Source organism: Ambystoma mexicanum, chromosome 13, assembly GCF_040938575.1.
Source record: "Ambystoma mexicanum isolate Mex_15411 chromosome 13, UKY_AmexF1_1, whole genome shotgun sequence".
Classification (NCBI taxonomy): domain Eukaryota; kingdom Metazoa; phylum Chordata; class Amphibia; order Caudata; family Ambystomatidae; genus Ambystoma; species Ambystoma mexicanum.
This window is the reverse complement of record NC_090938.1, coordinates 409,859,497-409,931,585: the sequence shown is the minus strand read 5'-3', so window position 1 is coordinate 409,931,585 and position 72,089 is coordinate 409,859,497.

Below are 72,089 nucleotides of genomic sequence, written 5' to 3'. Positions count from 1 at the left end.
TCTCCCAAGGTCTCTGCAACTGCAGCTTCGCTACCTGGAAGGCCAGAAGCCTTCGGAGGATTTCTGATTTCCCAGAGGGAGGCCATCCCCTCACATTCGAGGACTGTAAAGCAAAGTTCAAGATCCCTCAGGAGGAAAGGTTCCATTATTCACAGATCCGCCACTGGATCTCCCAAAGAGCTGTGCTTCTGGGAGACACGGGGGACGGGGACTTGCCTCTGTCGGGCAACATGGCCTGCCTATGCACTCATCTACTAACAGAGGCCAAGATAGCCCTCGCAAGATTTTGGAAGCATCCCAAGGGACCCTCCATACCATTATGGTGGTCTGAGTGCTGGGACATTGCTACAGCGGAAAAGGTTACAGCACTTCGTCTGGGTAACAAAAACCTTTTCCGGAACACATGGGCCCCCTTCATGGACGATGCCGAATGCTTCCCGGGCTCACACAAAGGCCCCCGCTTACCTGTTGGTTGGACTGACCTGCACGGCTAGGGACTGCTGCCACGCAGGGACCGCATCTCCCTGGGAGGGAGAGACCCACTCCCCCAGCTTCCGAACAACCCGAGCGCCATGCAGATAATGAATTGTGCCGCATTATGAGTTGTAAATGCTGATGTCTGTTGTTTACCATGTTTAAAATCCCAATAAAATATCTATGTTAAAAGAAAATTGTCGAGTGGCCATGTGGCGTGCTCTGAGGGTGCAGTACCCAGATACCTAGGACATTAGTGCGCTCATGACATGCAAAATAAGGGAGGATGAGGATCCACTTCAATATATTCAAGCTATTCAAGAGAAATGGAAGCTGGAGATGCGTGAGCCGTGGGGCAAAACAGTGGGATTATTTTATCATATTCTGTGTCAGGGATTACCTGAACAAGTGAAAAGCAGCTTAAAGAGATTTACTTAACTAACGGAACAAGTAAAATTGCAGATTTCATCAACTGCAATACACAACTAGTAGTATATGGAATAAAATGCATTTGCAACAGATGGTATGTGGGGAGCACAATAAGAAAACTCAAAATAAGAATCTTAGAACACCGGAGAACAATTAAAAACAGGGACCCGAAATACCCGCTGGCAACCCACTTCAATTTGGAACACGATCAAGACAGCATTAATCGTCTCAAAGTGGCATGTTTCGCAACTATAAAAGAGACCTTGAGAGGAGGAAACTACATCAAAAAACGTAGACAGCTAGAATCTAAATGGATAACCCTTACGGACAGCTGTCAGAATGGCTTAAATCAGGACAATGAGTTTTGGTACTTTATATAATGTGTGCAGGACTCATAATGTTGTCTTACAGAATAATGTTAAAAGTTTTATGTTGTATAACTCATTAGGCATGGACCAGAAAAGAGTGCACCAGAACAAACAATATGGTATCTACATCCGAACACTAGCCTGATTGGAAATCCTTTCCATAAGATTGAATCATGTTAATGAGATTTGGTACTTTTGACAATGTGTGCATGACTCAGAGTGTTGTCTTTCAGAATAATGTTCATTGTAAATGTTTATATCACAATAGACATGGAAGAGAAAACAGTGGGTTCAAAACAAATAAAATAGCGTCCATATCCAAACAAAAATCTTTTGGGGAATATAGATCTTCTAGATTGAACCCATATCATTTTTCTCTGATTGCTCTCTTCAAATATTGGTTAGATTTAAAGCTGCAACCGCCGGATTGTTAACCCCACTAGGCCAAGATAATAAGCCCAGAATATTCAGCAATAGAATCATATTTGATTTAAATAAAAAAAAATTACAAAATGGCCACAATCAAAACAAACTTTTTCATAAGGAAACAAAAACTGCATTTTTACGGCGTGTTGCGCTGTGTCCTCGCGTTTTGGAGCGTAATGATGTCATTGGCTCAATTCCCAGCATAATGACATCATATGCAATCAGAAATCGGCATAAAAAGTGTTGGAAGCCTCATTTCAACGTGCACAGGCCAGGAGTGGAGGGAGCATTCGCTTCCACATCATACTTTTGCTTAAACAAGTAAGTACTCAAGACTGGGCATCCATTTGTTTGCAGTGATTTAAGTTTTATTTTTTTAACTTAAACAGAAATGGGTTAGTTTGCCTTAAAATCTAGACCATTTAAATAGGACCAATGAGTTGAAATATTTATTTTTTCTATTCTTTTCTTTTTTAAATTTGCAACTAGACCAGTCATCATAATGCTAATCACTGCTGTAAATGATTTTGAATTAGATGCAGTGACACATTATTTTCATGCTCACACTAAAGCATTCATGGTTCCTCACAACACATCTTCAAGAGCAAGCACAATGTGAATATAAAAGACTGTATCAACACATAGCACACCAACACAATTTTCATTTTTCTTTCCCACCTGAACCATTATCCATAGCTTTCAAGAAAGTGTCATATACAAAAACCTTTATATTTTTTTATTTTACTTAAAATATCTTTTACTAAAAAATTACTTACCTCCTGAAGATCAGATCCACATGTTAAGTGGATGTTAAGTGAAAGATGTGTTGAGGTTTTATTTTTTCGCAACAGAGAATTGTATCACAATAAAGAAACGTATGAAAATGGAAATCTGAATATTTTTGTCATCCTTGACACATGAACAATGGCTATGACACAGGCACCACAATTGCAAGGACCCCTACAGCCATACCCATATGCACCACCTGCACTTCAGATGCAGCGACACACGCAGCCACAGCAAGCAGCACAGCAGGATTCTGGGACACCGGCACTCGCAGTCTCCATGTGATCTACTGCCATTCGGAAGTTGGGGGGACTGTTGTGGGGGGCAACCCATTCATAGGGACAGGGATGTCACTATACCCACAATAGGACAGCCCATAGACTGACCTGCTGTGTTCAAGCCTATCGGTTACACCCAACCTGCCGAAAGAACCACGTATAGGCATGACGATAGGTGACAAGACTTTTTCCTTTCTAGTGGACAAGGGGGCAACTAGATCCTGTATCAGGGAAGGGAGATACCCAATGTCTGGCAACACCATTAATGTGCAGGGATTCTCTGGGGCGATGGACTTGGTTCGTTTTACAGACAAACTTTCACTCTCTATAAGGGAACATGACTCAGTTTTGCCACTATTGTATTCCCGACAGACACCAGTGAACATAATGGGAAGGGACATAATGAGAAAGCTCAATATGACCATCTTATTTACTGACGAGGGGATAGTTTGTTCAACACCAGGAATCAATTACATGAATGTGAGTGAGATTATCCAGGCATATTGTGGCCTCATGGCACAGAGGGGGTGCCAGCAGACATTGAACTGTTCCAATACGGGGTGGCGATATTGACAGCATGGCTTCCAGGTATCCAGGGAAAGCTATGGCGATTACTCAATGAGTACATATTCAGGCCAGAAGTTCCATTAGATGAGCCTGAGGGGAAAGTGGTCCCAATAGAACTTGAGGCAGTGATAGTGGGGGAAGATAGGATAACACTGCATGGGACAGATGACACAGGATGATCCTGGAGGACAGTGATTGCAGTGGGGTAAGGGTACAGGTTGACTGATGAAGAACTGTTTCAGGACAATTGTATTTTATTGTATTGTATTTTCACGGGCATCAGGGTGTGGGGCAAATCCATATTAATTCATTGTATGGCGAGTTTTAAACTATCCTAATATGCGGTTTCACATGAAAAGGTGAGTTTTCAGGAATTTCCTAAAATGTAAGCAATTCTCTTCCTGCCGTAGGATTGGTGGTAATTTATTCCAGTGGATTGCGGCCATGACTGGAAAGGATTTTCCCCCTCCATGTGCGCCCTTTGCTCTGGGAACTTTCAGAAAAGCCTTGTTCTCTGATCTGAGGCTCCTTTGGGGCCTGTACAGTGAGAACTGTTTTTTGAAGTACTTCGGGGCTTCTCCATATACACATCTGTGTACTATGGCCATAGATTTGAAGAGTATTCTTTCTTCCACCCTTAACCAATGTAGGGATCTTCTCCCTGTTGTAACATGCTCCCTTTTTTTTATGTTCTTAATGCTGCAAACTGTGTCGTTTTCCATAACCTGACTTTTTGAAGTTCTCTTTTTGAGGCTCTGATCAGTAGGGCGTTACCATAGTCCAGACGTGACAGTATGACTGCTCTTGCTATGGTAGCCTCATTCGCCTAATTTATAAATGGTCTTATGGCTCTCATGAGTCGCATATGATAAGCGTTTTTTTTCTGTAGGTAATTTACCCGTGCCTCTGATCCTAGTGAGGCTTCCACAATCATCCCCAGGGTTTTGACCTGCGGCATCACTAAGATCTTGGCCTGCTTAATGATGAACGCCTGATATTCTGTCCCTAATCTAGATCTGGCTTGTTGAGTCCCAAAAATCATCAGCTCAGTCTTGGTGTTATTAAGACACATCCAATGGCATTGCATCCAATTGTCAATGATATTGTATATTTCTGATATTTTGGCACTGTCTATGCTATATTCTCCTTTGAGTTCAAACACAAGCTGCGTGTCGTCGGCGTAGTTCGTGAAGAACACGCCGATTTGTTCTAGAAGCTCACATAAACCTCTCATGTACAGGTTGAATAATAAGGGAGACAGGCTAGCACCCTGAGGAACGCCGTAAAGGATTGGGGCTGACTCCGAGAAGATGTCACCCCAGTGAATCCTGGCTCTTCTATCCTTCAAAAAGGATACTAGCCACTCCATTGCCTTGGATGAGCACCCGGCTATTCTTGCCAGTGCCTCCTGCAGGAGTTGATAGTCTACCAGGTCAAAAGCTGCGCTAAGGTCTAACAGCATAAGGATCCCGGTATTGCCATTATCTATCAGATTTAACATATGAGTTTGAAGATCAAGCATCGCCGATTCGGTGGTGTGTGCAGCTCGAAAACCTGATTGCTGTTCATGTAATAAATTCTGGTCTTCTACATGTTTTTGTAGTTGGTTGGTGGAGATTTTATCTAAGACCTTCAATATAAAGTTAGAGTTTGTTATGGGTCTTAGATTACTGGGGTCCTTTGGATCCAACCCTTGTTTTTTCACTAAGGGGGTTATTGTTACCTTCTTGATTTTCTTTGGGACTATCCATTCCCTGAAGGAGGCATTTATTATCCTTGTTAATACTGGAGCAAAAACTTCTTTATTGTCTAGTATAATTTTAGACGGTAAGATATTCTCTGCACAGGAAGTGGGATTCATTTTGGCTAAGATTTCACAGAGTTCTTCCTCAGATATGGGAAGGAATCTAAAGCTCTCTCTTCCTTCAGGAATGCTAGTCTTGCCTTGGAGGGTTATGGTCTCCCCTTCTTTTCTGGCTAGGATGATTTTTTTACGTGCCTTCGAGATCTTAGCTGCGAAAGCTTCTTGGACTTTATCACACTGTTCTTTTGTGGGAGTGTGTGGCGGGGAAAGTGATATTGGTTTTTCGAAGCCTTTAAGGATTTCAAAAATGTTGCTGGTGTTATTATTGGCTCTATCTATTTCCTTATTATAATAGTTTCTTTTAGCTTCCCGTATGCCTTTCCTGTAACTGTGGTTGGCGTTTTCCCACTGTTCTTTGTTAGCTGGTGTAGGCTGTTGATGCTGTGACCTTTCTTTCGCTCTTTTTTCCTGCTTAAGCTCACTTAGCTCTTCACTGAACCACTTTTGATGGTTGCTATTTTTCCTAACCAGTTTTTGTTTAAGAGGAGCGTTTTCTTCAACCATTTCCTGCATGTGTTATATTTTCTCAGCATGCACTCGCAGTTGTCCTTTTCTGCGAATGAGCCATTAATTTTCTGTAAACATGATTTCAGGATCTCAGGTCCAAGATTTTTAAAGTTTCTACTCCATGTTTTAATGTGTGGATTATCAGGGTGCAGTGCCTGTTTATTCATTTGTGCTTCAAAAGTGACTAAGTAGTGGTCGGACCATATACATGGTTCTGTGAGCACGTTAAATATTTTCAGGTTATTAGGAAGGACCCAGTCTAATTGGTTTCCTTGGGGGGTAGTGGGTTCATTGTTGGCTACGATAAATTGCATGTTGTTCATTGCTTTTTCCAACGTTATGGCCTCTTTATCCTCTTTATTTCCTCTCCACCTGTTCAGGTCACCCAATAGCAAGGTGGATGAATTAGTGGATATAAGTTTTGAGGCTTGAGATGTGACTTCATTTTCAAAGTCTGAGACTAGCGAGGGGGGTCTGTATATAACTATAATATTTAGGCTATAATTTGGTGTATAAATTAATTTTAGGCGGATGGTTTCACAGCCCATGCACGGAAAGTCCACTTTAAAAAGTTTCAAAGTCTCTGGGGCTATAACGGCCACTCCTACTCCCATTCCCGTCTCTCTATTGGTGTTGTACATAATGTACCCCTCTGGAACCGTGGCTTCGCATACGGGGCCGATAGGTTCTTTTAGCCAGTTTCTGTTATACAACAGATATCTAGGTCTTTCTCCTTTATGAGGTCATTGATGTTGTACGCATGTTTATTTAGTGATCGCCTGTTAAGAAGCTCCACTTTGAGGCTATGCAGACTATTGTTGTGGTCCATTTTCCCTCCTTTTCCTTCCCTCCCTTTTTGACTAGTATTAAAGGTGTATGCTTGGTCCATGACTTCCTCTTTCCTTTACTAGGGAGTCTATGGACTTCAGCCTAGTTCAATTCTACTTCCTACTGCCGCTAGCTAGTGGTAGGGAGCGGATAACCCTAGTGGTATGAGGGTTATCAGTAATGAAAATGTACTCACGCTCGTTCGTGTACGTCAACCCCTTGCACTTCCTTGCACAGACTGAAACAGACTGTGCCTGCCCGTGCGCACCGGCGAGTTCGCGCCGGTTTTCTGGGTAAATAGTGCCAAAGAACTACAATTCTTCTGGGGATTGTAGTTCTTTGGTGCTAGGAGCATGTGCAATAGCTCACGATCTTCAAAAGCACAAATCTATTGTTTTTGAAACGCCGTAATTCTCTAGTATGCTACCATCAGAATCCTGCTTCAAAGGTTCCTTAGTCTAGAGCACCAAAACGATTTAAACAGTAGGTAAAATGCAATTCACTCTAAAATCGAACTTTAACTGGCTAAAATCACAATTCTAAAATACCATGAAGTAAAACTGCACAAATGAATTCTTGGACTGACCAACTTCCTACGGGCTCACAGTCTATTTGTACTGAAACAGACTGTGCCTGGCCGTGCGCGATCAGATCATGAGGTAGTGTTTGACATCAGCATTACATATTTGGTGAGAATACACTACACAGAAGTACCACAGAGAATGGCTATGTTGCAGAAAGCACCATCACCATTTCTCGAAAAAGACTTAGGGAGGGTAACGAATGTCTTATGGACCACAAGTAGCTATGACGTGGGGCTACTGAACGGGATAGGGGGAGTGAAGATAAAGTTTAAACCAGGAGCAATTTTATCAAGGGCAAAACAGTATCACTTATCAAGAGAGGCAGGTGAAGGCATCTATGAGACAATTGCAGCATTAGTGAAACAGGGTATTCTGGTACCATCAGAATCACAGAGCAATACTGCAGTGTACCCTGTGAAAAAGGAAACAGGAGGGGGTCATTGTGTTTTATACAGGATGTGCACCCTTTGAACCAGATTGTGGAGGCAGAATTTCCTTTAGTTCCAAATCCAGCAACAATTTTGTGTAACATTCCTACGGAAGCTACCCAGTTCACGGTGATAGATATGAAGAATGCCTTCTTCTCTATACCACTTCACATAGAGTCACAAGACCCGACTTCCTTTCTATATAGAAACCGGAAGTGGAAACATACTAGGCTCCCACAAGAGTACTGTGATTCACCTTCCATATCCAAAGGGACCTCCAGATGGATCTAGGCAACATACAATTGGAAAGCACCAACATACAGTACATTGACATCATTTTGACCTGTAGCAAGTCAGTAATACAGTGCAGAAATGATTCAGTACACATGTTGACAGAATTAGCAGGTAGATAAGATGAAACTACAGTATTGCCAGAAGGAGGTGCTGTACATTGGAGAGCTTATCTCACAGAAAGGGGAGAGAGTGACAGCAGAAAGGGCAGAAGCAATCCATAGGAGGCCGACACCTACGAAAGTGAGACAGATGCAAAATGTTTTAGGACTCTGTAACTATTGCAGAGCTTGGATATTTGACTACAGCACATACACGAGACCTTTGCTAAGTGCACTCAAAGAAGCACAAAGAGGGGAGGGCACACTACAATGGACAGCAGAAATGACAAATGCATTTGAGGAGCTGAAGAAAGCGATATGCACATCTCCTGTGTTAGGGATCACAGATTATCAGGACAAATTCTATTTGTTCTCACACTCCAATGGTGTAGGGATGACCGCTGTACTGGCACAGAAGACTACTTTCGGACGCAAACCATTGGCATACTATAGTGGGAAATGAGTCCCAGTAATGAGAGGACATTACCCTTGTGAGCAAGCACTGGCTACTGCTGCGCTCGATTAGAGAAGTCAGCGAGTATTACAATGGGGTGCAGTAACACCCTTTTCGTGGAGCATGCTCTCTTTGCAATACTCAAGTACTTTGACAACATGGAGGGTTCAGGGTACAAGGTCATACTATTGAATCCAGCCATAAAGGTAGTAAAATGCCAGATTGTAAACCCAGCGACATTTTTAGCAGAACCAATAGAGAAGGGGGACTACATGCACGACTGCACCACATACATGGATCAGTATGAGGATCTTCCAAAAGTAAGAGAAAAGCCACTTGAGAGGGGAGGAAGTGCTTTACATTGATGGTTCTTCGAAGATAGACGAGACCACGGGAGAAAGACACACTGGGACGGCAGTAGTAAAAATAAAGACAGACGGGACAGCTGAAGTAGTAGCAAGCACATGGTTACCGTCACATTTTTTAGCGCAGACAGCAGAATGAGTTGCTCTTATATTGGCATTAGAGCAGAGCAAGAACCAGGAAGTAGCAGTCTATTCAGACTCTGCTTACGGGACGTCTACAGTACACTCTGGATTGTTACGATGGCAGAGAGGGGATTCCACGCCAGTGCAGCACGCGCCCCTATTGGGCAGACTCATAGAGGTGCTTCAACTCCCAATAGACATAGCGGTCGTGAAGTACCAAGCACGCACGAGGGGGAGGACCCTGTCTCCAGGGGCAACGAAGTTACAGACGCAGAAGCAAAGCACAGAGCATATTTTGTTGACATTTCAGATTTCGATACTCCATCCCACACATGTATTTGTGTGCATGCGATGGTGTTACAGGAAGGGTACAGCGCATTACCAGCGACACAGATAATGAAGTTACAGGGAAGTGCACGAAGGGAAGAAAAAGAATTATGTGCAAGGAAGGGATACTCTATATCTCCATTAGACGCTCTATGGTGACAGGAAAGTACAGGCAAGCTGGTGTGCCACTTTTGTTATTACAGACTGCACTCACACAACTATACCATCCTACCCACATGAGGAAGGATGTACTAGCTGCACACATTGGGGAAGAGTGGTTTTGCTCAAATTAAGCAGAACATGTGATCGCCTTTGTAAAAAAATGTGTTACATGTAAAGATTTTAATGCAGGGCTCACTTTAAGGGTAGTGAAAGGAGTCATACCTCGTCCATTAGGTCCTTTTCAACATCGCCATGTAGACTTCATCGACATGCTCCAAGTATGTCAGGGTTACCGCTATACGATAGTGGTTGTGTGCCCATTTTCCTGATGGAGCAAGGCCGGTCCCTGTTCACACCCCGATGCCCTTAAAGAGGCAAGGTTACTGGTTAGAGATGTTTTCCCACGGTGGGGCGTGTTTGAGGTCCTGCGGTCTGACAATGGTCCTCATTTTGCTAATGAAGTATTTCAGCACATAACAAATTTACTGGGGATACAGCATAAGTTATCCTGTGCTTATCACCCACAAGTGAATGGGGTATGCAAACACCTGAATGGCCTATTAAAGGAGAAGATAGCTAAAATAAAAGTTACTTTAAATAAGGGTTGGTTGCATTGTCTGCCCTTAGCCCTTTTCGCATTGCACAACCAGCCTGGATCCCACCACCACTTAACGCCACATGAGGTGGTAACCGGACGGTGCATGCGACTCCCCTTGGCTCCTCCCACTAGGGCATTAACAGATGCCAATTCTGTGTCAAGTGTGTTCGGTACTGAGATGCATGGGTATGTGCCTTCTTTGATGGCTAGTGCATCTTTTATTTCTTGCCAACTTCAGGCACGGCGGGAGAGGTCAAAGAAGAACAAAGAGCACAACATTCCAGAGACCAAAGGAAATCGCTTAACACCACCACAGCTTTACCCTTGGGATTCAGTGCTCTTAAGGAACTTCATACGTACCGGGTACAAGTCCTGGTACGTATGATGGGAAAACGGACCTGGAACTACACTGGAGACGTGAAACCCTGTCGGCATAGATCTCTCCCAGCCACGAAGAAGAAGGGGGCGATGTGAGGCAAGCGGAAGAGCCAAATACCAAACCAAGAGAAAGATGAGCAGAAGATTTGCAGCAAAGACTTACATGCTCTAGTGCAAGAGAACTAGGGCAAGGACTTTTCATTCATCCAGATTAGGCGCACAGGGCCTCATTCTAAGTTTGCCGGTCCGGAAACAAGGGTGCCGGTAAGCTCACTGGCACCCTTGATTCCGGACCGGAAAGCTACGTGTTTGCCTGCCGTGGCCACTGTGCCCGGCAGGTCTGACCCAGCTGGGCTCAACGGTCATGGTAGGCAAACCCTTCACAGAAGTACTGGCACCGTTACCAACGGTGCCAGTGTTTCCATGTCCCCACTCCCATAGAGTTCAATAGGACATGGGAATGGGGACTTACAATTTACTGGCGCCTGACTTCCCGGGCCGCTGGACTCGTAATGAGCCAGTGGCACCGGGAAGTCAGGTGCCGGTAAATTATTATGGGTCCGGCGGCAACCCGCCGGTAGCACCAGCAGCGTTACCACCAGACCTGTAATCAGACCCACTGTATTTTTCTTACACATTCTATTCATCGTGAAAGTAGCAACTGTTTTTTCTGAGTTCCATGATTTCCCAGAGGCGCCTAACTTTCCAGGATTACTTTGTGCAATATGTTATACAGTCAGAATCAGAGAGAAGGGAGCCTGCTAGTCTATTTTATCATGCCGTTTTGCTCTATTTGGCCCAGACGTATCCACAACTTAATAGCAGAAATCCATCTGTCATTGAAGTGCTTAGTGACACCAGAATCTGTATTTTATGGGAGCAACTGTTCTTCATCGCACTCGCACAATATTACACCCATAGAGCTTGATTTAACATACATTAACACCATAATCATGCATTTTTGAGGAATTTCAGGTGGTTTTTCTTCATCACACTTGCAGAAACGCAAGATTCCAAAGAGGAGTAAGTTATGGATGCCATTATTAAAAGTGTGATTGTGATATTTTGTGCCTTCTGTTGACTCTACCTCTTTGCCCTCATCCTCATGAAAAGATTGTTTTTTGTAGATGCACAAGCTGTGACCCATACTAACCTAACCCAAACCCCGGCAGGCATGGCCACCATATTCAGTAAGGCGATAAACACTGCCAAACCAGTAAAGAGAAGTAGGCGCAGCGCAGACTTAGATTTAAGTCAGGTTGATTCATATCTAACTGATTCAGCCTGGTTATCTAATAACATGTGGTATAAGCACATGACAACGTAGGTAAAAAAAAAGCACTGGAGAGAGCTTTTATGTCTGCTCTCTCATCCCCTATGCCATGAGTGGCTCCAGAATGTTTGTGCAAATGTAATCTCAGCAGCAAGAGCACAATGCCTCATGCATTTATCATTGTGCACCGAAGATTTCAACTTGCGATGTATGTCCAAAAAGACTTTTCCATACAAAGATATCTATACTCTATGGTTTTACTCTATACATAATTTATGTTAACCATATTGGTGAGGAGGTAGGATGACAAGTGAGGTCGTTGTGGGGGATGGTACATTGGGTTCAGGTATGTGTTTTGTGTTGTGGGCTGTGGAGGTAGGAAGCTAGGTATGGGTCTTTTGCCATGCCAGCTCACGTTTGACTCTGAGAGCAAGCCCAGAACACCTGGTTCAGCATTGGCTCTGCTCTAACAATGAATTCTCTAGTTTCACCACCTCTTTTCATTGTTCTAAGACTAAAGATGAGATGGTAGTAAACGTAGCTTGCTGTCGAATTACAAACTGTAACACAATGACAACTGGGCTCAAATCCCAACTTTCCCATTTCACCAATGATGTTATCGAGGTGAAATAATGTTACTATGTTTGGTAATGAATTTCCAGAGGTCCGGGTTTCTAAGAAACCACAAACATAACTGAAAAATATGTTGCATGAAAAGAAAGTAATGTCAACAATGTATACTTGAGAATGTGTGAGAGGGGGAGAGGTTGGTATTGAGATTGCTTGTTCTGGAAGTTGGGGCTGCTGCACTGTGGGCTTGGGACATTGCAATATGGGACAGTAAAGTAAACATGCCCCTTCAGGCCAACTGTTGCCAGTCCTCCCCTGCAAGTACCTGGGGACAAACATAAACGCCAGATGCTGATCTTTGCCAAACTGTGAATAGAAGCAGGTTGGTTTATTATAAAGCTCTTATGGGTTGTGTCTATGCCTTAAACTTATTAAGACTCACATGACAGTTTCTGGAGATCTCAAGTTGTCCAATGTCAGATGTGAAATAATCAAACATTCCTGGCATTAAGGCTCTTACGTTGCATTCTGGGACTTGTGGTCAGGCATTTATAATATTTAGAAAGGGCCTCCAGCCTGTGGCTCTCCAGATGTTTTGACTAAGTCTGACTAGGGCTGATGAGAGCTGTAGAACAAAACATCTGGAGAGCCAAATGTTGCAGACTCTGGGACAGTAATGCTAAAAGACAAATGCTAAAGATGGCAGTATTTACAGGAAATGGATTTTCAGCTATTTCTCTGCATGTGTTTAATAAACAAGAATATGTGGGCAGTGGTTTCCTTGACTTCTACTGTACAGGTAAACTTGATTTTCCTTTAACAGTTCAGTACCCCTGCGCAAATGCCATGCTGGGGCGCAGGCGTATTCCTTTTCTAGTCATGCATGGCTCATTGGGGATACTGCTGGGCCCAATATGCTAGGTTACGCTCCCACGCCTCTGGCTCCATCACACATGTACATGAACCAGGAAGTTCTCATTGCTTCTTAGTTCCTGTTTGTGTGTTGCACTGGAGGCAGAGGACCAATCGTTGGAGGCAGCGTGATGCTGAAGGGCCTGGAGTCGGACCGGGGATGTAGGTAAGGATTCTCATAAAGCAGCGCAAATGAAAGGAGCGCAAAGAATGCGCTTGTTTCATTTGCGATGCTTTCAGAAATGCTCAGGTCACCTTATTCTCAAAGGTGACCTGAACATTACTGGAGGGGCTGGACAATGGTGCAAAGGTGTGCTTTCCAGAACCTTTGCATACATTAGTGTTGGGAGCTCGCTCCTGACACTAATGTATGACAGGCTCCCAGCAACCACGTGTTTGCTGGGAGCACATTTAGCAGCGACTAGCCCTTAAAGGGCCAGCCTCGGTGGAATGGCGGAAAAAAAGCATTTCTTTCCCAGTTTGGGGGGCGGAAATACTAGTGTGGCAGCCGCGGTTTAAAGGGCGGCTGTCATAGTTAAACAATAAATCATGACAGGATGAGAAATTACTCTGCTACGATTTGCGCCTACCCCTGTGCCTGTTCTGAATAGACGCAGGGAGAAGACAGTCAGTCATATCTGGGCATTTTAAAGCGCATCCCGTTTGTGAATTCGTGATGTGCTTTACAATTCCCAGAAATGCCCCCTTATTTGCGCAAATAGGGTAAAAAGTGCATCTGATACGAATGCCCTTTGTGAATTGGGTTGCCACTTTTTTGGCGCAACTTGTGTCCAAAATTGTTTTGAGAGTCTGGCCCTATATATATGTATGTGTGTATGTGAGAATGCGTGTATACATGCATGCTCAGATTGGAATCTGTTAGTGCACGCTGAAATGAGATAGGGTATGTAATATTTGGGTGCAGATATATACTTTATGGGTACATGAGTGAATGAGAGGGTGTATCTGTTTGCGTGTGTACCTCGCAGGAAGCAGGCTTTTGAATTTAGGCAAGAGGGGTGGCCTACATTGCTGCACCAGCATTTTTTACTGGCATGTAAAGCCGACGATGACAATTCGTACCTGTCTATACTGGCCTACACTGGTACACACAGTCTGGACTTGTTTTATTTTTAGTGGCATACCAGTTTTTACTGTCACAGCCAACAGGAGCTTGTGTGGATCAGTGGTGCTGGAACAATTTTCTGAGTGGGGTGCTCGCCAGTGGTGTCCCTGCGCCTGAAGTCAAGAGGGATTCTGAAAAATCCTAGTGCTAGCAAGTGGAGCAAACTCTGTAAATCGAACCAAGTGTGTAAGGGTAGTTTAACCACGAGACATTGCAAGAAAATTGGCTTTCATGGTGTATTGTAACATTTTCAGTTAAAACCCATTGGCACCCTATTGTCATGGATGAAATAAATGATGGTATAAACATCTCCAGGAGTTGGGGGTGGCACATATCTTACTGCTCTTGACTCCCATATAAGGCGAAATATTTATCTACATAGGAGGAAAAAAAACACTTTATTAGGAATTATATAAACACACAAATGAGGTGGCACTCAAGGGTGTACAGCACATTTTGACACATGTGATTAAAATGGGGAATGGTAGGTCATTGCTGTTTATATTGGAGAGCACATTCTTCATTCAAATTGACTCTTACTGCTAAAAAAATGGTCAAAGGAACACTGACATCAGATTTAGAGCCTTAGCGGATGAAATACTAGGTTCTTGTCTCATGAGTGACCTCATGATGTATTGTTTCATCACATTTAGGACCGAATTAAGCATCCAAATGATGCGATAATATGTCATGAATTCACATATGTTTCAATTATTTTTCTATTGAATACTTTGTTACAGGGGTATGCCTACATCCGGATACAGGAGGGAAGGGGTGACACACTGTGCAGTAATCTGTTTTAAAGCCAGACCTAATCGGGAACTTGTAAATTAATGGAATCCCGTCCAATTTAGCACATGCACCATTTGCATTAGTCCCATGCTGCTCCTGAAATCTTTGTATCACCAACAGCAATAATTTTGCACAGCTGGAACCCTGGATACATGTATACTATCAGACATGTGGTCCAAATTAAACTGTAGTGCAGCAGAGGCAAACTCAATCATAAAACCAGAATATCAAATTATTTCAAATAAAACCATAATGAATGCTGTGTCAGGAAAACAATGAAATTATTTTTTTGCGCTCAGAGTTGAAATATTACACCTTAGTAGAACTGTATATCAGAGCAATGCATGTTGGCAAAATACGCCTCAGCATACCAATGGCCACAGGATATTGTGCCAGTGAATATTGCATTGGAATATAGAGTAGAACAAAGTATTGATCAATTATCTTATTTGCTGAAGCAACATTTGCTTGACTATTTAAGAAAGGCTCTTTTTTATGAGCCATTTCATTTTTCTACGTAGGTCAAGAGCATGCAGCTTCTTAGGAGTTGAACCCGTGCCCTTGTCTTAAACAGTGCACATCAGTGGTAGACTGTGTGTTACAGGAGAAGAGCACCTGCAAGAGGTCAAGACATGGGTTGAGAGCCATAGATTATCACTTCATTCTTTTTATTTGGGAGTACAGGCATGCGATACTAAAATGAGAATCAGTCTTGGATGTTTATCCAGCATAGTGGGGGGTCCATGCATTTCTTCTTCTAACAGCCACATGATGCCAAAAAAACAAGAGAACCAGTGCTGCAACATGTAGAGTATTTCTGGAGGAATGTCTGTCAAATTCAGGCATGAGCGATATGACCTGTACACAAAAAAGTGTGCATCCACACTACTTGGGCTGCTACGAGGAGATTTCACACTCTGATCACTCAATCATTGGCCTTTCCGCTGAGACTGAAAATGAGCATCTATACTGTTCCATTAAAAGTATAGGCCTGAGCAGAGGTTCTGGTGCAAGAAGAGGAAGCATGGTGCGCACAATGAAAGGTGTCACAGCCCTGCTGAGATATGCTAGTATTAGAACATTAAAGGTGTAGTAGTAGAAACCCCAAAGCAGAGGGCCAGTGCTCTCTAACAAAGTAGAAGCCATTCCGAGTAGGCGATGTACCGTCATTTAAACCGACAGCAATCGTGGTTAGAACTGTCTGGAGTAGACTAAACAGGCTGAGACAGGTGGGGCAAGTCCTGCCCTCTTTCCACAAGGGCCCGACTTGGCACATTACATGAAGGGGAGAGGATAAGTGTGCAGGGGGCGGCTTCTGTTCATTATTTATAGCAATACTGCTCCCAGCATGATATGCATGAACACATGTAAAGGAAACAAACACAATATCACGGGGAACAGCAGACAGTAGAGGAGGTCAATAAACAAAGCCCCAGACCCTCATCAGTCCCAGCCAGCAGCCAGGTTTTTTCCACTAGATAGCATAACATGACCCCGCATATTTTAATGATTTCCTTACCTGGCAATGCATCCTGGGCACAGAATTAAACACACACCGTGTTGGGCAGTAGTTCTCCTCACTGACTGTAGGGCTTGACATAATGATCCTACAAGGTAAACGTGAATAGAGGTGCTGTGCCGCTATATTATCAGCACTTTCTTACATGAATTTCTGTATTTACAAATGTTATGCACATTGTGTATAGAACAGAGATAACTGCAGGTGTAAAACAATGACAACAAGCAGCTAACCTTTGCACACGCTCTTTTGGATTGTTTGAACATGTGAAAGTAACAAAGCCATGGGGTAGTTTGCAGAGATCTGTAATTGTACCATGTCGGCCAAAAACTAACAAACTAGTCCTGGCTTTATGCTCACATAGTATTGCATACTGGTGCATGTGGCACCAACAGTTATACAATGTACATAAATACAAAATGGCATGCACTACTGAACTCTTACTCCCAAGAGCCCTTAAAGACGACGTAGCAATACTCAGAGGTGGATCGGGACGCAGAAATTACTCAAGCATCAATAATCAAAACGACTCGGGGAGTTTGACAAAGTGCTGTTTTAATATCAATCATCTAAAACAGGGAGTACAACAGGCATCATCCAACGCCGCGCAGCTCGATCTCAGAACATTTCATGAAAACCACTCTTTTATACTGAAAACGTGTAATTGCTGATGTCATGTTACGTGACAAACTACAAAAACGTATTAGTACCCGTGATTGTCGCTCAGTGAACATCTAGGTATACATTCTATATAGCCACTGGTTATGTTTGGGTATCTAAGTCAGGTGGGCATCTGAGGCCCTCCACAATAACTGATCATCATCCTCATCACTAAATATAGGACGATTGACTGGATCCTCAACCTATAGGGTTCTTCATTACATGACCCTCTATGATTAGTTTGGCACCCTTGTACCCTTCTAGAATGTTCCTCACGCTAGCAGCACGCAGGCTACCATCCCAGGTGCATGAAAGCTCGGCGTGATCATGTCTCCACTCCAATTAACCCACCATCTATCATCACTCAGACGATTTGTCAGTCAATTAAGCCTTCTGAACTTGGCCTTGGAGCTGTTGACTTTGTCGTTGAAATAAAGGAAGTGTAGCTTCACTCTGTCTTCTAGTTTCGGCACAGACTGACCCAGGCTATTTAGATCTCACTCATTTGACTTACCACTCTTTTCGAGCCTTTTGCAGCATTTAATCCTATTAAATGATTAACTTTAGAAGCCTTCAGTGTTTTTTCATACTGCTTCAAACAGAAGCGTGTTCTCTTCTCACATTCGTTGTAGCCTTTTTGACAGGCATTCATTCCATCTGCTTGGTCCTAGGCCAGCCCAACCTTCTCTGAAACTTGCCTTGCCATCAGTAATTTACAACTGCCCCACACATTCTGAAAGTCGTTTTCTCGTTCATAAAGTTCAAGAGCTTGCTAAAGTGCATTGTGGAATCATCCAGGTTTTATACCTTCCTATGTATATACATTGGCGCATCGCGGCAATCTAGTTCACTACGTAGCCAGCCTTATGATTACTTTTCCCAACTTGCATTTTCGGCATCTGTACACGTGTAAACTGATTTACATATTATTCAGTATTTCTGTAGCATGAGCATCTTCATCTCGAGCCGGAAATGTCGCTCATCTTTACCATCTGTTCTCCAACTTTTAGGAATATATATACATTTCTTTTCTTCATTTGTCCTCTGGATACGTCAACTCTCATTTCGTATGACGGACGTTATCAGGCTCCTCTATTTGTTCAAATGTACACTTCTTCTAGCATTTCATCCAAAAGTGTAGTTTGTCTGTGTGCAAGTAGGTAGGGTTTCCTCAATGGGTATCTTGTCTCAAATGTTTTCTACGGTATTTGCACTCTTACTGGAACTGCACATGTCGTCATCTCTGGTTCCCAACATATAGGCAACATAAGGGTGGAGCTTTGGGTGAAGATGTCTGACTGCACCTCTACACACTCCGCTCTGGGCGATTTATCGACCACTTAATAATCACCAATGTTTACATCAAGACATCCTCGCCTGTAAAACTGTTTCTTTGGGACCCAAATCTTCACAACTCCTTTCAGGCATCTTGCTGATTTCACATGCTCATCAATACTCCAGGTCATAAGTGTGCAGTGTCCACTGGGGCTGCAGTAGACCCATCTTCCCACATACTTCTTTCAATGTCTTGAATACAGAAACTTTGTACCTTCAGGTGCGTGTATGCTGGTTTTCATGTAGTCTCTGATTTCCTCATCTGTCAATTCCTTAAGTTTTCCTCCAGATTCAACATCAATTATAACCTTCTTTCCCAGGGCGTTCTTTGCAGTCTTCTTTCACTGAGTGATTAGAACTCTGACCCACAGAATCCAAGCATGATCATCACTAACAGGGCTCCAAGAAACTTGAACATATCTGCCTTACACTGTGGAATCCATGAGAATACGGATCCAAACCAACTGTCGCCAGCAATGTCTTCCACTTCGTCAATCATCTGGACGTGTAGGTCTGTCAACATCGATATGGCCTCTATCAAGGTACCATTCTCATCTCCATAAGACGGTATAAATGTGCAACATGATTCTCCGATTTTGGCATTAACACCTCCATCCATAGCTGTAATCATATGCAGGACATACCTATTCTGGAGAGTCATTAGTCATATAGCCCTCAGCTCTCCTTTGATAGCGTTAAATCCCTTTACGGTAGTATTAATCACCTGCAACAGTTCTGATCTGGTTATTTGTAACCAATTAGTGTTTGCATCCATCTGGATCCTAGGCATGAAAATTATCGTGAATATTGATGAAGTCTTGCTGAACAGTCTGTGCTCATATGGAATAGAGTCAAAAGCTTCTATCGACTTTGCTGAGAAATAGTTCTCTCTCTTCAATCGACTCAAGAGTTCTACAGACCTCTTCTTCCTCAAGTGTGCATCTGCTTTTGGGAATTCACCAATGTTCAGATCACTTTTTGGAATCACCAATGCTGGAACATGAACAATCACTAATGAACATACTCCTCCCCAGTCTTTGGGTAGCTTCATGTAAGCTCTGGATCCACAGGCCCAGTAGTGATCCATTTTCACTGCTGTTCCAACTCTCATTCCTGGTACGTCAAAGATTTGGCCACAATTCTGATTTTCTCCCATTTTTCTTGCGCCATTATTTCTGAAACACAGCTTTGCACTATCCACTATTTTCAAGGGGCCCCCTTTGTCTTTGATCCATGTCAGCAGTTTTGCATGCTTTGGCCATAATGGTTTACATCCATTTTACACAATGCTAATATTTGGTTCAGGGCGACCAATTATCATCCACACTCTGCAAACAACTATACTTTCTTTTTTTTATTTTTTTTATTTCATTTAGTTTTTACAAACTTTTTGAAAACTTTTTAAAAAAACGAAAGAAGACAGAAAAAGACTTCACAAAACTCATCACTTTTCATCTGCACCTCACAGCAAATAGTCCAGTTCCTTTTTGTTTTGACACTATTTGAACTTCGAGCTTTTCTATTCTGTATGGACACTTGATATATGCACTTGATGCTTGATATGTGTCTTTGAGGTCTTTCTGGCATCATCAGCTCTCAATTCCATCTTACAGGGGGACCTCATCCTCTAAGTGTGCTGATGTCGCCCCCAGACGAATTTGTAACTGCTCAAGGAATCTCATAATTGCAATCATCAGTGACTTGCTTTCACCAATGTGAAGATGCCTCCACCATTCCTCTGAATTATACTATACTTTCTTCCTCACCATCCGGAGAGAGGACTGAACCCCAAATCCGCATTTGGCCTCTTTCCTTCCATTTTCGAATCTCCTCTGCAGTTTTTCCTGGGCTCTCCAATATTCTGTTTACATCCCATTTTATTCCTCCTCCCTTCTTTCCTGGCTGTTCATATCTTATCACGTGATTTGTGGTGTATACTCTGGCTCTTGTCTTCAGGTCTTGAACATAATCATCTTCATCAGAATCTGTCCATTCTGTTGCTCGTACCAAAGAGGCTGTTCGACCCATGAACTGACCTCTGGCCCGACAGAGTGCTATGTGAGATAGACAATGTGCTGTTTGGACATCTATTTCAATAGCTATGAAAACCTTAGACTTTCCCATACTATAAGGCAGAAGTGCACATACATAGCAGTCCTCCTTGGAAGTTCGTTGGCCCACCTCTTTCATATGTTGATACCATAAATTGTTTCCCAAGCGTGCTGGACTGTCTAGATAATTATTCAACTCATAATCATCCCCTAATGCATGCCTTTTATGTCTCTTTCTCCCCTCATGAGCTTTAATAATCATTTCATGACGTATATCAGCATAATTCCTTCTTACTGGAGGAATCATAGGGACATGGTGCCTTTGCATGTGCTAATGGTGTATGGTCAGTCACAAAATGTGATCCAGATGATAGTGTACTCCCAGTAGCGCCAAACCAGCAAAATGATAAATATTCTTTGGTGAGAGCCAAATTATCTTGATTCCACTCTTGTAGGCTGCATATACATTTTTTTTTATTTTATCCAAAAGATATTTCTGAACTCTCTACACATGTTTCACCTTTTTTCTGTCAAAGGGATCCTCAGGAGAGTAGCTAAAAAGCCAAATACAATGACAGTTTTCACCATACTTAACCTCTGTGTATGGGAAATAAAATAATATTCCATGAAAGTGCAAGCAAACAAACAGGATCCTCAGGAGATTATCTGAAAAGACAAATACAATGACAATTTTCACCATACGTAACCTCTGTGTATGGGAAATAAAATAATATTCCATGAAAGTGCAAGCAAACAAACAGGTTTAGTTATTTTAACAGAACAAAAAACAAACAAGAAAAAACAGGAAGTTAGGAGAGTCGTGCTTGCAATTCTTAAACAAAGTTACCTTCTACTGTCAACCTACTTTTAGGTGAATTGTTGCCACTATTTTTGTGTATAGAATGTTATGGGAGTCAATCTTAATGGTTTTCTGCTTAGAAGCTGAAAAAATAGCTTATTTTATTGGTTAATTCGAAGGGGCTACCCACATATTGCCTCACACTTTTCAATCTTAGTGTGTGCTATTGTGAATTTTTTCTTAGAATTTTTACAAGGTTGCAGATATATTCAAAGTCCAGTTATTTTCAATCGCTGACCTAAGTACAAAGAAAAATGATAGCATCCACTCATTTACCTTTGTAAGTGGTAAACTGAACTATAGTTCAACTGTTCAGTATTAGGTAATCGTCAGATTGGATGCAGAGCGCTTACCTTTTGTTTAGAAGTGTTAGCCAAATCGGAGGGATCCAATTGTCCTCCCGATGCAGCAGATCTGATGCATAAAGCCTCAACAAATTTGCAGGCTTTTAAGGTGCTGGAAAATGCTGTGATGACGTCATCATGCTCATTTGGTGTGTGCGCGATGACATCATCACGTTTTGTCGTCGCTGCCATTTTGAGCGCGATTCTGTGAAAAAAAATATTTTTTCCTTTTTTTGTTGTGAAATCTTTAAGGCCAATGTCAGCATATGTGCCAAACTCTTAGTTGACATTGATGTTTGTTTCAAAATTGGATTGTAATGAAGTATTAGATGGTTTGAAGATTCTAACCATACCTAATTTAAAATTTTGGCGCTTTAGGTCTCAGAAATATAATGAAATTAGTTGACAATTTACACATTGTTAGTGCTTACATTTGAAAGTACCCATTCGCGCCCCAAAAGATTTTTATAATGAAAAATACAGTCAATAGAAAGGTCATCATTTCTACAGTGTTACCCATAATTGTGTATGGAGATTCCAATTACTCTCAGGAAAGGTACAATATCAAAAAATTGTTATAGTAGCAGTGTAAAGTCAGATACGGTCATAGCCAGTTAAAAAACTCGTTGTCGCAGTTCAAACCCGTATTGCAGGTGTCCATGAGACACATCCATTTAGCTTCTCTTTGTCTTAATATTAACTCTTTATTTCCGCCTCTTGATAGATCATTAACTTATTCAAGGCGATAGACTTTTAGTTGTTCGACATTTAATTTAAGTCTGGATGTTCAGTATATCAACATGCTGGCCTACAAGAGCGGGGTAAGCTCGGAGTATGAAGATGAAGACAGCACGAAATAGTCTGTGTATGTCCATATCGGTGAGTACCATAGAACCCTCCAAAAAGAAACTCTGTTTAGAAAGAGTCCGGAAACTGCTCTTTTTTCCAATCGTCAACTATGAAATCCAAGTCTGGAATTTCTCTGCTCTCTCTTTTACAATCCAAAGTCAAATGTCAACTCACCTCTGAAGAAAAGTGATTTTTCCACTCTTTGCTGTAGCAATACAAAGAGTGTTTTCCAGGAGAGCCACAGTCCAAAGTACTCTTTATCTATCTACTGTATAGTCTGTGCGTCCTTCATCCTCGTTATCGATCTTGTCTGCACATGCTCAACTACTTCCCCTTGACTTGCTTCCAAATGGGGTGGAGGTTTGGGGGTCTCTCCAGCGTACACTTTCATGTTACCTTAATGAATCCACGCTCTTCTTCCTGCAACCTTTACAGCTGACAGTGTAGTGTTCGCCACAATAAAAGGGCAGCCAAATTTAGGCTGGTGCCACATCCTGGTGAAATTGTAGATTATACCTGGTCTCCTGGAAAGACCTTTGGTACAGATAGTTCTTGCACTCGGATTGTTGAATGGCCAACACCCCGTCCGTTTGACTTGGTCCGAAATGACAGAGATTCTTGTGGTCATACACGTTAAATAATCATGCAACTCTGCTCCTAATAATTCTGCAGTTGTCTTGGCATCACCCCTAATCCTCGATGGAGAAGTTAGAGGTGTTCTCATTCGCCTCCCAGTGACTAGTTTGTGGGGTGTGAGGTGGTGATCTGAGCCAGGTTGGTTCCTAAGTGAATATAATTCAAGGGGTAGGCAATGCAGCCACCCCTTCGTCAGGGTCAATTTGAGCCTGGCTATTCTTTCTTTAAGCAGACCGTTGAGCCTCTCACATATCTCATTTCCTTGCAGGTGATAAGCTGAAGAGAATGTAGGCTTTATCCCAAGCAGCAAACTCATTTTCTCAAATACTTCATTTACAAAATAGGGGCCATTGTCTGATCTCAGCACCTCACACACTCCCCATCTAGGAAATACTTCTGAAACTACAAATCTCGCAGCGCAAGTGGCATCAGGATGTGTGCATGTGGCAGCCTTGACCCACCTTGAAAAAGGGCACAACACCACTATCATATACCTATAACCATTACATATACCGATAACCATTACAGACATGCAGCATATCAACATAGTAAATATTTAAATGCTGAAATGGACCATTCGGTTGAGGGATGACTCCTGTGCCCAGCAGTAGCAGTAAACTTTTGACATATGATGCAATTTACTACATAGAATGCAACGTGTTCTAAAAGGTTCGGTATAAACCAGTCCTCTGCAACGGTTGTTGCAAGGCTTTCCCTACTGACATGTGCAGGGTGTTGTAGCTGCTCCAACGCCACCCTTAATAAAGCTACAGGCATCACTGGTTTACCAGTGCTGTTCTGTCGCCATATTGCTTCAGTGGGGGATAAAGAACACCCCCTCCGTATCCATAAATCTTTTTCTTCTTGAGAAACACCACTCTGAATTTCCATAAGCTGTTTTTTTTGCACATTATTAAAACTTTCACTCACATTCATCATCACCACAATCTTCTCTTTCACATCAGGCATATCAAAAGTCATTGGGGCCAATTCATAGAATTCGGCGCACAAGTGGCGCACGCGGCTGGCGCACAGTGTGCGCGTGCGGTAGTCTGCGCCAGCCGCGTGCGCCGAAACACATTCAGGCGCACAGCGTATTCATGGATTCCAACATCCACAACCAGCCGTGGCGCAGAGTGGCGCAGCGACCCTGCAGCAGCGTCAGTTACGCCCCCAAGAACGCCCCTTGCGCAGGGAAAAGCCATCAAAATCCCCAATCCAGCGCAAAGGGCAGCAGCAAACGCAGAGCGGGGAGCGTGTATTTCAGGGGTGTGCGAGAAAATCTACACGCGATTGGGCTGGGTACGTGGATTTCAGGGGTGCGCGAGAAATTCTACACGCGATTGGCCTGGGTACGTGGATTTCAGGGGTGCGCGAGAAATTCTACACGCGATTGGGCTGGGTACGTGGATTTCAGGGGTGCGCGAGAAATTCTACACGCGATTGGGCTGGGTACGTGGATTTCAGGGGTGCGCGAGAAATTCTACACGCGATTGGCCTGGGTACGTGGATTTCAGGGGTGCGCGAGAAAATCTACACGCGATTGGGCTGGGTACGTGGATTTCAGGGGTGCGCGAGAAATTCTACACGCGATTGGCCTGGGTACGTGTATTACAGGGGTGCGCGAGAAATTCTACATGCGATTGGGCTGGGTACGTGGATTTCAGGGGTGCGCGAGAAATTCTACACGCGATTGGGCTGGGTACGTGGATTTCAGGGGTGCGCGAGAAAATCTACACGCGATTGGCCTGGGTACGTGGATTTCAGGGGTGCGCGAGAAATACTACACGCGATTGGCCTGTGTACGTGGATTTCAGGGGTGCGCGAGAAATTCTACACGCGATTGGCCTGGGTACGTGGATTTCAGGGGTGCGTGAGAAATTCTACACGCGATTGGCCTGGGTACGTGTATTACAGGGGTGCGCGAGAAATTCTACACGCGATTGGGCTGGGTACGTGGATTTCAGGGGTGCGCGAGAAATTCTACACGCGATTGGGCTGGGTACGTGGATTTCAGGGGTGCGCGAGAAATTCTACACGCGATTGGCCTGTGTACGTGGATTTCAGGGGTGCGCGAGAAATTCTACACGCGATTGGGCTGGGTACGTGGATTTCAGGGGTGCGCGAGAAATTCTACACGCGATTGGGCCTGTGCGAGTGGGGCAGTGTATTACGGAGGTGTGCGGGAAGTTGAAGAGGTGAATTGCCAGTGTGGGTCCTCCCAGGTCTCCCCTCTACCCCCTCCACGACCTCTGCAGGCAGCCCACACCACAGGGGACTACCCTGCACCCCTGGTCATGTCCCGCAGGCAGCCCATCCACCATGGGCATGCCCCCCAGCCAAGCCACATGTCCCCTTGCACCCCCACCCCCCAGCAGGCCCCCACCCATGTCTCCCAGCACCCCCACCCCTCCAGTCACCAGGGGCAGCCTCCACAAGGCCCCCACCCATGTCTCCCACCACCCCCACCCCTCCAGTCACCAGGGGCAGCCTCCACCAGGCCCCCACCCATGTCTCCGAGCACCCCCACCCCCCCAGTCACCAGGGGCAGCCTCCACCAGGCCCCCACCCATGTCTCCCACCACCCCCACCCCTCCAGTCACCAGGGGCAGCCTCCACCAGGCCCCCACCCATGTCTCACACCACCCCCACCCCTCCAGTCACCAGGGGCAGCCTCCACAAGGCCCCCACCCATGTCTCCCACCACCCCCACCCCTCCAGTCACCAGGGGCAGCGTCCACCAGGCCCCCAACCATGTCCCACTCATGTCCCCTTGCACCCCCACCCCCCAGCAGGCCCCCACTCATGTCCCCTTGCACCCCCACCCCCCAGCACTGTGGGGCACCTGCCACCAGGCCCCCAACCATGTCCCCTTGCACCCCCACCCCCCAGCAGGCCCCCACTCATGTCCCCTTGCACCCCCACCCCCCAGCACTGTGGGGCACCTGCCACCAGGCCCCCAACCATGTCCCACTCATGTCCCCTTGCACCCCCACCCCCCAGCACTGTGGGGCACCTGCCACCAGGCCCCCAAACATGTCCCCTTGCACCCCCACCCCCCAGCAGGCCCCCACTCATGTCCCCTTGCACCCCCATCCCCCAGCACTGTGGGGCACCTGCCACCAGGCCCCCAACCATGTCCCCTTGCACCCCCACCCCCCAGCAGGCCCCCACTCATGTCCCCTTGCACCCCCACCCCCCAGCAGGCCCCCACTCATGTCCCCCTGCACCCCCACCCCCCAGCACTGTGGGGCACCTGCCACCAGGCCCCCAACCATGTCCCCTTGCACCCCCACCCCCCAGCAGGCCCCCACTCATGTCCCCCTGCACCCCCACCCCCCAGCACTGTGGGGCACCTGCCAGCAGGCCCCCAACCATGTCCCCTTGCACCCCCACCCCCCAGCAGGCCCCCACTCATGTCCCCCTGCACCCCCACCCCCCAGCACTGTGGGGCACCTGCCAGCAGGCCCCCAACCATGTCCCACTCATGTCCCCTTGCACCCCCACCCCCCAGCAGTGCAGGGGCAGCCTCCACCAGGCCCCCACCCATGTCCAACTCATGTTCCCCACCCAACATGTCATCACAATCCAGAACCCTGGTCTCTATGGTCAGCCCCCAAATGCAAAACACCCACCCGAGTATTGCATCCACCCACTCATAATTTGCAATCACATCACAGAACACCAATTGGAAGTTCCGAAACAAACACATGTCCCTCACATACACCCAATGGGTGTCAGTGAATCTCAAAACACATAACATGAAATGCATGAAAACAATGAGATACCACACATTGAAGTTCAACAAAAAAATAATGTATTAAAGGAAACATGAATAGAATCAAAAATGAAGAAACAGAAATGTGAATGTAAAAAAATGAAAAGAAGCATGTCCGTTCAAAATAAAAAAAATAAAAATATATAGAAATCCAAAGTAATGTTGTACAAAGTCAATGTCCACAAAACAAAATCCAATGGGAAATAAAAATAAAAGCCATTGATCCATGGAGAATGTTAAAAAAGAAAGTATGTACAAGTCTACAACTATGTACAATGCAAGAAGCCAGGGTCCATTATCCCAACAAAATAAAGGAAACCTATCTAACTACACTAACTAATAAAAAAAATATATACAAAAATGTGGCCAATATCCAAAAGGTCCAAATGAAACAAAAACAAAAATGAAACCTAACACTACCTACATAACTATGTACAAGGGCAGCGGGCTAGTTCCACGGCTCACTTCTGGATGTGCCGGGCCAGGGCATCATCGAACTCCTCCTCAATGTCCCGGAGGCGGTCCTCCTCCATGGCCCCGAGGGTCCGCAGGGCCGTCGACGTGTCCACCTCCAAACCCCTGCGGATTGCCTCGAGGCACTCGGCCCGCCTCAGGGCCCTCTGCATGGAGTTCTCCGCCCTGACCATTGAGAGCCGTGCCTCTTCCGCCCGCTGCCGCTCCGCATCTACGGCGTGGCCCAACCGCTGCCACACGGAAGACACTTTTTGTCCTGGGTCCTCCTGCCCTCCGGCCGATGCCTGCCCCTCCGATGTCGAAGGCCCCGAGCCTTCATGGCTCCCACCATGGTGCTGCTGCTGCTGTGCCTCTGCCCCTGCACTGCCTCCTGCTGCCTGCACATCCTCCGCCGGCTGGGGTGCAGTCGTTGACGTGGCCACCCCTGCTGGATGTCCGACTCCCGACTGTGGCAGGGATGCCTCCTCCACCAGCCTGGCCGCACCATCAGAGGCAGCTCCACAGGGCACCCAGGTGACTGATGGGTGGGAAGATGGCACAGAGGACGACTGGCGCGTAGGGGGTCCAGCTGAGGAGGGGGTCGTGGCAAGCCCCATCAGACGGAGGAATCCGGCCTGGGTGACCTGTCCCAGCAGGCTGACGTGGTCAACGAGCCATTCGAGATGACGTGCAGTCTCTCCATGAAAAGACTGCAGGTCACCTCGCATGGCCCGTTGACGCAACGCCACACCAGCCAGGACAGGCTCAACCCGGGCCTGGATAGCCACGTCCGCAGGCAGAGGAAGGCCAGTTGACGTCAGCTCATCCCCTGCCTGAAAACTGGTCTGGACATAGGCATCCCTGCTGGTGCAAGATGATGCAGGGACAGGATCAGGGACAGGATTGCACACAGGCACCTCCGCGGCGGCCTGTGCTGCCTCCTGTCCCTGGTCCTGCACTGCACCACTAGCACCAGTGGGATCCCCACCCCCAGACCCCGTCTCTGGTGCTTGCACGGCCTCCTTCTCCACCAAACCCCCCACCAACCTGGATGACTCTGTGCCATCTTCCCCCGTTGGGCCCTGTGGGGTCCCAGCTGCCCCTTCTGCTGCCGAGGAGTCCAACTGCAACCTCCGCCTCTTGGACCTCCGCCCAGCAGCTGCGGCCTGGGACGCGGCACCGGACTCCTCACTCCCCGACGAAATGACAACATGGGAGGGGAGCCGGGCCTTGCGTCTCCGGCTGGCGGTGGGATCCCCGCTGCTGTGCTCCACAGCACCTTCTCCGCCCTCTTCATCAGTTGACGCTGCAGACAGGGAGAAACAAAACACACGCATCAGGGCAATGTACAATGGACACATACACACATGACAGTTGTACATGAGTGGCATTGGCAAACCTCAGACATGTCATCACGATCCCCAACACACATGTCATTACAACTCGCACACACGAGCCATACCACAGCCATATCGCAACTGCCAACACCATCCATACACATACAACAGCATGAGCAGCCAAAGGTGAGCCAGACATCACATGCAACACAGGAAGTGCACCACACATGTACACACACCACCACACTTGCATGCATGTGTACACCTCTGCCAAGTGTCGCAGTGTTCAGACGGGCATCCATGTCACATCTGCCCATCAGGCTTCCACATACCGCTGTCACATGCATCCATGTTGCATCACTGTTGCACCCTTGTCAAATACACACACATGCACATGTACACAGCGCTGATACATGCAGCTGAAAACAACATACATGCGTGACATCACGGACATGTCTACTCACATACACATTCATACAAACTTGTGTGCCCACACAACTGCATTTGGCATGCAAGCCCACACACACAGGCACCATCCATGTCTCACACATTACAGCCCTCGCATGTGTCAGCCCCACGGACCTGTACACCCGCACCCATACTCGACCCCATACAAACAGATGTGCAACCTGCACACTACTGAACAATCACCACACGCACTGCTCACAATCAGGATGCATGTACACTCACCGCTCGACTCCAGACGGGTCTGCCTCTCAAGGACCTGGACGTGGAGCGCTGGGGATATGTGTTCCAGGACCCCCATCTGTTCTTCCGACAAGTGGCCCCGGCGCCCCTTGGCATCCGCTGCCTTCAAGAGGCGCCGGGCCTTGTTCAGGGTCCTGGACCTGAAGTCCTCCCAGCGCTTCTTGACATGTTGGAAGTCGCGGACTGCCACCCCCTCCGCGTTGATGGCAGTCACAATGTCAGTCCAGATCCGAGTCCGTCCTTCCTTGTCGGCGCGGGAACTTCCGAAGAGGGCATCATACTGCCCCAGGACTTGCTCCACCAGGACACCAACTTCGGTGGCACTGAAGCTGGTGCCCCTCTGCCTCTCTGGCCGGGGGTTGTCAGTGGTCACAGATGGAGTTTGCCCCGACATGACAACCCCAGAGGCAGGAGTGGGTGGGCAACTGGGTCCTGGGGCTGGGCTGTGGAGCGATGGAATCCCAGTCGGGAGTCTTTGGTTCCAGCAGGGGTGGTCACACCAACAGCACCCCTGGCTGATGTGCAGGCAGCAAATGGCAGGGCACGTGGGCAGCAGGCAGTCAGGCAGCAGCAGATGGCAGGTGGGAGCGTGCTCAGGGCTCTGGGGGGCAGTAGTTCGGCCTTCTGGGCAGGAGCGTGGTCTTCCGTGTGCTTACGCGTGGCCAGCTTGATACGGAGTGATTTGGCACGTGAAAATTCTGCACGTCAGCGTGTAATTCGAGGAAAGGCCCTTAGCGCGTAAGCGCGTCTGCACGCATACGCATTTTCATTGGACCAAAGGCCCTCAGCGCGTGAGCGCGTCTGTGACGTGACGTGCGAGGGAGTATCCCTCATTGCACGTGATGACAGAACACACGTGGATTTCAGCCAATCGCGTGTGAAAGTTCACGGCACCCCGGAACACACGTACCCAGGCCAATGGCGTCACGTACCCAGGCCAGTGGAACTACCCGCGCACCCCGAAACACACGTACCCAGGCCAATGGCGTGTGGAACTACCCGCGCACCCCGAAACACACGTACCCAGGCCAATGGCGTGTGGAACTACCCGCGCACCCTGAAACACACGTACCCAGGCCAATGGCGTGTGGAACTACCCGCGCACCCCGAAACACACGTACCCAGGCCAATCACGTGTACGCTCGCTCCCCTCCGATCACACGCGATGACACCCGAATACGGGAAACCAACGAGTCCGCCCACACGGAGGCGTCCCGCGCCCGCGCACAGCATAAAAGTGTGCGCAAACAACAAACGCGTATATACAGCGACGATGAATGCCCCATTTGTTGCTGCACTGATTGTGGGACACCGCAGGAGGAGGAGAATAGCCAGGACACGCATTTTTGCACCACGGACAAGCCTTTTTGGGATGCCTGACGACCAGGTCTACGGCAGGTATAGGTTTCCACCCCATATCATCCTAGACCTGGTCAGGGAGTGGGAAGATGACCTCACATCCCCCACCCTTTGCTCGCAAGCATTGAGCCCCTTGGAGAAGCTGCTCAATGTCTTGCATTTTTTGCCCACTGGGTCGTTTCAGCGGACCACTGCCATAGTGGGGGGGGTCTCACAGGCCACGCAGTCACGCTGCCTACACCAGGTACTGGCAATCATGACAGCGCGCCCCTCAGTCCGCAGGCACATATACATGCCCAGAACACCCGCAGAAAGGCAGGCCGTTGTCCTGGATTTTTTCAGGGTGGCACACTTCCCCAAAGTGCTCGGTGCCATAGATTGCACCCATGTGGCCCTACGTCCACCTAGGGCCACTGAGCACATCTACCGAAACCGCAAGCACTGGCATTCCATCAATGTACAGGTGGTATGCGATGCAAAGGGAATCATCACCTCTGTCTATGCAAACTACCCTGGCTCCACCCATGACAGTTTCATATACAGAATGTCCGCCCTGAGCCGGGCCCTGGAAGCTGGGCAGCATGGCGACACATGGCTCCTAGGTCAGTACAAATGCCCTTGCACATGCATGCAAGTCACACACAGACAAATATCCCAACCCTAATAATCTCAATTATTATCACCTCCCCAGGGGACAGTGCCTACCCTCTGAGCAACCACATGATGACGCCAATCCGGAACCCCACCACACCACCCCAGGTAAGATACAACGCCGCCCATATTGCAACCAGGGGCATAGTGGAGCGCACATTCGGAGTGCTCAAGTCACGTTTCCGCTCCCTTGACCGCTCTGGTGGGCAACTACTCTATGCACCACCAGTAGTGTGCAGGATCATTGTGGCAGCATGTGTCCTGCACAATGTTGCAACACGGCAGGGCGTCCCGGTGGACATGGTGGTGCCCCCACATCCCCAACCACAGGCACAGGCGCTGCCCATGGGAGGGGACAGGGCACGTGGCGAGGAAGCCCGGACCCAGCTTGTGGCCACATTTTTCACCTAAACTCCCACCCCTGCGGAGTGCACACAGGCCTGGCACATACCAGGTGACAATCGATGATGACAAAGTGACAGTCAACTGTCACAACCCTACCACCCTGAGATAGTTGCCATGGAAGTGCCACATCGTCTGCATCCCTAGCTACTTAAACACAAGCTATCCTGTGTGACCAAAAGGCACACATATGACATATGACATGACATGGGCCATACACAAGTATTCCAAGGCCCAATGAGGCAGGGGGGGGGAACAAGGGAACACAGAGAACGGTACTACTAGGCCAGGTGTCATTGAGATTGTGCAAGTGCAGGGGTAGGGGGAAGGGAAAAGTGCAAGGGGAAGGGTGGGGGGGAGTCCAGTACAGGGGAAGTAGGCCAAAAGAATAATACATAGGTCGCCTGGTGGCAACTGCAAAGATAAGTGCAGACAAGTGCTGGGAAGGGAGGGCTGTAGGGATAGAGAGACAGTACTGCAGTGCAGGGGTTGCCAGGGTGGCAGTGCAAGTGGACAGTGGCTGGGCCAGGGACCGAGGTTGGTGAGAGTGTCCCAGTAGCAGCTCCTGTGCAGTTCCAGTGAAGAATTCTGCAAGGGAGAGGCAGAGAGTAAGCAGAAGCAAAGAGGAAGGTCTTGAGGTGCTTCCAGAACTGGAGATGGTTCCCCTCAAGTTCAAGTCAGCCAGGAAGTCTGTTCCAGGGGGAGGGCCCTGCTGCGGAGAGAAACATACCCCCAGCTAGTTGCTCTGAGAAGCGGATGACCTGGACATGCAAGGTGTGCATCACACACACCTGCAAAACAGGCCATGGCCATCACTGTCATGTCACTCAAACCCTCCCAAACATCAACATGACATGGCAAGCAATACCCATACACTGACGCAGTAACAATAAGGTACACATTGCCATGTCCTAAATGTACAGTGGCATCGGACAATGATGCCTGACCCGGAATCAGATGAAATGACAGACCAACAAAATGTCCCACCCAAAATAAGTCGTTTCCAAATGCATTGCAACAGTCGTAGACGTAACATCACAATGAATGCCTGTCTATATGCACATTATGCATTGCAAAATCAACACTGCAGCTCATGTGTGCAGTGTCCCACTCCTGCATCACACTGCTCAGCGCACATCACATGTGAACATCCACCATGTGTACACCCCAGCATGTCAAACCACAACTATCCCCTCGCACCTGAAAGGAAAACACAACACATGAACAGGCATTGATCAGCAGAACACAACATGTACATAGGACAACAACATTACAATGTCAGAGTTCCCATCACACTGCAGGGCAATGCAACTATCAACAACAACCCCCCCCTCCCGCGCAAATGACCATGACCCGCTGAACAACTGCACCTGGGTCATGGAGCCTCCAACCCTCATTTCCACCTGGCCACAGGATCACCTTTACCCTTCGTGTCCATCTCCCACCTTGTGTGTAAAAAGATGCCTGAACCCTCAGAATCCACACTCATTTACAAAATCACAAAATCCAAGGCATGAAAACGAACCCAAACACCCTCCAGTAGATGACTTGACGTAGCAGTACCTCACAAACGCCAAGTACTACCACAATGATGCAACAACCAAGGTAGCACAGCAGAACAATGTCACGACAGGATGTGAGACATGTGTGGTACATGACATAGGATGATGCACAATGAATGGATGTGTACTGTCACAGGTCCCCTGTACAGGCGCGGGAGTCTCATGAAACAACCACCCACACCATGTCCCGGGTGCCTGCAAGGTCAAACTCACACAGGCCCCTGAGATCATGGTGGGGAATGAGGTTCAGGGATATGCAGTCGGGACAGGTGTAGACACACTGGATGACTGGAATGAGTGGCAGGTGAGGGGAGGAGGAATGACACATGAAACTAGGGAATGCACAAAAATGTACAACCTGCATGAACACATACACAATCCAAACAAACTTGGACATCATTGTCATGACATTCTGTAGTCCAGGCTCAGGAGTGGTACGAACCAACCACCCCCTCTAGGGTTTTGGCGCCTGCAAGTTCGGGGCTTACACAGGCATCCGCAACCCCAGTGGGGAAAGAGGGTCAGGGAACGTTGCTTGGATAGGCACGGGAAGCAGGAACACCGGGTAGAGGGTACAGGTTTCATAATTGCATAGGATCACGGGTGATTAGGGAAAAAAACATACCAAATAGGACCACACATACATCCATGCATCAGTACACTCCCCAGCAAGCCTATGCAGGGCAGTTTGTAAGGAAAACAACAAGACACTTAGCTCTGGTTTTGAGTGCTGGCCTCCTGCCTGCGCACTCTCAGGGCCGGTTACAGGAGCACTCCAATGCTGCAAAGAGAGACACAGTCACCAACCTGTATGTGCCAATTACACAAAAACACAACACAAAACATGCCCCATAGCAACAAACTACTCTACAAACAGACAATCAGTGCTCGATGCTTCGTACCCATATATAACATCACCCCTGTGACGGGTCATACACAGTCAATGCAGTGAGTCAGGCGCTGGTGGGTGCGTGGCAAATGGAACACCAATGTGTCACAATTCACACAACATGCAATGTTCCCTGGGTAAGCAGACAGACCCATATGGCAAGCCATGACTACAGAGCAAGTTGCGTACCACCATGACCAAAACAAAGTTGGCAGTGCATTTATCATGAAGTACGTGGAATAGACATGCACTGCACCCAAGTATGTCCCTTGCTGTATGTCCCTGTGAGCTGCCCCTTTCCATGTCTCTGAAGGCTACATGGTTGATACAAGTGCCTCAATGAACCTTGGTGTACCGCAGGGTATGTGCCACTGCCCCTGCATGTGTCCCAGACAACCCTACTATCAACAGCCATCAGTCCACAAACACATCTGAGCTGCATTGTGTGCTTCAACACCAATATTCGTCTAAGCTCACCCTCAGTGCTGTGACTAAGCCTGCATGTGCAACTCGCCTGGTGCAAGCTTTGCTGTGTCGTGGCCCCCCTGTGATGCTCACCTTGCCTGGAGTTCCTTGGAACATGTCAGCAGTTCTAGGATGTGGGTCTGCAATCACTGTGGCTCTGCTCGTGCACACATGTGCATGTGGGCACCAACAAACGGGTCAGGCATTCCGTCGTCCAATGGGCCATGTCTGCTGCCAAAGGTGCTCTGGTGCCTCATCCCCCTGCAGAAAGTGCATGGAACAAATGATTAATGCATCGAAGTGATCTGTGTGTGTCTCATCAGGCATCTCATTACTTGACCATGTCAGAGAGTCACATCACAAATCACACCATCAGTCCGTCTTTGACTTCCAAAGTGTGGAACACTATCTACAGCATGAATTGCAACAGGCACGTGTACAGGAAAGAAATGAGACATAATACACAATGCATAGCAATCAATGTCCACATTAATCATGACACACCCCATCTAGCAAAAGCTGAACAGTGGACAATTACACCTAAATCATCCCCACTAGGGGTGTCAACACAAGTCACAAAGCACCAGACATGCCACAGATATGACAGTCCAAAGCCCTTGTGTAAAATTCTGTAACACCGAACCATCCTTGCGAGCCCATGGATAAGGGAGGCAGGAGTGGCATATGTGAGTCAAGGAACCCAAGCAGCAAACACATACACAAGACAACCATGAAGGGCCCAGCTGGAACAGACAGTGGATGCCTTCAAAAACCACAAGGCACCGCACTGTCACATGAAAGCACAATAGACTACAAATTTTAAACTAACTCAACTATTAACTAATTACACTAACTATGGAAAACCTACATTACCTATTTAAACTAACTATCAAACAGAAACTTAACTAACTAAACTAAACGAAAAATCAAAAATGGCCACATACGACCCGGGGGGGAGGGGAGGCACCCAGGAGGGGGGAGGTACAGGGTGCTGCTCAACATCCACATGCGATGATGCCGAGCCAAAAAAAAATACCTCCATGGGCTCAACGCCTGCACAGCACGACCTATGTGGGAGATAGATGGTCGTCCGAGTCTGGCTCATCCTGTAAAGGAGGACGTGGCACAGTAGCCTGGCCACGCCTAGCCGCAGCTTGCCCCTCGTCGGCAGCAAGTCTGCCGGACAGGTGAGCCTGGTTCTGTGTGGCGATGTTACATAGGTCTGCATGCAGAACCTCACGTGATACACGTGCTTCCTCTTGCAAGGTAGCACGTGTAACACGGAGTTCCTCCTGCAAGGCCTGGCTGGACAACCGCTGCACCTCCCGGCAAGCCTGTAGCTCAGCCGAGATGGTGCGCTCAAGCTGTGCAAACCTCTCCTCTGCCTGCTGCCTCTGGGACATCATAAGGACACCCAGAGTGGATCTGAGGGAGGCATACTCCTCCCTCAGGGCATCCATGTGCGCCTCTGCGTGAGCAGCAATTGCTTGACGCAGAGACGACATTTCAGCCTGGCGTGCCCTGTCTGAGGCCGCCATGCCCAGCCTGAGCGAGCGGGCCGTGGACCGTGCCGCCTGCTGCTGGAGAAGCACCTGCCTAGCAGGGGGGAGCACAGATCGGGCCACACGCTCCATGCTGTCAGCGATGTTCTCCATTGCTGCCCCCTGCCGTTCGGAATTGGCAGTCATGTCTTGCTCCCACTCAGTATACAGCGGTTGCGCGCGGCGACCGCGTTGCCGGGCTTGACCCCTGCGGGACCCAAGGACCGGAGGTCCTCGCTGTGTTGGCACCGCCTGCGGCTGCACGACTACATGCCCCCGTCGACGTGTTGTCCCAGGCACATCAGTGACTGGTGTGGAGGGTGACCCTGCGTCCCGATCCACCACGGGCGGAGGAACCAAGACTGTCTGATCCCTCAGTGCAGGTGTCGCAGACAGAGGAGTGTCCACATCAGAATCACTCACCCCTGACACATGGACTTGATGGTCATCCAACTCAACATGGACGTCAGAGTCGTCATCAAGGCTGGACTCATAGGCAGCCAGAGACAGGATGGACTGCAGCACTTGGGGGTTTTCGTGGCCTACCACCCCACGACCCCCACTAGTGCTGGGTTGATGTGGTCTTACCAACCCTGTGTCTGGCGTGACAACACCATCCTCTGCATCCATTGCGTCATCACCTGAAAAATAGAGAGGAAAAGGTAACTACACATGTCAGAAGCACACAACACACACACACACCAACAGCAAAGGCATCCGGCAGACATGTGACACACAACATATGACCTGGCATGCATGCTGGGTCTACTTAGAATAGCCACTGTGATCAGACCTGTTGAAAGGTGGCAGTTTGCATGGAAGTGGGTCTATGCAGTGCTGAAAATGTGTACGCCACTCACTACCTACATGTACAAGCACTCCATGGTGTGTGCCAGGAAATGTGAAGGCAGTGCAATGTCAAATTCAGACATCACGTGCATTGTGTATTCAATGTGTACCATGTCTAGCAGCCAAGCACCCCTCCACCCCAGTACCAAAGCAGGGATGCCTAGCATGGTATCAAAAGGCTGCCCATACACCTGTGTATTGACAAGCAGTGTTGACTGGCATCAACAGCTTAATGTGAATCAAATTACAACACTGCTAATGATGCTGGGACAGTGGGCAGGACACATGATGGAAGATCCGGAGGCCAGCCACGTGTGAAGAAGACACGACAAGAGTTGGACAGAGTCATTGGCCATTGAACAGGCTGAGGCCTGTGAGCCACACAGATTGTCATTGCCTAAACATGTGTGCAACGCAGGACTGAGCCACAGTTGACATGGGGAGGCCGATAATATGGCAGGCAATGTATGTAACCAAGGACTCATATTACAGTGCTCATCCAGTCAATGACACATAGGGGCATGCGTGCAATGCACATGGAGCATGAATGGGCACTCAAGTCCCTGCGGGACATCTGACCCATGCACAGTACAAGTGGGATACCCTGCATCGAGTACTAAGGCTGTACCACACGGCATATGTCTGGCAGTTTCTAAGCTGGAAGTTAGCATCTACACAGGACACATGAACAAGAAACTACACATTGGCAAGAATGTAGCAGACCAGTGCAAAGGTGGAACTGGGGTGCAGAGTGGCGGAGGAGGGGCAAGGGAGCATGCCCACATGGAGTCCCGCATGCAGGCAGAGGAGACATGCATGACGGTAGCATTGCATTACTTACACCTCAGAACCATGTACACGTCACATGTAGCAGCAATCATGCACAACACATCCCACAAGTGAAACACACACGTCCTCAACAACTACGCTTTAACACTCACTGGACTGGGCATCAAAGTCCAGCATCTCTCCCACACCTTCGACCAATTCTGGTGGTATGAACTCCGCAACGAGAGCCTCATGCGGAGTGAGTTCTTCCTCCTCTGGTGCAGGCCCACCGCCAGTCACCAGAGTCAAGTTGTAATTTGAGGCACGCTTAGCCTTAGTGCTGCGCTTGATGTCATTCCAGCGCTTTTTGCACTCCTGCGCTGTGCGCACCTCATGGCCGAATGAACTGACATGTTCCGCAACATGCTTCCAGTGGGTGTCACGTTGGGCAGCCGTGGTCTGACTATTGGCACCCACTAGCATGTCACGGCTGTGTCCCCGCACGTAGTCCACGAGGAAGTCCAGTTCCTGCTTACAGAAAGGCTTCTTCCTCGACGTGCAGGAGGTCGTGGCTGTGTGTGGGGTCCCAGCCTGTGCTGCAGGTGCAACCTTCCTCCTCTTGGACTGTGGCGCAGACCCTGGCTGGCTAATGCCGCCCTGACCAGTATGGCCAGTGGGTTCGGTGGATTGAGCCGAGGGAGTGGCAGGTGGAGGGATGACCAAAGGCCTGACTTGTGTCAGTGGCAGCTGGGTGCCCACTAATGGACCCTGCGCAGCAACATCAGCTGTGGCAGGGTCATTGACCGCAACGGTCCTGGTTGGCAGACTCACAACCGGGGTGCTGTTGGGTGCATCTGCCCCTGCACTTGCCAACACCCGGCTGTTCGGGGCAGCAGATGACATGACTGCCCCAGGGACACGTGTCTTGGTCTGAGCAGCCCGGCGTGCCCCTATGGTTTCCCCCCTGGCCTGTTGGAGATCTACCAAGGGCTCTTCAAGTGCCAACGCAGCCTGCGCTGGCAGACCCTGAGCCTGGGTGGCGGTGTCCACAGCTGCACCTGCAGCTACCGCTACCCTTGGGCCCGTGGCAGTCGATGGAACGGACTGCTGGGTCATACGGGTGCCAGTGCCAGATGCAGGAGCTGCATCCCCCGGAACCACAGGGGGTGGTGGCATGGCTGCACCGACACATGGCACAACATTGTGCTCAAGTGGCGCACCCCTGCCTCTTCCCCCTCTGTGGCTGCCCTGGACACCCTGGAGTCCCCCTACTCCCTGGTCACCACGGCCACGTCCCCGACCACGCCCGCCACGAGGAGTACGCCCAGCTGAGGCGCCCCTCACCTTTGGTGGCCCCCCAACCATGGCACAGATGTAATAGTGCTGGCACAGATGGAGTGGTGCCAATGGGAGGTGTACACCACAATTGTCCTGGGCAATTGGGGTGAAGGGGGTGGGAAGCAAGATGTTAACAGCCCCCCTGCACCTGCAAGGCTGTATGTGACCCCGGTGATGTGGTGACGGGTCACGCAACGCTCAGGCACCCCAAAACTGCAGTAAAACCGTGCACGCAACCCTGCAGCCTACGTGCGTGGATTTGACCTCCCGCAGTACGCGGTGGCACCCAGTAACACGAATAACGCGTACGCGTGGGACACGCAGGCTACGATGACATCGAAAATGGGTGCAATACACAGGGGCACCCGCAGTGGGAAAAGGAGCGTTTGCGACTCACCGTCTGACTAGCGCGATGCAGAAAAACATGCGTAGCCAATACCCCCGCCAAAAGAAGAGATACGTCCTTGAGAGCTGTGAAGTAGATGGCGCGCGAAACAACTGGAAGCAGCAACACACGTCGGTCTCCACGGAAGGCACGTACAGCGAAATGCTGGGCCCGCTCACCTTTAACCCGTGCTAAGGGAAACGCACGCGCGCGTCACGTCACATGCGGACGTGCAGTTTTTCATGCGCGATTACGCGCATTACACGCGGACGTGCAGTTTTTCGCGCGCGATTACGCGCATTACACGCGGACGTGCAGTTTTCCACACGCGATTAGCCTGGGTACGTGTGTTCCGGGGTGGCGTGAACTTTCACACGCGATTGATTGTAATCCACGTGTGTTCTGTCATCACGTGCAATGAGGGATACACCCTCGCACGGCGCTGAGGGCCTTTGGTCCAATGAAAATGCGTATGCGTGCAGACGCGCTTACGCGCTACGGGCCTTTCCTCGAATTACACGCTGACGTGCAGATTTTTCACGTGCCAAATCACTCCGTATCAAGCTGGCCACGAATACACACGGAAGACCACGCTCCTGCCCAGTAGGCCGAATCACTGCCCCCCAGTGCCCCGAGCAGCCTCCCACGTGCCATCTGCTGCTGCCTGGCTGCCTGCCTGCCTGCTGCCACCGTGCCCTGCCATTTGGTGCCTGCACATCAGCCATCTGCAGGGGTCCAGTTGCTGTGTCGACCCCTGCTGGAACAGTAGACTCCCGACTGGGATACCATCGCTCCACAGCCCAGCCCCAGGACCCAGTTGCCCACCCACGCCTGCCTCGGGGGTCGCCATGTCGGGGCAAGCACCATCTGAGACCAGTGGCGACCCCCAGCCAGAGAGGCAGAGGGCCACCAGCTTCAGTGAGAAGGAAGTTGGTGTCCTGGTGGAGCATGTCCTGGGGCATTATGATGCCCTCTTCGGAAGACCACGCGCCAACAAGGAAGGACGGGAGAGGATCTGGGACGATGTAGTGGTTGCCATCAACGCGGAGGGGGTGGCAACCCGCGACATCAAGCACATCAAGAAGCGCTGGGAGGACTTGAGGTCCAGGACCCTCAATAAGGCCCGGCGCCTCGCGGAGGGGGGCCGGGCACGCCTGAGTGACATCCAGATGAGGGTCCTGGAACGCGTAGACCCAGCGCTCCACGCCCAGATCCTTCGGAGGCAGACCCATCTGGAGTTGGCCGGTAAGTGGCCAAGCATTACTGTGTGAGACAGGGCATGTTGCAGTGTGCTGGTTGTCTGATACCTGCCTGTATGTGTGACATAGGCCATGTACGTATGTGTGTGTGCAGGGACATCATGGTCAGGCATGTGAGTACAGTGATGTGTGAACCACATGGTTGGTGCATGTGTTCTATTGCAACATGGGGGGCTCTGTGCGGAATGGACACATGGAAGCATGGCAGTCTCTGTTCCTGGACATGGGTGGGGGTGAGGGATGGGTGCTGGTCCCATGTACACGTATGGTGCCCATGTGTGTGTGTCTGAACTGCGTGTCTGTGACTTGTAACTGCCATGGATGCATGACACATGTCTGTGACAATGTTCAGATTCACTGATGCAACCTAGTCATCCTTGTATCCACTGCGTCTGTGGTGTACGAGGCCAGGTGGATGGAACTACGGTGAGGTGTGTGCATGTGATGGCAAGACCCATGATGCATGTGAGTCTAAAACCAACATTGTATGAATCATGAGTCCCTTGGTCATGTATGCCAATGTCCATGGCATGCGCCATGCCTGTTACTGTATGTGTTTTGCCTGCACTGACCCATGTGTTGTGGCGGGACATGATGGAAGTGATGTATGACAGTGCCACTCATCTGCTGTTGCTTCCTGTCTAGGGGACCATTGTACAGTACCCTGATGCTTGTGTTCTATGTCTCCCTCTACACAGTGGCAAGTGAAGAAGAGGGCGGAGAAGGCGCTGTGGAGCAGAGCGGCGGGGATGCCACCACGGCTGCAGTGGAAGGGGTGGGTGAGCCCCCACAGGGGCTTGCACCGGCCGAAGACGGCGTGGAGACATCCAGGTTGGTGGTTTCCACAGAGGGGGAGGAGGCCGCTACTGAGCCACACATGGGGCCTGGTGGGGGCATCCCCGCTGGTGCAAGTGGTGCAGTCCAGGGCCAGGGGCAGGAGGCAGCACAGGTCGCCGTGGAGGTGCCTGTGCATGCCACTGTCCCTGACACTATGACTGCACCACCATGCACCAGCAGGGATGCCCCATCCCAGGCCCGTCCGCAGGTAGGGGAGATGTCCATGTCATCTGACACTCCTCTACCTGCGGACGAGGGGACCCCTGGCCGTGTGGAGAGGGTCCTGATTGGTGTCGCGTTGCGCGCGGCTGGCATTCGTGATGAGGTGCATGCGTCCCGGGAGGAGCATGCACATCATCACGAAGAGCACCGTGCGTACGTGAACCATTTGGGAGCCGCCATGGTCGGGGGTTTCCTACATGTGTGTGGCCTTCTGGCGACCCTCTCCTCCTCTGTGGAGGCTATGCGCCAGTCGTGCTCCATGCCGTCTTCCGGCCCAGATGCCACCAGGGCCCCCTGTGGACCTGCCCCGACCAACGCAGCCAGCTCGGTGGGGACCCCATCCCTGCCACAGTCGGGAGTCGGAGGTCCAGCAGGGGTGGACACACCAGCAACTGTCCCCCTGCAGATGGAGGATGTGCCGGCATCATCTGGCAGGGCACGTGCACGACGGCATCGGTGGATTCCATCAGCCTGGATGCCGTCGTGCTGGCAGAGGCAGTGGCGTCGGAGGCAGCAGCAGGCTCGACGTGGGAGGCATCATGGCTCGGGGCCATCAAGATCAGAGGGGCAGGCATCGGCCGGAGGGCAGGGGAACCCTGGGATGGCAGTGTCTTCCGGGTGGGAACAGTTGGTCCAGCGGATAGGTGCGGAGCGGCAGCGGGCGGAAGAGGAGCGGCTCACCATGGTCAGGGCGGAGTTCTCCATGCATCGGGCGTTGAGGCGGGCTGAGTGCCTCGAGGAAGCTCGCAGGGAGTTTGAGGTGGACACGGGGTTGTCCCTGCGAGACCTCGGGGCCAGGACAGAGTCCCGCCTCCGGGACATCGACATGGAGTTCGAGGATGCCCTGGCCGGCAACATCACAGAGTGAGCCGCAGGACTTGCCCGCTGCCATTGTATATAGTTCTTTAGTTAGTTGGTGTTAGGTTTCCTTTATTTTTTAAGTTTTTTTTGGACCGCTCGGACAATGGCCACTTTTCTGTATATATTTTTATTATTAGTTAGTAGTAGTAGGTTTAATTTATGGTGTTGGGCTCATGGACCCTGGGATATTCTTGTACATAGTTTGATGTTTGGAAAACATTTGTTGGATTTATATTTGTGTTCACCATGAGGCAATGGTTTTTCCTTATTTTTCCCCCCATTATTTTGCTTTGGACTACATTATTTTTTGGATTCCTTTGTTTTTTGATTTTTTCTATTTGTTCTCGGACATGGACCATTTGTTTTGTCATCCCCATTGTTGTGTGTTTTATTTCTTTACTTCATTTTCATCTTTAATACATATATTTATTACTTACATTTGTGGTATTTTCTCATTGGTTTCATGCATGTCATGATATGGGTTTTGACATTCACTTGCACCCATTGTGTATGTGTGTGTGAGGGACATGTGTTCATTTACATACTTGCCATTGGGGTTGTATCATGTAATTGCATCTACTATGTGGGTGGATGCAATCCTTGCCTGGGTGTTTGTGCTGGGTATGCTGCCCATTACTGCCATGATTGTGTTTCGTCAGGACCTGGGGGCAGGGGGACATGAGTGGGGGCCTGCTGGGGGGTGGGGGTGCAAGGGGACATGGTTGGGGGCCTGCTGGCAGGTGCCCCACAGCGCTGGGGGGTGGGGGTGCAAGGGGACATGAGTGGGACATGGTTGGGGGCCTGGTGGCAGGTGCCCCACAGTGCTGGAGGGTGGGGGTGCAGGGGGACATGAGTGGGGGCCTGCTGGGGGGTGGGGGTGCAAGGGGACATGGTTGGGGGCCTGCTGGCAGGTGCCCCACAGTGCTGGGGGGTGGGGGTGCAGGGGGACATGAGTGGGGGCCTGCTGGGGGGTGGGGGTGCAAGGGGACATGAGTGGGACATGGTTGGGGGCCTGCTGGCAGGTGCCCCACAGTGCTGGGGGGTGGGGGTGCAAGGGGACATGAGTGGGACATGGTTGGGGGCCTGCTGGCAGGTGCCCCACAGTGCTGGGGGGTGGGGGTGCAAGGGGACATGAGTGGGACATGGTTGGGGGCCTGCTGGCAGGTGCCCCACAGTGCTGGGGTGTGGGGGTGCAAGGGGACATGAGTGGGACATGGGTGGGGGCCTTGTGGAGGCTGCCCCTGGTGACTGGGTGGTGGGGGTGGTGGGAGACATGGGTGGGGGCCTTGTGGAGGCTGCCCCTGGTGACTGGAGGGGTGGGGGTGGTGGGAGACATGGGTGGGGGCCTGGTGGAGGCTGCCCCTGGTGACTGGAGGGGTGGGGGTGGTGGGAGACATGGGTGGGGGCCTGGTGGAGGCTGCCCCTGGTGACTGGAGGGGTGGGGGTGGTGGGAGACATGGGTGGGGGCCTGGTGGAGGCTGCCCCTGGTGACTGGAGGGGTGGGGGTGGTGGGAGACATGGTTGGGGGCCTGCTGGCAGGTGCCCCACAGTGCTGGGGGGTGGGGGTGCAAGGGGACATGAGTGGGACATGGGTGGGGGCCTTGTGGAGGCTGCCCCTGGTGACTGGGCGGTGGGGGTGGTGGGAGACATGGGTGGGGGCCTTGTGGAGGCTGCCCCTGGTGACTGGAGGGGTGGGGGTGGTGGGAGACATGGGTGGGGGCCTGGTGGAGGCTGCCCCTGGTGACTGGAGGGGTGGGGGTGGTGGGAGACATGGCTGGGGGCCTGGTGGAGGCTGCCCCACAGTGCTGGGGGGTGGGGGTGCAGGGGGACATGAGTGGGGGCCTGCTGGGGGGTGGGGGTGCAAGGGGACATGGTTGGGGGCCTGCTGGCAGGTGCCCCACAGTGCTGGGGGGTGGGGGTGCAGGGGGACATGAGTGGGGGCCTGCTGGGGGGTGGGGGTGCAAGGGGACATGAGTGGGACATGGTTGGGGGCCTGCTGGCAGGTGCCCCACAGTGCTGGGGGGTGGGGGTGCAAGGGGACATGAGTGGGACATGGTTGGGGGCCTGCTGGCAGGTGCCCCACAGTGCTGGGGGGTGGGGGTGCAAGGGGACATGAGTGGGACATGGTTGGGGGCCTGCTGGCAGGTGCCCCACAGTGCTGGGGGGTGGGGGTGCAAGGGGACATGAGTGGGACATGGGTGGGGGCCTTGTGGAGGCTGCCCCTGGTGACTGGGTGGTGGGGGTGGTGGGAGACATGGGTGGGGGCCTTGTGGAGGCTGCCCCTGGTGACTGGAGGGGTGGGGGTGGTGGGAGACATGGGTGGGGGCCTGGTGGAGGCTGCCCCTGGTGACTGGAGGGGTGGGGGTGGTGGGAGACATGGGTGGGGGCCTGGTGGAGGCTGCCCCTGGTGATTGGAGGGGTGGGGGTGGTGGGAGACATGGGTGGGGGCCTGGTGGAGGCTGCCCCTGGTGACTGGAGGGGTGGGGGTGGTGGGAGACATGGTTGGGGGCCTGCTGGCAGGTGCCCCACAGTGCTGGGGGGTGGGGGTGCAAGGGGACATGAGTGGGACATGGGTGGGGGCCTTGTGGAGGCTGCCCCTGGTGACTGGGTGGTGGGGGTGGTGGGAGACATGGGTGGGGGCCTTGTGGAGGCTGCCCCTGGTGACTGGAGGGGTGGGGGTGGTGGGAGACATGGGTGGGGGCCTGGTGGAGGCTGCCCCTGGTGACTGGAGGGGTGGGGGTGGTGGGAGACATGGGTGGGGGCCTGGTGGAGGCTGCCCCTGGTGACTGGAGGGGTGGGGGTGGTGGGAGACATGGGTGGGGGCCTGGTGGAGGCTGCCCCTGGTGACTGGAGGGGTGGGGGTGGTGGGAGACATGGTTGGGGGCCTGCTGGCAGGTGCCCCACAGTGCTGGGGGGTGGGGGTGCAAGGGGACATGAGTGGGGGCCTGCTGGGGGGTGGGGGTGCAAGGGGACATGGTTGGGGGCCTGCTGGCAGGTGCCCCACAGTGCTGGGGGGTGGGGGTGGTGGGAGACATGGTTGGGGGCCTGGTGGAGGCTGCCCCTGGTGACTGGAGGGGTGGGGGTGGTGGGAGACATGGGTGGGGGCCTGGTGGAGGCTGCCCCTGGTGACTGGAGGGGTGGGGGTGGTGGGAGACATGGGTGGGGGCCTGGTGGAGGCTGCCCCACAGTGCTGGGGGGTGGGGGTGCAGGGGGACATGAGTGGGGGCCTGCTGGGGGGTGGGGGTGCAAGGGGACATGGTTGGGGGCCTGCTGGCAGGTGCCCCACAGTGCTGGGGGGTGGGGGCACAGGGGGACATGAGTGGGGGCCTGGTGGAGGCTGCCCCTGGTGACTGGAGGGGTGGGGGTGGTGGGAGACATGGTTGGGGGCCTGCTGGCAGGTGCCCCACAGTGCTGGGGGGTGGGGGTGCAAGGGGACATGTGGCTTGGCTGGGGGGCATGCCCATGGTGGATGGACTGCCTGCGGGACATGACCAGGGGTGCAGGGTAGTCCCCTGTGGTGTGGCTTGCCTGCAGAGGTTGTGGAGGGGGTAGAGGGGAGACCTGGGAGGACCCACACTGGCAATTCACCTCTTCAACTTCCCGCACACCCACGTAATACACTGCCCCACTCGCACAGGCCCAATCGCGTGTAGGATTTCTCGCGCACCCCTGTAATACACGTACCCAGGCCAATCGCGTGTAGATTTTCTCGCGCACCCCTGAAATCCACGTACCCAGGCCAATCGCGTGTAGCATTTCTCGCGCACCCCTGAAATCCACGTACCCAGGCCAATCGTGTGTAGATTTTCTCGCGCACCCCTGTAATACACGTACCCAGGCCAATCGCGTGTAGATTTTCTCGCGCACCCCTGAAATACACGTACCCAGGCCAATCGCGTGTAGATTTTCTCGCGCACCCCCGTAATACACGTACCCAGGCCAATCGTGTGTAGATTTTCTCGCGCACCCCTGAAATCCACGTACCCAGGCCAATCGCGTGTAGATTTTCTCGCGCACCCCTGTAATACACGTACCCAGGCCAATCGCGTGTAGAATTTCTCGCGCACCCCTGAAATCCACGTACCCGCTCAATCGCGTATTTAACTTCCCGCGCGCCACTTTTTTGATGCGCTGGGACTCTACCGCCTGCCTTCGTGTGGCGGCCGTGTTTCAGCTTGTGCGTGTCTTTGGCTGTGCGTGGCTTTGCCCTATTCGATTCCATGAATACGTGTGGTTCGAGTGCGTGTGGGCGTTCCGTCTGCTTCCCTGCAGTACATCCCAAGTTACGCCCTTATTTTCGCGTGTTGTTCCCCATTCCGCGCGTTACGCCCCATGTCCCGCCCACTTTCTGGTGTGTGCGCTGCGGTTGTGCGCTTTCACTGTGCGCGTCGCGCACGCCTTTCACGATGTTGCAGTGACGTGTGCGCCATTCACGGGTTTGGCGCACATCCCGAGGAAGACACGCGCAGGGACTTCCATGAATCGCACGCGTGCGCGTGCGCCTCTTTTTTTCCGCTTGCGCCTGCTTGCGCCTGCTTGCGCGTAGATTTTCGGCGCACGTTTGTTCCATGAATCGGCCCCATTATGTTTAATGAATATCCAACCCTTTTTGCCTCTTCGTCCGCGGCTTTATTTCCACGTGAGATAAAGTCTGTTCTCTATTGCAATGGCTACTGGGAGCTGTAGTGCTTTAATAAGTCTGTACAATAGCGCAGCGTGTTGCACTGGAGTGCTGTCCGCTCGGAGGTAGCCCCTCCTTTTCCATCATGTCAATTCTGTGTGCACGGTCGACATCAAGTAGGCGGAGTCACTATACACCATCACTTCCTGGTCTGTGTGGTTTCCAAGCGTGACAATAAGCGCCACCAATTCTGCAGCCTGTGCAGAGAAGTGGGATGGTAGTCTTGCACTCACCATTAGTTTAAACTCCCCATTAGCCTCATGCTTCACTACAGCAATACCTGTATATCTTTGTCCGTCAGTTTGATCGATTCTTGAAGAACCGTCAATAAAAACAATTTCTCCCGCAGCAAGAGCATTTTCTTTCACTCTCGGGATATCATCATAGAATTCTTCATAATTCGAACAATCATGCACTTGTATACACTCTGTTAATAGTTCAGCAATAAACATGGCAGGATTCACTGTTTTACATCTGACTATTTTGAACGTCACATTTGATATTACCACTTCATACGCAGAAGCTCTTTCAGATGTCAAGGTGCCCTTAGGTTTTTCTAAGACAGCAAACAGAGCATGCTCAACAAATAACATCGTAGAACACCATCACTATGCTAGCTGATTTTTCAATAGCAAACGCGGCGGCTGCCAGCGACTGTTTGCAAGGAAAGTGACCCCTCATTACTGGGCCTAAAATCCCACTGTAATATGCCAGGGGCTTGTACCCCAACTTAGATCTCTGTGTAAGCACTGCTGTCTTAACTGCTCTGGCTGTGTGCGAAAACAAAAAAAAATCCTCTACATGATTGGGAATACCCAAAACTGGAGCCGTACAAATTGCCTTTTTCAACTCATCAAATCCTTCCTCCATTTTCTCAGTACATTCAATCTTTTCTAGACATTGTTGTGCCTTTTTCAGGGCTTGAAACAGTAGCTTTGTATGTGAACTGTAATCGAATACCCATGCTCTAACATAATTGCACAGTCCTAGAAATTGCTGCATTTGCTTTATCGTGTGCGGTTTTGCTGTTTTCAAAATCGCCTGAGCCCTTTCAGGTGTGACTTTCTTTCCTTCATGCGAAATGTGTTGCCCTATGTACAACACCACTTCTTAACAGTACTGCAATTTCTCTTTATCCACCTTATATCCTTTTGTTGCAAGAATAATTATCATCTGAATTGAGTCTCCTCTACACTCTTCTTCTGACATGCTGCAAATTAAAATGTCATCTACGTATTGCAACACAACACTCAGCAAATCTATATTGCTTAAGTCCATCTGCAGGACTCTGTTGAAAATCGATGGAGACACACAATACCCTTGGGGTAACCTTGTGCTTTTCAGTTTAGTCTGACGGAGCGTAAACAATGTAAGATCTTGGGAGTCTTTGTGCAATGGGATTGAGAAAAATGCATTTTTCAAGTCAATCTTGCCTCAACCGGGATATTATATAGGATCGTCACTGGATTAGGAACTAGAGGTAACTCTGCCTCTACAATCTGATTAATTGGGCACATATCTTGAATTAAACGCCATACCCCCCCTTATTTTTTTTTATCGGATAGACTGCTGTATTGCATGGTGATTCTGACGTCACTAAAATGCCTTGATCCATCATAGATGATAAAGTCCTAAAAATCCCCTCATCTGCTTCTCGGGACATGGGGTACTGTCTCACTCGGGGCTGAATTGTCCCTGGTTTCAACTTAATTGTAACCTCTCCTACCCCCTTCAACAGTCCTACATCATAAGGACCTGCTGTTCATAAAGGAACTGGCACCTTGTCCATGTCCTCCTCAAAATATGTGGGACGTTGTCACATGATCACCATTCACTGTGGGATCTCTCTCCTTTCTGTTCTAATCCAAAATGTGATGCTTATTACAAACTCCACCTCGTCATCCAATGGATCGTCTTTAAAAATATCCTTGTCAGTGACGTCAGTTAATCTAAACCCTTCCTCAATAGCAATCACTGTTCTCCGTGGACTGCCCTCATCATCGAACCCTTCGAGAATGGTCAATTCTCTTCGTACTATGGCTGCCTGTAATTTGAAGGGGAATATCTGCCCCCCTTCCTCATTCATGGGTATATGTGGCCTAAATAAAAATTCATCAGGTATTCTCATCACCTTGCCCACTAATCCAGGTAGCCATGTTAACAAAATACACACTCCATAATAAAAAACCTCAGGCTCCAATGGCTTCCCTCACAAGGCTATTTGCCCTGTGAATGCCATAACAAATTCATCTACATTTAAATAATGTATTCCTGGTGTCAAACATACTATCCCCTCATTAGTAAAGGAGATTGTCATATTCAACTTCGTCATCAAATCCCGACCTAATATATTAACTGGTGTCTGCTTCGAATACAATAATGGAACAGATATGTCACATTCTCCAATTGAAACTGGTAATTTTTCAGTAAAAGGAACTCTACTTGTAGCTCCTGTGAAACCTTGAGCATTCATGGTATTTCCTGACAGTAAAAAAATGTTCCCTCTCGTATACATGAGCGGGTTGCTCCAGTGTCTACTAAAAAAGAAAAGGATTTACCTCCTATCATGACGTCAACCCTTGGTTCCTCATTAGGATCAGGCATCACTGACAGTACTGAACACATCAAGTCCCCCAATGAGCTGTCCTATTGTGGGTACATACTTATCCCTGTACCTGTGAAAGGATTCCCACCCGCTACAGTAACACCTCCTACCCGGGGAGTCAGCAATTGTCCTGTGTCTGCACTTTGCTGTATTTGCATGGGTGCTGCTGTGATTGTCCTTGTCACACACTCAATGGTGCTGGCTGGAATTACAAAGTCTGCTGTGTTTGTGGTGCTTGTGTCTGATACACTGTTTGATCTTGGGCATACCCATCTCTACTTTGTGGGCTATATGCTGGAGGATAAGCTATCCCCCCGATGTTGAGAATTACCCATTCTGTATATACCCTTGGCTCCTACATGTTCACGCTATATGCCTTGTCATTCCACATGTCCAGCAAAACAGGAGGAAATCTCCTGTCTTGCCCGTCCTGCATACCTTGGTTACAACCTTGGCTATTCTGAAAATGTCCTTGATTATTCTGAAAGCTCCCCCTTCCACGGAAACCTCCTCCACCTCTCGGCATAAATCCATTTCCCCTTTTCCCTGGCTGCTGTTGGTTATTAACCTGTGGCATACCTGCAGTCTGTTGCGGTTGAAACCCTTCTCCACTAGTTAACATCGCCCCTTCAATACCATATTTAGATCATTTCTTCTGCACTAATTTGGCTTCTTTGACTTTTCTGGTATCTTCCTTCTTTTTATTTTTCTCTTGCAACAATCGACAATGGTGCGCAATGGTCAGCTGTATTTCTGGCTATGGCTTCGCTTCCATACCCACCAGCTTCTTGAGCTGTGTCTGTACTTGCTCTGGCAATCCCTGACAAAAAATATGATCAAATACTGGTATAGATTTTCCCCACGGCTCCCGCGTTTCCAAAGACCACTGATCTTGAAAATGTTGAATGTAAGCAAGTGATCCTCCCCTTCCTGCATCTTACATGCCGTTTTAGCTCCCATATCTGACGTATCAGTATACTGTACTCTAAGCGCTTTCCAGACTGCCGCTCTACAATTGTTAAATGGTGCGCCATCATATGCGGTGTTCTGTGCAGTGACTTGCGCATATCCTGCCCTTGACCAAATGTCATCAGCTCTTTCCCCAAGGATGGCTGCAAGGAGACCTTTAATGTCCCCCATAGCTGCTGTGTTACCTCCTGTCATTATTTCTAATTCATAAATCCATTTTCCGGCACCCGATGTTAAACTGGGCAACTTACATCTCAGGTTGTCCTTATCCATCTGAGGCCATGGAATATATTGTGGCCTGACCCCTCCTTTCTCCAATAAAGGAAATTTTGAATTCCCAAAATCGCAATCGTCTTCTATCGTTTGCCTATCCATAGTAGGGACGATGGTTCCTGATCACTTTCTTTTTGGCAATGACCCATATCTATTCACAAATAGTGGTGACTCACCCCACACACTCTGGGATCGCCCTTTAGGTCGACCTAGCCGCGCCCTTAGGTCTGACGTCCTTGGTTTAGGTAGGTCTAGGTCCGACCATCTAACCTCTTTATCTGTCAATAAACATTCTCCAAACCCACATGTGCTGGTTCCTTCTTCTCCACGGAAGGTGTCCCTTTCTTCGTCTGACATTTCCTGCCCCCAACTCGTGCGATTATCCTCTTTCTCATTCAACAGACTTCCCTCCTGGCCTCGTGATCGGAAAATCTAAAATGGATACTCTTTCCCCTTATTTTTCAATTTGCTTTTTGTCTTCATTTCATGATATGCTTTCGCGATTCTATATCTGATAATTGCTACTTCAACCTCCTCCTCTAGATTTATCCTAGAGGGCCGAAGCATCAGCTGTTGCGATGGGAAGAACTCCTCTATGTCCTCCCATGCCGCTACTGGATTCGGGTTCCTCAACTGTTTTTCAATGCAATCAATGTTGCGTGCTCTCTGTCTCCTTTTTCATTCTACTTCCTCATCAAATGCCCTCCGATTCTTTGCCTCTTCCCTAATCCTTTCTTTCTCAAGTCTCTTCATCTCTCTCCTCTCATTTGCCCTACGTATTTCATCATTTTTTCATCTTTGCATTCTCTTTTCTCTTAACTTTTCTTCCTCTTCGTCTTCTCTTTTCTTGTCTATCTTATCCTGTTCTTTGATCGCTCACTGCCTATTATCATACTTCCTTTGTTCTTCTGGCCTTTCTTCCTTCCTCAGCTGCTCTTCCTGATACAGCAGTTCTCGTCTTTCTCTGTCCTTTCTTTTAAACTCTTCCTCTTTTACTTCTTTCTCTCATTCCCTGTCTTTTTTATATTGTTCGTCCTGATCTTCCTTTTGCCGTATCTCCCCAATGAACGCTCCCGCGAGTTTGAGCAATATTTGGCCTCCCATCCACTCATTTTGTCTAAGCGCTATCTCGTCAGTTTTATCTTTCTCTCCTTTCCATCTCTTAATTTCTCTTTCTATATCCAGGGTCATGCATGGTCGCTGACTTCTCTCTTTGTCCCGTGTGACTGTGGGGATCACATCTTTTTCCGGAGCTTTCTCAAAACCTTCCTCACGACTATAAGCAGGCGGATCATACGTTGGGCTACTATATCCTGCCGCTGCTTTAAGCTCTCTGAGTGGATACACTCCTTCATCTTTTGCACTATCGCCTTGTACTTCAGGCACAGTGGGGGGAGAGGAAGGCTCCTCATTCCCCTCTTTACTCTAGGTTAAGCAGCCAGTCTTAAAGAGGTGGATCTTCCCGTTCCACCTGATACATCTTTCAAAGCTCTAAGCGAGTTAGCCTTTTCTCCAGCTTTTTTCCTGTATACGCTGCATGAAAGTATGTGGTCATATGTTGCAAAACTGCTTTTGACAGTCATCCTCCTTGTGGCCACGGCATGAACATTTTATTTTCAGTACCTTTAATCCATTCTGCACTATACTGTTTGAGTGCGTGTTTCGGCAACTGCTTGCACATGTTTATAAGCAGAGTAATATCCTCCATTGTGACAAGGCTTGTTCGCCTGTCGATACTTACCGCGCTTTACAGAAGCAACACTTTAAACAATCACTTCAATATGAGTATGCACCAATCGTCGCAGCTCCAAGCCTATATATCTAGTTTTTTACTTCAATCTCCCTATTTAGTCAATATTTCTTAACAATCAAAAATAAACAATTCCCTTTTTCCTTTTAAACAGAATTCTATTTTCTCGTCACTCTTCGACACTTCACCTTTTCTTTGACTTACATACACAACATACAAACACACTTTGCCGGCCCACATATATCTCCTAGCCGACGCTCCTCGCGGGCTTCCTTTTGGTCGGCCCACATATATGTCCTAGCCGACGCTCCTCACGGCTTCCTCATCGCCCCTAATTTTACTCCTGATACAGAGTGTAAAATATGTTCTTTAACAGACCTCTCTGTTCATCTCCTATGTATCTACTTTAGATTTTAAGATATTTTCTTCTGTCGCTCCTGAATGCAGCTTTCTGGGCTAACCTACGGAACACTCCTCGCCCATATACCTCTATTCAATACTCCTTATTTCTTATCCAAAAACCCAACCAGCCCTCTGTTATCCTTTGCCATTGTTAGTTTCCCCATGCATACAGCAGTTTGACCATTCATTTTTTCATCTTCCGACTCCGAGTATCGCCTCCTCCTCAATCAGCCGCTTTAGCTTTCGGTCCGCTCAGCTTCCCGTAGAAATCGGGAGGAGTTTTCACATGATGCAGAAATTACTCAAACATCAATAATCAAAACGGCTCAGGGAGTTTGGCAAAATGCTATCTGTATTAATATCAATCATCTAAAAAAGGGAGTACCATGGGCATCATCCGACGCCGCACAGCTCGATTTCATAAAAAACAACTCTTTTATACTGAAAACGTGTCTTTGCTGATGTCATGTTATGTGGCAAACTACAAAAACTTATGATTATCTGTGATTGGCTCTCAGTGAACATCTAGGCATACATTCTATATAGCCACTGGTTATGATTGGGTATCTAAGTCAGGTGGGCATCTGAGCCCATCCACAATAACTGGTCATCATCCTCGTCACTAAATATAGGATGATTTATTGGATCCTCAACCTATAGGGTTCTTCATTACATGACCCTCTATGATTAGTTTGGCACCCTTGTATCCTTCTAGAATGTTCCTCACACTAACAGCACGCAGGCTACCATCCCAGGTGCATGAAAGCTTGGCGTGATCATGTCTCCCCTCCAATTAACCCACCATCTATCATCACTCCTACGATTTGTCAGTCAATTAAGCCTTCTGAACTTGGCCTTGGAGCTGTTGACTTTGTCTGGGAAATAAAGGAAGTGTAGCTTCACTCTGTCTTCTAGTTTCGGCACAGCCTGACCGAGGCTATTTAGATCTCACTCATTTGACTTACCACTCTTTTCAAGCCTTTTGCAGCATTTAATCCTATTAAATGATTAACTTTAGAAGCATTCAGTGTTTTTTCATACTGCTTCAAACAGAAGCGTGTTCTTTTCTCACATTCGTTGTAGCCTTTGTGACAGGCATCCATTCCACCGTGGCCTTATTTGCTTAGAAGCCAGCCCAACCTTCTCTGAAACTTGCCTTGCCATCAGTAATTTACAACTGCCCCACACATTCTGAAAGTCTTTTTCTCGTTCATAAAGTTCAAGAGCCTGCTAAAGTGTGTTGTGGAATCATCCAGGTTTTATACATTCCTATCTATATACATTGGCGCATCGCTGCAATCTAATTCACTACGTAGCCAGCCTTATGATTACTTTTGCCTACTTGCATTTTCGGCATCTGTACACGTGTAAACTGATTCACATATTCTTCAGTATTTCTGTAGCATGAGCATCTTCATCTTGAGCCCGAAATGTCACTCATCTTTACCATCTGTTCTCCAACTTTAAGAGAATATATATGCGTTTCTTTTCTTCATTTGTCCTCTGGATATGTCAGCTCTCCTTTCATATGACGGAAGTCATCAAGCTCCTCTATTTGTTCAAATGCACACTTCTTCTAGCATTTCATCCAAACGTGTACTATGTCAGTGTGCATTTAGGTAGGGTTTCCTCAATGGTTATCTTGTCTTGAAAGTTTTTTTTATGGTATTGGCACTCTTACTGGAACTGCACATGTCGTCATCTCTGATTCCCAACATATAGGCAACATAGGGTTGGAGCTTTGGATGAGGATGTCTGACTGCGCTTCTACACTACAAATGCTAGGAATTATACATGATTTAAAAGCTCTGTGTCAGCATATTCTCCAGAAAGAGCAGTGAGAATGGAGTAGTGATGTTAGGTGAAAAGGTGGATGGTGGCCTTTCAACGTTATACCTTTACCAGGCTTCAAACTGCTAAAATTCAGCAGTTACTTCCTATTCATGCATTTTTCTGCTGTGAAGCAAAAGAAAAACGTGCATATATTCTAATTTTCAAAGGCATGTCTCTTTATTCATCATTCTGATGTTAAAAACATGAATACCATTTAGTTGTGCGATATTAATAAGCATTATTAAAATTACAAAATTGTTGAACAACTACTGGTACTTATTGATTTGGAGTGACGTTTACTCCTTAGCTTCTGATACGACTTAGGGGCCATATGTGAATGTTCGAGGGACCAGCACTGCAATGCGTGCATTTAGCCTCAAATCCTCAGATACCCCAGTTAGTAATCCAATCTTTCAGGGCAATTAATTGAATCACAAAGTAAACCTTATTTAATTTTAAGCTGCTTAGTGTTTTGCCATTGGGTCTTCTTTTTAGACCTGCAATCAAAAAAAGTTGGATTTGTTGCAGCACTTCAAATCTTTTGTCACACCACATGCAAAAATAAGTATGCCCTTTACAGACAATGGGCCTCATTACGACCCTGGCGGTAAGGGGTTAACGCCAGCGTTAGCTGCGCCGACCCCTTACCGCCAATTACGAGGTCCCTTAGCGCCATGGCGCTTTTAACACCTGCTTTTAGCAGGTGTTAAAATCCATGGCGCTAAGGGACCATGGAGTTAATTACGCCACCGTAATTTACGGTGGCGTAATTAACGCCTTCCCCACTCCCATTATGCCCTATGGGGCAAAAATGGGAATGGGGAAGGGTAAATGGGGATTGGGGACTTACCGCCCCGCCAAGGTCGGAATGGGGCGGTAAGTCCGCCAACCACCATGGCGTAAACGTAGTTTACGCCATGGTGGTAAAGTCACGGCCCAGGCGGTAACTTACCGCCTGGGTCGTAATGAGGCCCACTACAAGCACATGCACTTATCACACGAAATGCCTTTTGTGTCTTGAAAGTAAAGTAAGAAAAACAATGTTTTTTCTGTCCTCACAAAACGTAGGGGGAATTTTCTTGAATTATATCTTAACTTTTATTTTTGTAAAAGCATACAGTACCCTTCAATAGTGCAGACTATGCCCTTGTCTGTGGGAGCATGCTAACAGAAGCGCTCAGATCAAATTAAATGCATCTTCCTTGTATGCGGGACCCCCAGACAGAGGCCCATATGTAAAATGTACAGGCCCAACTTAACAAGAAATCTTGGCTACCCCATTGTGAATACAATCCTTTAAATATAGCAGCCCTACAGATAAGTGTTGTTCTTTTCCATTAACTACAGAGCAGTCCAACATAAACACGTTCTACTCATTAAAAGTATAACAGGCCTTCTTGGAAGTTCAGTAACATCATATCAGCAATACAGCAGCTCTGCCCTGAAGTGCTGGTGTTGCTCTATTAAATAAATTGCATATACCCTCTTATAGTGGTTCTTTACAGTAACTGTACCAACTGGCGGGGGTATATTTCATAAACCGTTGTGCTTCTGGAAGTCATATGTCAGGAGCACCTGACATATAACTACCGCTGCTTAACACTATCAATGCCTGAAAGAATTTTACAAGCTGAAATCTGTAGTGTACAAAACAAGATGCTGCGTCTGGTATGACTGTGATACTGACCATCACTTGACAACCATTGAAGAGGAGGCGGATATGAAGGATGTTGTATTGCGAGCAATATTGTTAGAAATAATCGCAAGAAATGTAACACTCTCCTAGTCCCCACTTGTGGGTATCATACTGGCTATGGAGGGTAACAAGGCATTTCGGACAATTCAGTCCTTTAACTCTTTGCTGAGACTGTCAGGAAGTGCAGATGCAGTGCCATTAAACGTGCAGCAGATTTTCTAATCAATATTGTTGGTCTAAGTACCTCACTGATGAGGTCCAACAAGGTCGAAACATGTCTAGGGTTGCTTGTGTTTCCTTGCAGAGGGAATCTGGCCTAGCTGTTCGGGCAGGGCTGCTCCAATTGGTGGCAGTACCTGACTGATTTGCATATGGCTGGGTCCCTTTTGCAATTGCGTAACAGGCTAAAATACTATTGTGTGGAAGGCTGCCCAGAGCAGTGCCAGTGGTTCAGATTAATTCAAAACCTTCTACCCATCACTTTTTTGGTTTCAGTTTGTCTGCCTATGTGTGAGAGGGTATGCCCAGACGTGGGTCCATAGCTTGCTGCACCATAGGGAACCAAGCTGCACCTCACTGATGAGGCCCAACAAGGGGGAAACATGTCTCGGGTTGCTTGTGTTTCCGTGCAGAGGGGACCTGGCATAGCAGTTTGGGCAGGGCTGGTCCCATTGATGGCAGTACCTGACTGATTTTGCATATGGCTGGAACCCTTTTGCAATGGTGCAGACAGGGTAGAAAATGGTAGTGTGGAAGGTTTCACAGTGCTAGTGGCTCAGAACAATTCAAAACCTTGCACCCATCACTTTTTTGGTTTCAGTTTGTCTCCCTATGTGACAGAGGATATGCCCAGACGTGGGTCCTTAGCTTGCTGTGCAATAGGGAACCAAGCTGCACCTCACTTATGAGACACAACAAGGCCCAAACATGTCTGGGGTTGCTTGGGTTTCTGTGTAGAGGGGACCTGGCCTAGCAGTTCGGGCTGGGCTGCTCCCCTTGGTGGCAGTACCTGACTGATTTGCATATGGCTGGACCCCTTTTTCAATGGCGCAAACAGGCTAAATAACGGTGATGTGGAAGTTTGCCCAGAGCAGTGCCAATGGTTCAGATTCATTCAAAATCTTCCACCCATCACTTTTTTGGTTTCAGTTGGTCGAGTACAGCACATCTAAGGTAAGGGCTCATAGAGCTACATTAGAAGTATTGCAGTTGTTAAGTGAATCACCATAAAGTGTTGTGAATTGGGTGTTAGGACACTACATAAAAACAATACCCTGAGCTAAACCTCATTTCCACAAAAGGCAATGCAACTCTGCTCAAATTTGTGGACACCCTGTTGCGAAGTGGAAATCCAATTCGCCTCTCACTAATTTTAGAAACGTGATATGCAGGTTACATATATATTGCTAAAGCAGGCATGTAAACCCATCAAGCTATCGGCCCGGATTTGAACCAGGGATCCTCAGGGTAAAAATGCATTCTTCCAGTAGGTGCTTCGACAGGCATATATTTCCAAACAGTACAAGAAGTCTTAAAGATTCATTCCACTGGAGAAATATCAGTCATGAGAAAAGTGTACTCATAGCTAGTTGTTCCCCAGCCCTTCTGATGTCTCTAAAGACTATCTATATCGCAACTCGTAGACACATAAACAGGCTGATGCATTTCAAAGGTTAGTACAGTTGAGGCAGCGGCAGTCACATGCAAGGCATTGAAAAGGAAGAAGCCAACGAAGGTACAAAATTAGTATTTGTAATGTAGTAGATACCCCTCTGCTTAGAACGAACATGGGTTAAATACCCTGTCCTATGACATTTCTTCCACCCAGGAGGGGCAGAGCTACGTTTTAGCTCACTGCACTCTTCACAGAGAAAATTCATTTGCATATTAGTCTGGCCTCACCCACAAGGGCAGTCCTGCACTGAAATGCTAGGCAATTCTTCTCTGAATAAGAGTACCATCAGAAAGCCCAGACATATGTTTGGAACTTGTTGGGCCTCCTCAGTTAGGCGAAGGTGAGCCTCTCAGAGAGCAAGGGGTCCACGTCTGGATTACCCTTAGCCACTTAGGGTAAGACGCCAAGTTTTACAAATTAAACAAGAGTGAGAGTCCGCTCTACTGAGAATGAACTTGGGTCAAATATGGAATTTCTTCCACTCAGGAGGGCATGGCAAATCAGCGTACACAATAAATATTAAAATCTGCCCGACATGCTTTGCCATCCACATTTGCACTCTGCTGTGCAAATGACAAATATTTGGCAGCAGGGACCTGGTTACACCTGAGTGCAAACGTTCCATGTCCCCGCTGTCAAATTACGAATGGGAGCAAAATGCGCTCAAATGTCTTTACTTTTTGGTTAAAAAAACAACCCTGCATCTACTTGATTCAAAGTTTTTCCTAGACACTGCTTAAATCCGCCTGAAAATTGACAGAATTTAAGTACACAGATGTTTCAAAAATGCATTTAAAATGTAGCATTGTTATCCACTTTCCTGCTGGACTACCCCCTAGAGGTAAGGGGGTGCAGCAGCACCTCCAGAACTCCTAGCTCCAGCACCACTGGGGGATACTGGTATCTATTGGTGCATCCAGTATGGGCAGAGCCAGTATCAACATGATCAACATGTTTTTTTCCAAAAATCGGCATATATTGTGTCCAAGGACGACATGAAAATGCATTGGAAGATGCTCCTGCGCAATGCTGTTGACTTGGAATCTATAGGATTTTTTCATGTGATGCCGTGCAAAATCGATTGCAAACTGTGGCTTTGTTCCCCAATTCTTCACAGAAAGCAGCCACTACATGTAGATTTGTGTCACTGAAGTGAAAAAATCGACCTCTCCTAACAAAGCGGGTTCATAGCAGGGGCTGGCCGGTACACATATATGTAGCTTTCCAGGCAGCCTGTGTAACCTATCTATATGTTAAAATTATGGCAGGACTGTCTTGCCAACCTTAAGGATTTAGCGCGGTAGGATACTGCTTTTTATGCAATCCTACCGCCTACAGATTTGAGTGTCTCAACCTATCGATTTACAATGGCAGGTTTATGGTTCCACAGGCTCCTGCCTCAGAGCCCGACCCAGGACACACAGCTGCTGATCGCAGTGAAAGAGCATCAGTCTGCGTGCGAGTCTCAGTGGGCTGCTATGTCAACTTAAGTAATTTGTTTCGATTAATGTGTTGTTGCACTTGCACTCCTGTGACTGATCTGACGTGTCTAAGTCAAACCTGAGTATGGTGTGCAGAGGAGGCCAGGTCAGGTTATCAGGGGCCAACAGAGCATGACTGATCCAGCAGTGTCTGAGCTGTTTGTGTCTTTTGTGTAAATCACTGCCCAGGCTGTGCTGCTTCACAGAGAGTGACAAACCTTGTGAAAAAGACATCATCTGCCAAGGTAATTACGTGTTGTTCATATGAATTATAATCTCATGCGATCAGCTTTGACTATTTGACACTCCTATGCTTGAGTGCATGGGTGCAGACTGTTGATTTTCACTATGCGGGTGACTTCAGTGCACATACTGAACCCATTCTGTAAAATGATCATGACTTGTTGTAAACCAGTAATGATACTAACTGGCCACGAATAGCAGTAGCTGCATAATTGTGGGAGTACTTGGGAATATAATGCATTGCTAAATTGCTGGCTTTGTCAATGCTTGTTTTAAGAGGACTTCAGTGAATTACATGTTACTGCTCATACCAAGTGGCTGAAGGCACACTTGCGTAAGGCATTTTTATTACCCCAGTAGCATATTTACAGCTCCAACAAAGCCATTAACTCTGAGAAGACTGCTTTGTGCTTGTAGTGCCTGCCAGTTTTATTTCAAAGTTTGATATTACTGTGTGATAAAAACCACCCCAAATAGATACCAGGAGTATGGTTTTGGGCAGGGGAAGGGCGAGAACTTGGTTGGAATGGCCATATGGATAAATAAGCATGGCCATGGGAATTCAAAGGGTGGGTAAATAACCAAACAACATCTACAAGCGTTGTGTCCCACCTCACATCCCATCTCTCTCCTAGCTGTTCTCAAGTGCAATAGTTTCTTCTTATGAGTGTAGAGCCACCTACATGTCAATACTAAAAACCCCATATACAGTTCCAAAATGGCTTATTTCACATCATAGGGGCGCCCCCCGAAACTTTCAATATCTGCTTGAGGGCAAAATAACGATTTTATTCCCATTGCTCCAGAACAATAGGGCAGTTGGCACCTTTGCCACCATATACTGTGTGTGTCAAAGCTTGTGTGGATTGAAAGCTCCTGTGATGTTAACAATAGCTGCCATAACCCAAAAGGATAGGCAATAAAGTCAAAAACAAACTTAAAATTGCCAGCTCTCAAGCTTATACTGGCTATGCATGACAAGGTTTCCAGTCCTGTTTTTGCTTGGAATTCTGTGACTTGCAGTTTTCCCAAAAATGGATAAGAAAACACTACCCGTCCCAGGATCCAAAGGAACAAAATGGGACCAGATGGCCTTGATACCATAGCCACTGGAAACCGAGCTCTTTCTCTTCGCCTCGTGCTGAAGTGCAGACTGCACGGAAATAAATAACTGGTAAAATCTGACCAGTGTTCAGAGGTCAATCATTTAGTAGTATGATTTCTCATGTTGAGATGGGTTAAACCACTCCACACGCCATATTTCAAGTGAGGGTATTTCCTGTGATGTCATCAGGTCAAAGGTGACAATGAAGTCATTTCCTACGATATCATTATTCCAATTACTATTTTAAAACTTAAAAAATCCTACAACTTTTGCTCACAGAATGCATGCGCTTTGGTGATAGCAACACCTGCGCTACGTACGAAACAATGTACATGTGTGCTTCTTTGGGCACCTTAAAACGAATCGTATGCACTTCAAGTTGTTTACAACTTTTTAGTTGCAAATCCTAATACGTTTACCACATTATTGTTAAGTATTCACTAATTGCACAATTTTAAAAAAATCGCTCCCACAGCGAACATCAAAAGTCGGCACCGACGGGTCTAACACAGCAAGAACAACTTAAGGGGCAAAACACTGCTCTTCCAATGTCCTTTAGGAGCAGCAAGCTCTTGTCTCGCCACCCGAGGGCAGCATACACTGCTCTTACCATGCACAGCCCTCAAGACTCACGTTTTCAGACAGGACCAGGTACTTGCAGGAGGATCTGCAGATGGTGCAGTTATCTGAAATAGGAGAATACGCCTAGTTAGTCATTAACTTCCTGTGCAAGGGCTTTACTTCAAGTGGCAAGGTTCAACTGCAATTACTGAGGGGCATGGTTGGTGGACAGACGGGAAGGAGGCCAGAGACGAAAGAGACAGAGAAATACGTTTAGGCGACAGGAGGACTAAGAAAGACAAGAGAGTGGTATCAGGAAGGTAGTAATGACTGAGGAAGAAAGCAGATGGGGTGGGGGAAGGAATAGCAGGGGACCCGATATGGAGGTAAGGGAATGATGGGGCTGTCGCACAATGGATGGGCAGGGTCGGCCGAAGATGCACGGCGGCCCATTTCCAGAGGAACGTCTCCTCCACTGCCCCCCTGCAAAACCCCAATGCCTGCAGCTGGTAAAACCCTCCCGTATATGTCAACAAAAACAAAATATGAATGTGGTGTTCTGTAAAGTTTTCAAATGCAAAAGGGCTTGGAAAAACAGTATATATTTTTTGGGGCACACCCAGTTCCAGTTGGTGCCTTTTTGTATGCTCGGTAAACATATCCGATCACACAATTAACATATTATGAGAAATTGAACGAATCGTTTTAAAATGATTTGTATTGTTTCTTATACTAAGAAACAGTTGTTGTTTTGTTTATTGAATTCTGCAACATTAGCAGAAATACTGCAACACCAGTTAACAAACCAAACCAAAAAATGCTATAGCCAACAGTACCCTCACTAACATCCCACCCCACCCACTTGTCAATCCCAATATATTTAAGCAAAGCAATGACTACCTTACTCCTGGTCACTAACTCACATATGCGCTCATTGTTGCAACTACAATATTCTGGCGGCAAATCCGCTGGAATGCCAGCAATCGAAATGACCAATACCACCACTTGGTCAGATGGTATTACCGCTGGATTATTACCACCTGATTACAAGTGGTGGTTTTCCAGTATTCACAAAAATTTGAGAGACTAGAGGATTTGACTATTATTTTTGTCTTGGACCTTTATGCAACAACCGTCTTCGAAAGACTGACCACAGTTTAGTATTAGATGTGCATAAGGTCCCTTGCTTTTCACTAATCATCCAGTTACTGACCCTAGATGTATGTCATTACCCAATTATATTTAGACATACCACAGAGAACCTTATATCAACAAAATATAACAAATTTATTTTCATATACAAAAATATACAATTTCCTGGATACAAGCACCATATTTCATTGGGCCTCATTACGAACCTGGCGTTAACCATGGCGCTATTAGCGCCATGGTTGACGTTGGTAAATTACCAACTCCGCCATGGTGAATGGCGGAATTACCGCCCCATTCCAATGTTGGCGGGGCGGTAATTCCCCATTCACCATTGGCCCTTCCCCATTCCCATTTTTGCCCCCATATGGCTCAATGGGAATGGGGAAGGCGCTAATTACGGCACCATAAATTACGGTGCCGTAATTAGCTCCTAGGTCCCTTTGCAGGTTGGTTTTTTAACGCCTGCTTAAAGCAGGCGTTAAAGTGCAACCCACAAGGGGACCTCGTCATCAGGCGTTAAGGGTTTAACGGCGCCGACACCTTTTACGGCGCCGTTAACCACTTAACGCCTGGGTTGTAATGAGGCCCATTATCTGTAAAAACAATCAGTTTTTTTCTTTTTTTCAATTTCTTTTTGTAAAAATAATTACATATATCAACATTTTAGCCTCCCATTCTAACAGACATATTCTTACAACGTATATCCCAAAAGTCCTTTTAGATCTAGTGTGTTCTACCTTTTCAATAACACCAGGGGATACTTAATTACGGTTCCAATTATTATAAGATCCTGTCTTTTAGTATCTCCATTATTTTGTTACAGACGGCTCTTTATTCGTCCATTCTTTCATTCCTCAACACAAACATACCCGACATGTTTCATTCCTCATTACCAACTTTCACAATAATTTATAGGAAATTCTTCAGGGGAAGAAATAAACACTAAATACATAAAAAACAATCATTGCTTACAAAATTGTTCCTTATTTTTGGTTTACGCCAGCCTTCTAAGTCTCCTTTCTCATCCCTTATTGGTTGGAGCTAAAGATCAGTTTCTAGATGATCTTCTGTAGGAGGAGTATTAATCACAATGGCGGAGAAGTGGCACACTTATCCAGTCTGATGGGCTTTGACAGCCTTCAATTCAGTGGTACTTTTATTGTGAGACCCTATTAGTCAGATTTGCTGAGTCAATCTAGGGCAGTGGTAGTCAAACTGTTTGCTGCTGAGCCCCGCCGCCTTGATTAAAAATATTGTTAATGATCCCTCCTTGAATACAAATATTGTTGTGGGACCCCTCAGATGCCATACTTGCTTCTATTTTCTATTGAAAGCTGTCACTGTACTCCCTTTTAAAAGAGCCTCGCCCGCTCGCCGGACATCCTTCGGGCCCCCATCGGTGGGCCAGCCCCACAGTGTGAAGTGCACTGATCGAGCAACAAAACAAGGTCTTCTGTGTGATTTCCGGCACTTGGGAGTCTGTCGCCAGCTGTCGAAATCGACTTATGTATGCTATTATGTCACTGGTGCCTTGCCGAATGTCAATCAGTTGGTTCTGAGCTGACGAGACCAGTTAGGAGATTTTAAGACACCCAGAAATGCTTTTTCAAAGGCAGTGAAATCGCCAAGGATGGGACTGTTAGAAGAGACTATTGGGGCTGCACAGGCGAGTGCATTGCCCGTCAAATTACCCAAGATATAGCCTATCTTGGCTTTATCTTGATTGGAATGAGAAATTCAAAAGAGGAAATGTACTTAAAACGGTTACAAAACTCTGCCAGCTGTCTCGGATCACCATCAAACTTCAGAGAAGTGTGAGCCATGGCACTCTCCACGTGAGGAGCAGCTTCCGCTCCTTGGACCACCATCTGCCGTAATGTGTGACGTTTTCCAGGCAAAGGGCTTGTAGTTCATCCCTGAGTTCTTGTACTTCTTCCATGTCCAGGCTGATGGGTAGGCATCTCAATCTGTTATACAAAGCGATGTGTGGGCGCTGCGTACCAGTTCTATGAGGTTGTTGCTGCCAAGAGGAAGCCATTCTGTCAGCAAGTGTTGATTAGAAGAATTCACAGTGCAGGGTATCAACCCAATAGCTTTCTGGTAAGAACTGGGAGGTACTGGTTCATCTCCCAGCGCCACAGGAAGGCGCTTCTCTAATTTACGTGGCGTCAGAACAGTGCGAGCACTGTCATGGAAGTTTGCATAGAATGTCCGGTAGACAATAGTTGGTATTCAGGTGATAGCTCGTTTTGATGTTTCAGCAGGTTGAGGTTTCAGGAAGCAAGGCAATACCAACTGCAGCACAAGGTAAAACAAGAAGCAGGAGGCAGGCAAGAGGTAATGCTCTGGCGAGGAACCAAGGGTACAGGCCAAGGACCCAAGCAAGGAAAAGGAAAAAGGCGCAAATCAAGGGAGGCTCAAGAGGGCACAGAAGGACTGGAGCAGCAAACCAAAAACAGAGAGAAAACGGGGCAGACAAGGAACTAATAAGGAAAACTAGAGTAGGCACAGGCAACCTAAACAAGGGGCGAGGACTTGATCAGGGTAAGTAACCGCGTTGAGACACAGTAAATTGGACCTGTGGTGCCCTAATGATGAAGCGTCATGAAAACGAGGCTTGCACAGCAAGCTGGCGCTGTTTCAGAGCCTGGAAGAGTGCTAATGCGCGGATCGTCAAACACAGATGTCTATGCATGTGGAGACCAGTAAAAATCGCTGCACTCAGGGTCCTGGATGCAGGTTGATATGATATATTTTATTTATATCACACTCGTACAGATAGGTGTTTCAGAGCGTGACCAGGCAAAGGGAAGGGAACAGGGGAGAAAACAAAAACAACAATCTAAGGTTGCACCTGGGAAAGACACCAACAGGGGTTGTGAGAAACCTGAGGGCGTCCTCATATCTACTCCCCTTGGTTCCACTTCCCAGGTGGCCAGGGAATGGCCATCGCTTTTTGATCCCTCATTTCTGTTTCAGGAGGAACCCTCAAACGCAGGCGCATCTATGGAGTTCCACTGACCAAGAAAACACAAGGAGATCTTACCAGTATAAGAACACCAGTAGGAGGGTGAAGAAGAGAAGGTTAAGGAGGGTATCTACAGGTGAAACATGGTATCCCCCTTTCCCTATTGAGAACCAACTTAACCCTCCTGTGGTCTTTATGGGCTTTTGTAAAACATCTCCCCTCATTTTCTCACATTCCACCTATGACAGTGCTGAGACGAGAAAGAGGCGACTAGGAGTAGTGAACACTAGTAATGTATTTCACCACTCTAGTACTGGGACATGGAAGAGGCGACTAGGAGTAGTGAACACTAGTAACTAATTTCACCACTCTAGTACAGGGACAAGGAAGGTGCCTGGAGAGTAATGTGAAGGTCAGGCATGTTCCTCTAATTATAGGCAGGCAAGTGCCATTGGAAACTCACACCTGCAGCCTGTCAAGTGGTTGCAGGTGTATGAGAATCGAGGAAACGAGCAGCAGGGAGGCCTGTGTGGGAGAGACCAGAAGAGGATCGTGTTCGAGAGGAGGCAGCTGTGGTGGGTCCTGCAGGGAACCAGGACACCGGCAGAAGATCCTGAAGACCTATGTAGCCCAGGGCAAGTTGGGCCGTTAGAATTCCACAGGTGTGGGAGCCTCCAAGGTCAGAAAGCTGCAGCTGCAGGCTAAGGAAGAGAAACAAAGTTGCCACTAGCATCCACGGAAGGGAAGCAGAGCTACCGGCGAGCGCAGAGAAGCATATGAAGAGTGAGCGGGGCTCGCGGTTTCAAGCAAACCAGCAGGCAGAGCAGAAGTGGAGCGACGCAGCTGCCTGAGAGGAACACCAAAGACCGATGAGTCAAAGGAAATGTCACTCGAAGCCTGGGAGCTCCTAGGGGCTACATGGAAGTGAGACCTATGCCCAATGAAGCAAATGAAATGTATAAAGAGAAATAAACCCAAAGCCTCGGGTGGAATGAAATTAAGCGTGGAAGTGAATCTTTATTACTATTGAATACCTAACTGAATGAAAACCTTTGAATACCGAACTGAATGACAACTTTTGAATACCGAACTGAATGAAAACTATATGGGCAAAGCTGCGATCTGATAAAAGTTATCCATGAAAGTGCCCATTTGAAAAAAAATAAGGTCCGAAATAAGAGCAATTGTGGAAGTTTACAAAAGAGCATTACAGAAAGGTGGAGAAGAAATAAAACCACCACAAAGTGAACTTTATGTATGAATACAGTACGGCAAGGCCAAAGACTGGCAAAGGATATGAGTCAATGACCCCCTTAGATTGCTCACCTGAACCTTCCGAGGAGGTGTGGGGGGGATTGTTCCGTTGGGGTCTAGAGGTCTTCCGTTCTTAGTAGAGATATGGTCTGCCATGAAAAGTAGCCACTATGCCTATCTGGTTAATTCAGCCAAGGCAAAGGACTCACTCCTCGGAACAACCAACAGTGGGAAAAAGCCACAGTGCTAAAAAAAAAACAGATGGTAATCTTGTAGAATGCAGGTTAAGTAGGGATGAAAGCCATACGGTGAACCGAATCCAGTACCAGAACTCCACAAGCGAAAGTGGAAAATCAGCAAGAAGGTAGAAGAACAGGATACTACACGGAGGCAGTCACAGGACAAGGTAACAGGCAGGTAAGGAGTAACAAGTAAGTAGCTGGAAGGAAGGATGCAGCAAAGGGTAGTTCAACCGCTGGAAGAAACGAGGCAAGGGGGAGGAAAACTGCTAAGAGAGCGAGGATAAGGAGATGCAGAAAACAAGTGTCTTACCTAGTAGAAGAATAGGGGTTTCAACGCGCCGCCGTTGTGGCCTGGAATTAAAATATCCTTCTGGCGGCGGCCATGTTGGAAAATAAGCTAGAGCATGCAAAACATTCCAAGGAAAGCATGATGGCACACTAATGGCGGCCGGTTCCTCTCCTCCACCGTCGCCAGAACGGGGAAGCCGTGACAGTATACCCCTTTCGATACATAGAGGTACCTGGTTTCCCGGGATGAAGTCAGTGGAATTGCCGGATGACACAGTGTGCATTGACATACGAGTGTGGCTCCCAGGAATTTTCGGACTTCCAACTCACCAAATATTGCAGAGTTCCTCTACGATAATGTGAATCGCAGACGTGGGAAACATCATATTCTTCAGCATATGGGACAATGTTGGTGCCATATTTCATCGTCTGTCTGTAATGGGGATCAGGAACCCAAGTACATAAAGGAGAAGCATGAAACATAGGATGTAACCTGCTGAGGGACTTTGGTAATTGAAGTCAAAATGCCACCGTGTTAATCTAGTAAGCCTGATGAACCGTGGAGATAGCTTCGGAGGGTGAACCCATCTCCGTAGATACTTTGTGGATAACTATACCTTGGATCCAACCTTCCACTTTGGAGTATTGGTTCTATGTTTGTCTGCCTCTAGCTATGTTCTCAGTATGCTGTCTTCCAGACATTGTTGGGCTGATTTATGAGCACTGGAGATGGTCGACAGAATGCTATCCACCGAAGGAATCTTAGTGAAAGGATAAACACTGATGGGAGAAGAGCGAGGGTGAAAGCCATAAGTACAGAAGAAAGGACTCAATTTGGTGGAAGAATGAACCGCATTACAATCTGAAAATTTGCCGGTAGAAAGCAGATCCACCCAGTCGTCTTGTTGAGCATTGGTGAAGCACTGAAGGTAATGCTCCATAGTGGCATTCAGTCTCTCAGTCTGTCTGTTTGTTTGGGAGTGATACCCTGAGGACAAGGCCCTTCTTATACCCAAGAGTCTATAGAGGCTACCCCAGAAAGCTGATGTATACTGTGATCCACGATCCAAAACTATGCTTTCGGGTAACCCATGTAATCTGAGTATGTCTCGAAGAAATATTCTGCCCATTTCAGCCACGGTGGTTATATCAGGTAAGGGCACAAAATGGCCCAGTTTGGAGAAAGAGTCTATGGTGACCATGGTCACAGTGTTTCCTTGAGAGGGTGGCAAATCTACCACAAAATCAGTGGATAAATGACTCAACGGCCGGGAAGGTACTGGTGCTTGCTCCAGAAACCCAATAGGTCTCCTTGTGCTTTATTTACATTGGACACATACAGGACATGAGGATATAAAGGCTTTGACGTCTCCATGGATGTTAGGCCACCAAAATTGTCTCTGTACAAGATCCAGGGTTGTCATAAAGCCTCTGTGTCCTGCTGATGTACTGTCATGACATCATGTAAGGATTTGTCTCTGCAAGGATGGTTTCAGAATCACCAGATGCCCGTGGTAGAACAGCATACCTTCCTTCCTTTCGAAAGGCCATGTCAGTACTTAATCAAAGAAAAGTTACACCAGACTTCCTTGATCTCTTGTAAGAAAGATGAAACGTGAAACACAAATCTGTTCTGTTGAAACATGGATTATCTGGGTCTGGGAACAGTGGAGTCCAGGTCCTGCTAGCGAGACAAGGCGTCAGCAATGATGTTTTGGGATCCCGGAATGTAGGTTAAGGAGAAATCAAACTGTACAAAATAATAAGCCCATCTTGCCTATCCGGAGTTCACACATTCCATATGTTGTAAGACTTTGAGATTCCAGTGATCAGTCCGGACTTCAAACGGATTCTTGGCCCCTTGCAAAAGATGAAGCCATCAAGCCAGTTTGATAGCTTACAGTTACTTTTCGATGACTGAGTAATTGTACCCGCTAGGATACAGGGTTTTGGATAGATAAGCTATGGGATGTTCTAGCCCCTCCACTTCTTGTTTGAGTACAGCCCCTAAAGCCCCAGCGGAGGCATCATCTTTGATGATGAAAGGTTGATTCTGGTTAGGTTGTAGCAAAATTGGAGCTGTACAGAATAACGTCTTGCGATGTTGAAAGGCATTTTCCACAGAAGAATCCCATGGAAAAGGTACCTTCTTCTTGAGAAGCACTGCGATACGACGCACAGCTCTGAAAATCCCTGAATAAACTTGCGCTAGAAGTTCGCAAGCCCAAGAAACCATTGTATCTCTTTCACAGACGTGGTACAGGCCATTAATGATAGCCAAAACCTTCCTTTGGTCTATCTTGATACCATGATCCGTAAGTATGAAGCCCAAAAAAGGTTCAGACGACACTCCAAACAGGCATTTCTCTGGTTTGACCAAAAGAGGATGATCACGTAGCCTGTGAAGGACCTCAGAGAGCTGTTTCTGATGCTGCTGACGTGAAGAGGAAAAAAATCAAAATATCATCAAGATAGATGATCACAGAGTGAAACAACATGTCAGAGAACAGTCTGTCTATAAAACGTTGAAACACTGAGGGAGCATTTACAAGTCCAAAGGGCATGAGCTGATACTTAAAGTGCCCAAAGGGCACTTGTCCTTACACTTGTCCCTCTTACACTTGTCCCTCTGCTTGATGCGTAGAAGATGGTAGGCCCCTCGCAAATCCAGTTTGGAAAATATTACTGGTCCTTGTAGGGCTTCCAAAATATCCTTTATTGGGGCATCGGATATCTATCCCTAATAGTAACCTTGCTGAGACCTCGATAGTCGATACATGGTCTCAGTTATTGGGTGTCTTTCTTAGGTATAAAAAAAGAAATGCCCCGGCTGGTGAGCGAGAGGGCCGTATAACACCATTCTGTGGATTGGAATCTAGATATTCCCGAAGGGCAGTCTTTTCCGTGACAGACAATGGATACATGCAGCCAATAGGTACTATTGCCTCTGGAACCAGATCCATGGAACAGTCTTCCGGGCGATGTGGTGGAAGTTCCTTAGTTACCTTATCTTGAAATACATCAGCAAATTCACAGAGTTCGGGAGGTATGCCATTCTCTCCGATGACCGAGGTGGGTTGAGTAGAACTAGCTACCGCTGGGCCTCATTCTGATCCTGCCGGAATCCTGGCAGTAGAGTAGCCAGGATACCGGCAAATGTGGATACCATTTCCGGCACTCGGTCCGGCGGCAATAACGAGTCCCGGTGGTGCGGTGTAAATCCCCATTCATGGAGTCCCATTGGATTCTGTGAGGGGATTTGCCATCATTACCGCCACCAGCATTGCCAGTGGCAGTAATGAGGCTTTTATTGCTGGTAAGGCACCTGGGTTACCTCAGGCTTTTAGCTGGAGGTAAGCCAAGGTGGCCCACCGGCAAACCCGTAGTTGGGTGGTCCGGTAAAGTGCTGGTATCCGCAGATACCAGCACTTTTTTACCAGACCGCCCCACTCGAAATGAGCCCCAGAGTATTTTCCTGCTTCTCCTCCAGGCATTGGTTAGAACAATAATCAGACTCAAACAATAAGATGTTCTTGGTTCAGTTGATACTGGGAGTATAATTTCTCAACCAGGATATGCCCAGAATCACTGCAAAGTGTGCAGCACGGATGACATCAAAATGCAATGTTTCATAATGGTTGAAAATCTTAATTCCCATAAATTCTGTAGTATGTGTGATGGGTCCAGAACTTAAGGGTGTTCTGTCTACTCCTACAGCCTGGTTTTCCTTCCTCGCTTGTAACGGTATCTCCTCCTTCTTAGCCCAGACTGTGTCTACAACATTTCCAGCTGCCCAGCTGTCTATGAGGGCTAGTGTCTCTATGGTCCTTTGATTGATAGTCAACTGGAAACGTACTACCATAAGCATGGTATCAGTCTGAGCAGTACAGGTAGTAAGAGTAGTTGGGGGACTGACATTCTAACCCCGGTAACTGGCCCCTCCTAGTAAAGGGGGTTGCCGTTTCCCGAACGTCGGTTGGCAC